Raw genomic sequence first — 72,089 nt, forward strand, 5'->3', positions numbered from 1 at the left:
GCACAAATCATTATTTAAATGAGAATTCTTTATTTCTATGTGTGTGATTCTTGCAGTCCTCCATAAGAATCCCACCCTGGTGTAACATTGTTAAAGAGAGACGAGCGTCAGGCTGTTCCAATTCTCAGCACCGCTCTTCTCTTTTCCTGAGTCCTTAGCAATTCTCCTTCCCAGGATGACGTTTTCATCGAGGCAAAGGAAAACAAAACACCACGTGGTTACGCTGCGCAGCTGAGTCACGTGACCGCACAGTAACAAACCACAGCAGAGTCGGAAGAGTGGGGCGGAGCAAATGTGTGCAGGAGAGGAGCCGAGCAGAGAGAGCTGCTTTTTCATGAAACGGGAGTAAAGTAGTGAACTTAGAGGAGAGAAACAAAATGAAGTATCGATCATAAACCACTACCAACGTCCTGATCGATATCTGCATCGATCTGCCCACCCTTGTCTCCTGGATCGTAGCTGAGATCAGCGTGAACCACGTGGGTCTCTGCTCCCTGATCTGTTTCCTGTGTTTGGAAAGAGTTGCAGCTTCATCGCGGAGTTGCTCTCGGTTTGTGGGCTCATCTAAAGGTAAGCACCGAGCTAACTTTACTGTGAGTTCAGTTCATGTTGAGTTTAGCTCCTGAACAGTGGCGGTCGTAGCCTGTTTGGCGCCCTGGGCGAACACTCCCCCCCCCCCCCCCCCCCCCCCACGCACAAAACATATTAAGGATTGTACATTAACATAAAACTGTTGTACACACACATATGAAGAGAGAGAGAGTATACATTGTATGCAAACTGCTACCAAACAGCCATCATAATTCGTCATACAATGAGAACAGGACAAATCAACAACTGACACTGACTAATTAATACTAAAATCTGTAACATAATGTACTGTTTGCAGTTTAGTCTGTTGCTGTTGCTATTTTTTACCATTTCTTCTTGGAGCAACTGTAACCCACATTATTTCCTTAGGGATAATAAAGTATTCTGACTCTGATTGTTTCAGGATGAGCTGCCATTATCCAATCACACGTCTGCTTACCTGCATCTTTTGCTCGTTTCTCCTCCTCTTTTCTCTTTTTTCTAAACTGAGCACCTGATGGCTTTGAACTTTTCTTGTCCATCTTACATTGGTTTTAATTTTGCACTCCAGTATGAACACCCATTCCTCAACCCGAGGATCACCACAACATAACACAACAGACCTACACCTTAGTTCACAGATTCACTTAGTCTAGGGTGCATTTCTGAGATTTCACACAACCCAGGATTCAAATCATGAATCCATAATGGACTTGGATTTACATCATTATGAATGAAATGTGCTCTATCTGGAAGCAGCAGGACCCCCTCCCCTTTCGATGGGTTGTGTGTGAGACTTTAAATCAGGGGTCACCAACACGGTGCCCGCGGGCACCAGGTCGCCCGCAAGGACCACATGAGTCGCCCGCGGGCCTGTTCTAAAAATAGCTCACCATAACAACTTACCAGTAAGCTGCATCTATTTTTATTTTTTCTTGCTATTTTTTTTTATCACAATTGCATTGGCGTTAATTTGTTAGAGATAATATATAAAAAAAATGTTTATTATTAAATATTAGATCATGATCTAATATTTAGTGCTAGCTGGTCTCCACGGAAACAGTTGCCGTGAAGACCAGGAAAGGCAAAGGTGAGGAGATGAGGAAAACATGGCGGAAAAAAGGAAGAAAACATATAATTTTCACAGTGAATGGGAGGAAGAGTTCTTTTTTACCACTGTGAAAGATTCATGCGTGTGTCTCATTTGCGGGGCAACGGCAAAGCGGCACAACGTGGAGAGACATTTCCGAACGTGTCACACAAGCTACCATGCTAACTACCCAAAGGGCAGCACACTGCGAGCGGAAAAGGCCCGCGAATTAAAGGCAGGTTTGAGCAAACAGCAGTCTTTTTTCACGAGACCGGTGAAAAACTCTCAAAAAGCAACCGAAGCCTCATTTAGAGCTACACATTTCATGATTAAGAAAAAGAAGGCATTTTTAGACGGGGAGTATTTCAAAGAAGCAATGATGATAATTGCAAAAACTGTGCTTAAAGACGAGAAATATGGAAACGATGTAATCTCCACTCTCTCTGATGTCCAGCTGGGGGCAACTACAATTGTTAGAAGAGTGTCGGCTATGTCCGGGAACTTGGCCGATCAGTTGGATCAGGATCTGGCAAAGTGCAGTTGGTTTAGCATCCAGTGTGACGAGTCCGTCGACAGCAGCAGTACAGCACAGCTGATGGTCTTTATCCGGATGGTATTTGATGGTTTCTCCACAAAAGAAGAACTTCTGACACTACTGCCGCTAAAGACAACAACGAAGGGAGTTGACATCTATAACGCGGTGAAGGAGTTTTTTGCGAAGAAAAAGGTACCGTTGGAAAAGCTGGTATCAGTGACTACCGACGGGGCTCCTGCTATGATCGGCCGACATACGGGATTCATCGCTCACTGTAAAGGTGACACAGAGTTCCCAAACTTCATGCATTACCACTGCATCATTCACCAGCAGGCGTTATGCGCAAAGGTGATCGGCTTCGAGCACGTCATGACTCCCGTCGTGAAGATCATAAACAGCATCCGCCCCAGAGCTAAACAGCACAGAACATTCAAGGTGCTATTGGAGGAGCTGTCAGCTGAATATGGTGACCTGCTACTACATACGGAAATCCGATGGCTCAGCAGGGGACGGATTTTGCTTCGTTTTTTGTCACTTTTGGGTGAAATCAAGGAGTTCATGCAATCCAAAGGGGAAGACACATCTCTGCTGGAGGACACTGAGTGGACACTTGACCTTGCGTTTTTAACAGACATTACTGGGAAACTGAACCATTTGAACTGTGAGCTGCAAGGCAAAGGTAAGACTGTTGCTGACATGATAAGTGCTTTAAATGGATTTAAAGCCCAGATGAACATTTTCTCTGTGCATTTACAGAGAAAAAAGGTGCTGCACTTCCCCTCTGTGCAGATGGTGCTGAAAGACAATGCTTCTGCATCTGAGACTTTTGACAAAGTTGCAGAAAAGTACACTCAAGTCATAAACCGACTTGGTCAAGAGTTTGAGAACAGGTTTTGTGACCTTGATCAGCTTGAGCCATGTGTCTCATTTGTTTCCAATCCTTTCATGAATGTGGACACAACATGCATTGCTGAGCAACTAAGTTCAATGTTCAGCTTGGATGCTGGACAGGTGGAAATCGAAATTGTAACATTGCAAAATGACGTCCACCTCAAAGCCTATCTGGGTGCACCAAACTTTTGGTGCCTTGTTGACGTGGTGTGTGCACAGCAGCTATGAAGGTTGCCAGCCTGTTTGGTTCAACCTATCTTTGTGAATCAGCCTTTTCTGACATGAACTTCATCAAGAACAAACACAGAACACGCCTCTCTGATGCACATCTGCAAGACTCACTCAGAGTTGCAGTGTCAAGTTATACCCCAGATTACAACACACTGGTGAACAGCATGCAATGCCAGGTTTCCCACTAACAGACAAAGAAAGCCATATTAGATGTTCTCAGTGGCAACATTACAGTGTCATGTCAAAGTTGAATTTAATTATTGAAAAACAAATGTGTTTGTTAAGTGTAACATGTGACAATTTGCTTTAAAATGCTGCCAATTTGGTGAAAAGTTCTGTAAAATTTGAAAGTTGATTTTTTTTGTATGTTACATACATACAAAAATAATGTATGTAACAGTGCATGATTTGTTAAAATTTGTTAGTGGTAAGTGAAAATGTTGTAGAAGTGATCACTTCAAAATGTAAATACTTGCAGAGATATATAGAAATAAAGCGTTGCATATTGATATTTATGTTTCCTACCTTGTTTCCTAATTGCATTCTTTATAATTATGGTGAAAAATAATTAACATAATTAGTGTCCGTACATAGATGAATATCATTAATTATTAATGATAACACATAATTAAGTTAAACTGAGGAAATTTGTTATTTGAGAAGTGTGTGTCAAACTGGTAGCCCTTCACATTAATCGGTACCCAAGAAGTAGCTCTCACTTTCAAAAAGGTTGGTGACCCCTGCTTTAAATCATCAAACTGTAAATTAAAAATTTTAAATTGTTATTGATCCCTTTACCCCTGGTCCTAAAGTGTACATTTATTTTCTTACTCTTCTTATATTTTTTGTTTGTTTACTTGCATTGTTGTAACTGGAGCCTCGTCGTCTCGTCTCTCTGGACTGTCTGTAGCGGAGATGACAATAAAGTTTACTTTGACTTCAGCAGCGAGCAGGAGCACCGAGGAAAAACATGGGTGCAAATTATAAGTCTGTATCATGGTGTCTGGTGTTTTAGTGTTTGTTGGTTTGTTTTTATTTTGTTTTATTTTGCGAGTTGGTTATTAGATGCTGCTCCCCGCCGCCCCGCCCTCTCCTCTCTGTGCCGCAAGCAGCAGGCGCACCTCGCAAACGAAGGGCGCCCTTACTCCCAGCAAATGGGCGATAGAAAACCGATCGGTGCGTATGCCATTCCCAATATGCGCTGGCTGGGGAGCATGAGTATGAGCATTTTTTTTTTTTTTTTTTTTGCCGAAGCCCGTGATGCCGCCCCCCCACCACGGTGCCTACAGCCTCATTTATATTTGAAGTGACCCGAGCAATCAGTAGTTTTCTGATGAGGCAGCAGCTCTCCAGGGCAGAGACAATGTTCTTATTTTTCTCCTCCTTCTCCCTGAGGGTCTTCCACTTTAAGCTGGGTCCTTTTTATTCCAGTCTCTCTGTAAATAGTTATGTTGTTTATATTTATGTTTAATGTTTTTCTGTTTGAGAATTTTAATATTATTTGAAATAAATTTTTGTAATGACTAATGTCTCAGTTCTACTACACAGCAGATATTGGCACAGAACTTGACACATGTAGAATTTATTTCATATTATACTAATGAAAATACTAATACTAATGTATAGCAACATAGTGATGACCAATTATTTAAGAGAATAAAGAGAGGTTAGTTCCAGGAGCTGCCCCGTCGTCCAGGGGCAGCACCTGGAGCAAATGGTGAAACTCACCAAACTGCTCACGCCTCTGGAGGACCTGATGGACCCAGGTACGGTGAGGACGTCCTTTACGCCGCTGCTCTGTTCTCCACAGTAAATAGAAAAGGGAGACTCTCTCTTCAAACGCTAGCTCGACAGCTGCCATCTTGCAAACATACCGTCTGGCACAACTTCCTCCCACATTTCCACTTCAATAATTCACGTTGGACACGCGTCGAGGTGCGAATTTGCATGCGTCAAGCTAGGGGCGTCTGGCGCGTTTTGGTCGTGTCTACTGCATTCGGTGTGAACACACCATAAAATCTGGGACTCTCCACCATTTGAACCTAGAACTGAAGAAGCTTCTCAGACGAGAGGTGAAACGTCTTCAAGCAACTTAATGAAGTGGTGATCATGTCCAGGCCGTGTTTTATAATCACAGGGGTTGCTGAAGGTGTTGAATGTCTTGGGTGGGGGAGTAACAGGTCATTGTTGGTAGAATCCACAGCAGGAGCTGTTCAGGCTGATGACTAGGTGTGAAATGTTGGTAGAGTGGGGTCTTTAGGTTTGTGCTTGGTTCACTGTCTGAGTGTTTTCCAGACAGAATCAGAGTCATTAGCTGAAAACAGTTTTTGGAGTTTAGCCTCACTAAACCTGAACAAGGAATGAATGAATGCCTTTATTTGTCGGTTGCAGTTGCCTGCAACTGAAATTGCTGGTTTCCAAAAGGGAGTCAGCATGAGAAGAAAACAAGAACTCCATAGCAGATAAAGTAAGCACCGATATTATCATACCATAACACCATAAAACACAGACAAGCAACATGGGGGAGTATGCCGTGTGCACAGCTGCATCTGCAATCTTGCGATCCCGACTCCGGTTGAGCCGCTGTCCACATGGGAGGTAAGCATGGGGAGGCGTTGGATTCGAGTAAGGGAGGGTGGTGGTGAGGGCGTATCAGTGTACGTGTGTGTGCGTTTCGGGATGCGTGTCCTGTGTTCAGCCTGAGAAAGTGGCCTTCCGCCTATTAGGCAAAGATCAACAGTCCGCAGCCTACTGAGGTGGCAATGAAGAATCAGGCAAGAGAGTCAGCTCGTTCTCGTTATCATATCTGAGGGAAGAATTGTTGTTGTTCGCCTCAGCCTTCAAGTGTCCAGCTGGCGCCTTCAGGGTGGGGGGTAGCCGCATGAGAAATCATGGTTATGTTGTTTTCGGACGAACAGACTGCATCAATTTTACAGTTGTTCTTAATGTCCATCACTGGTCTCCAGGTGTATCTCCCGTTTAAGAGCTGTGAGCTCCTCCAAGATCTTTCCCATATTTTGTTCAGTAAGAACAGTCCCAGCACTCACAGCTCTTCCCACACTTTCGATCATAGCGGCTAGCCTTGTGCCGGTTTGAACAGCAGTCACCACTTTCTTCAATTTCCGATAAGCCAGGGCCATGCCAGCTCCGATCAGCAAGAATCCTGTTATCATGGTTCCAAATAGGTAGATGTCTCCAATATCCTCGATAGACAGTCCCGCTAGGCACACAACATGCCACTTCTGCCACCCGTCCATCGTGTATCCAGCAGGGAACGTCCCTTCAGGACACTCGGGCTCTCCCGAACCCAGGCTTCTCGTTGAGAATAGAGTGCCAATTGCGTTAAGGGACCAGTTGATCAAATTCATAGTTCTTCTTTAGGTTTTAGAGAACAAGAGTGAGAATGAGACACTCTCTCAGGGTTTGACTCAGACAAGACCAGACAATGACATAGAAGCAAGCGAGCAGGGAAGATAACCGGGAGGAGAGCGTGAAAGAGGTGTCCGTCTCCTCCGAGAGCCAAAGTGGAAAAAAAGAAACTGTCTCCCCTTTAGCTTAGCTGTGAACCAGAGCTCGTCAGTATTCTAACTCACCCTGGTGTGTGATGCTGTGCAGCTGTCCTCACAGATGCTGATGTTACAGGACGTCACAGCATCTCTATAATAATCCAAATTGTTGTTAACAATCCTGAAAACCTGCCAGTCGGTGCAGTCCAGACACACCTGCAGATTCTCCACAGCCTCATCAGTCCACTGCTTCAGTGTCTTTACAAAAGCTTAAGACAGTTTCAGTTTGTGCCTGTTTGCAGGGATCAAGTGAACCGTGACATGGTCTGAGAATCTTGATGTAGTTTGAGATGATGACCCTCTTACTATCAGCTCACCTTCTGTTTTGTAGAGTATTTTTTTATCCATTTTGTTTAATAAAATCTATGAGGTTCAAATGAAGCACCAAACTGCAGTTACTCAGTCAGTGGAGGTTTATTACTGCAGTTTCTCACCACTGTTGTTAACTGAAGGCTGACACACTGACTGAAGACATTTAGTTTGAGTGGATTTGAGCTTTCCATCTCAGCTTCTTTTGGTCAAGGATGAAATACATATAAATATATTTTTGTTCCAGCTGATCATCAGGAGGAGACGAGCCATTTAGACTCAGCTCAGCCACTACAGAGGAAACAATGACTTCAACCCAAAAGGTGAGCAAGAATATCACTGTGGACGTTACAACTCTCATTGTAGCATATCATTGTAATGTGATAATATCAGCAGAAGGTGGTGGTAACACACCTACGACGTGTTTGTTGACATCTTTGATTCCACTAATGGAGTTTCAGTTTGTTCCATGACTGCATTTCACTCACTGCCTCTGTTTGTATCTCTGTCACTGCAGGACCAACATGGAGCGAGAAGTCAGCGCTCTCAGGAGGACGACAAACCTCACAGAAGAAAGGGAGCGAAAACATACAGCTGTGAGGAGTGTGGGAAGGATTTTACTCGGGCCGACAGCTTAAAAACACACCAACTCATCCACAGTCGAGTTAAAGCTTACAGCTGTGAGTTGTGTGGAAAATCTTTTACCCTGGCTGGAAACTTGAAACGACACCAGCTGACCCACAGTGGAGTTAAAGCTTACAGCTGTGACTTGTGTCGAAAGTTTTTCAACCAGGCTGTACACTTAAAGAGACACCAACTCATCCACAGTGGAATTAAACAGTACAACTGTGACTTGTGTGGAGATTTTTTTACCCACCCTGGAAGCTTGAAAAGACACCAACTCATCCACAGTGTAGTTAAACCGTACACCTGTGACTTGTGTGGAAATGCTTTTACCCAGGCTCAAAGCTTAAAAACACACCAACTCATCCACAGTGGAGTTAAAGCGTACACGTGTGACTTGTGTGGGAAATCTTTTACCCAGGCTCGACACTTAAAAGCACACCAACTCATCCACAGTGGAGTTAAAGCACACAGCTGCGATCAGTGTGGCAAAGCTTTTACTCACAGTAGCCACTTACAGAATCATCTAGTTACCCACTCTGGAATTAATAAGTACAGATGTGACATTTGTGGAAAAACTTTCAGTCGCAATGGGGACCTAAATAGACACATCCGCATTCACACTGGACAGGATGTTTACTGCTGTGATCAGTGTTGGAAACCGTTTACAACAGATGCACAGTTACAAAGCCACATGCTTAGCCACACTGAGGAGAGACCTTATAAATGTGACCTGTGTGAGAAGACTTTTAAATCTCCACGTTACCTGAAAATACACCAACAGATCCACACCAGAAAGAAACTCTACAAGTGCAGTTACTGTGAGGTATGTATTTATATTTATATCTTCTAATTTCAGTGTCACTGTTTGGCTCATTAAATTGTGTTAGCATGTTAGTAATTCTACTGGATTCAATGGCATCTACTGGAATTTGGAAAATGTCAGTAAAGAACATGATGAGTCATCTAACTAACAGCAATTATTACTGTTACTTTGTATCCATATTTGAGGATTTACAGTTGCAATTGTTTTGAAGCATTATTTAAATTAGTCCTAAGAGCAACTGGTGGAAAGTCACCTTAATTCCAGTCACTCTGCAGTAACTGGATCGAATGGAATATGGATCTTGTAAATGGCACTAATTGATCTTCTCGGATGGGAGGTGAAACATCTTTGAGAAACTTTAAAAACTCCAGATGCTTTTCTTTACAAGCTCCTTAGACTACGATAATGTACGCCTGAGAACCTTCACAGACTGGGTATGATTTTACAACTCCTTTAAATTCTGATTCAGTTTGATTTTGACTATTATAATTATTCCATTTAGCATGGATATATATAGTGTAGAGGAACCCTGTAAAATAAATATATTCATTTCCAAATAAAGAACAGATCTTAACACAGTTACTTATGGTACTTTTTAAATTTTATTTCTGAGATTTGTGGTATTTCACAGTATATTTCCTCCATTTTGCACATGGACATCTGGTTTTATTTGTGGTCTCAGTCCCAGCTCACTTAACTCTCACTTCCAAGTTTCAAAAAAAGAAATATATTTAAAAATCTCCTGAAATTTCCTTTCCTAATAATTTCTGTGAATGTGTGAGTAAGGTATGTTGTATAAGGTGCTTTGAGTGCTCAGAGTGGAAAAGTGCTCTATATGAACCAGTCAATTTTACTTGTATTCACTAACTTAACAACAGGAGGGTCATCTAACTAAAACCAATCAGTGTATCCCACCTGACCCCCTCAGAATCAGCTGACTTTTAATAGTCTCCAAGTTTTATTTAAATGTCCTATGTATGTATAAGTATGGTGAGAGTCTGTTTGCAGCCAGGGTAGCAGTGCTTCTTGCTGTTCCTCTGCATCACAGACATTTATTGTAGCCCATTAAGCTGTTATAATGTAAACAGTAAAATATAATTGGATGTTGTCAGAGATGCTCTTTATTTCAGGTGGCGTTCAGGATTAAAATGTTGAAGGACTGACTCACACTGTCTTTGTGTCTTTGTTTAGAAGCAGAGTGACACAGATGGATCCAGTTTTCAACCCTATTGTCAGTGTGGTGGTGGGAAAGCGTTTCGTTGTGACCTTTGTGGAAAAACTTTCAACCAGCAACGAAGCCTAAAAAAGCATCAGCTTAGACACACACAAGACAAAATGATCTACTGTAAAGAATGTGGAAGAGGCTTCCCCACTCAATCTGATTTTAAACAACATGAACTGTTCCACGGTGGGGTTTAAAAGCACGCCTGTAACCAGTGCTTACCAGCTTAAAAGACATAAACGAGTCCACACAGGAGAGAAACCATACAAGTGTAGACACTGTAACAAAAGGTTCTCACAATCGAGCAGTCGTAACCTTCATGAACGTACACATGTTGAAGGGAACTTCAGCTGTGACCAGTGTGACAAGAGCTTCAAGAATCTCAGTTCATACTCCGAACACAAACGATCCCATTCTCATTATACATTATCTGCTCTGTGCAAACAGAGTAAGCGTGATCATTAAATCATTCCTATTACTGAATCACAATGACTCTGCAGAGACAGAAAGATCCTCTTCTGGGGCCCGTTCTTCGTACCTCGCTAAGTAAGTTAGCTGGATTTGATTGTTGACCATTTCGCGTGATCTTGGATCGTTCGGTTCTCCGAAGCTCATCCGGGACTTGCTGTCATAGTAACAGATCCGTAAGCGTAAACCTGCTCGGGAGCAGGCTTACTTTATGTAAACAGGATTAGATCGCGGCCACTCAGGTATGTCCGCTTCATGTATACGAAAGCAACAGCGATATTTTACCACTGTTTCACCATAAATAAATATCATCAATGTAACTAAAGACAATGCAGTACTTGATCCTTTTATTGATTTCATACAGATACATACAGGTCATTTCCTAAAAAATGAAATGTACTATTAACATTCTATTACATGTATGTGATTATTTCAGATGTAATTCTTATTTTAGAGTAGTAATTGTAAATTACTTCGTGTAATCAAGATGAGAGACCACGGCTATAAAAGCGAAGGTGGATTTGGGAAGCCTGTCGCTGCCATATCCTGTCCGTATACGCGAGCCACCCATTGTGGAAGGTGCAAGATTGATAAGGAGAGTCCTCAGAATTCAGCGTATATTGCGGGACAGACAGGATCCTTTAGCTCAGCGCGACAGTGTGCTCATAGAGAGATATCGATTTTCCCGTGAGGGTATTATTCACTTAACCAACTTGTTGACGAGGGGGTGCAGGACCACCACCTGTCTTTTTTTGCTCTGCCCTTTTCTTGGTTGCGGTTATAAACAAACAAACAGATTATTTCAGGGTCTCTTTCCAAGAGACGAAAAGCAATATAAGTGATAAATATTACCATTCTGTAGAATATTCTTATATTTCACTTTTACTTGTTCCCATGTTCTAGTGGGTCCTGTCGTGGCTCTAATGTGAAAGAGGATATAATGTAATATAATATAATAAATTTACCCTACCACCTACTGGTGTTGGCCAGAGGGGCCGATGGTGCGATATGGCAGCCTGGCTTCTGTCAGTCTGCCCCAGGGCAGCTGTGGCTACAACCGTAGCTGCCTCCACCAGTGTGTGAATGTGAGAGTGAATGAATAGTGGCATTGTAAAGCGCTTTGGGTGCCTTGAAAAGTGCTATATAAATCCAATCCATTATTATTATTATTATTATTATTAATATTATTAAATTACTTACGAGTTTAATTTGTCAGCAACTTTCTGCCAGCCCTCTCTCCTTGCTTTTGCAGCCTTTGCAGTGTTCCCTTGCGTTTTAATTAAACTCTGAAACTCCTGAAATCCCTCAATCAAGGGTTCTTGCTCTGCTGCCGAAAAATACCGAGCGCTCTCCTTCGACATTTTCGCCGACCAATCAAAGGGTTGCCGATCAATGTTTCTACTATCGATGCGTAGCCCCTGTTAAGCCACCCAGTGATCTCACATTACTTCATCCAGCTATACTAATCGTCAACAACAGGTGTGTTCGGAGAACCGGAATAGCGAGCTCAAAGTTGGCGCGATGATTTGATCTTGGATGTAGTAAGCGAGGTACGAAGAACGAACCCCTGGTTTCAGGGTCAGACTTAAAAACCTTGAGATCAGGCTCCACAGAGTTCAGATGGAATCTCCTGTAAAGAGTGTCAGCTGATGTCACACTTGGATCTCACAAGGTAGCTCTGATTTCTGGACCTGCAGTAAATAATCCTGAATCTTAAATTTAATAAGATGCAAATATAGATGTGTACATCAAGTTTTTGTGTTTTAATTTTAATGGATTTTATTGCTCTGAAATGTTATTCCTGTCACATTTACATAATTCCCCCTCAGAAAACAGTAGTGTTTAGTTGTAATACTTGTATTATAAAGTTATAGAAATATCTTTTAAAGCCAACTGATAAGTGTCAGTCTTGGTAGCTGGGGATCAGTCTGCCAGGGCCTCCGCTCCTGGCCACCGCCTGACTCGCATTGCACCCGACCCCTACCGTGCCTCCTGCGGGTGGTGGGCCTGCAGGAAGATGGGCCCCTGTCCCTTTTTCGGGGTGTGTCCCCATGGACTAAGGCCCGGCCAGCATACGCTCGCCCTCGGGCACCCTCCCCGGGCCTGACTCCAAGGCGTGTCCCCGGTAACCATATCCCAGGCAGGGTGAACTGTTCCCTCGATGGTCTTTTCACAGGGGTCTTCTGAATCGCTCTTTGTCCAACCGATGCCAAACGGATGATGTCACAGGTTCGGAGTTTTGACTGCCGTCCCCTCTTAATTTAACTGTGATTAATATGTTATGAAGCTTAACTTTAATCTCAGCCAAACCAATTTACTCAAATAAAACTTTGAAGTAGACCAAACATTAAAATTTGGAAGTTATCTAAGAGACTTGTATATCATGTTTAACCTGAGTAGGAAAAAGGCCGAGGGGGGGTTGAAAACGATGTGTGGGAGTCTGTTCTCGCTGGGCTCTAGTGATCCTTGACCTCGCAGTCTGCTATCAAGCTGGTGGGTAACAGGCATCTCCGGAAACGTCGAAGCACTTTTGTATGTATGGGATATCTTGATAAATCAAGCAGATATTTGAAGTTTACACAACTACATTCTATCCTGAAAATAACTTAAAAGTTTATTTTGTGACCCAGAAAGAGTAATATTTAAAAAAATTTAGCCACGCTCCTCCGCCGTTGCCGTGTTTAAATTTTGGACAAAATGCATTCTGGGATATTTAGCTGTACAAAGTTCACACAAGTCACCACCAATGCATGCTCGATAAAATGGGCGGAGTGAGAACACATCTGGGAATTTTTTGCGTTCTCTGCTTGATGCGCATGTCACTGTCACTACCTGATCCGTACTGGAAACCCGATCGGTACCACACATGTGCGAAAGGCCACTATTTCTGCTCATTTACGATAGTTACGGGTCAGAGTATCTGTTAAGATGTTAACAATATTAAGTATCTCTTAAAATGTTATAATGAAACATTTATATTTAACGTAGAGAAAAATGAAAAATAAAAAGATAGCCACAGATCAGGACTCCCCGATCCTTACTGCACATGTATGTGCAAAGTCAGACCGTACAAATCGGGTCTACACGATTCGTACCGCGGATGTGCAGATGTTTTCTTCTTCTTCTGTTTCTTTTAATGGCAGTTTACTCCCCAGTGTACGAGGATACTGCCACCTGCTGACCGAGCGAATGAACCCTTTTTTTAACTGAACTGGGCGTGTTAAATTTGATTTAGTGATAGTCGAGTGTGTTTATACTTGTCTGTGTGGAGAGGATTGTTGGAATAGTGATGAGGATTTCCGCTATCACTGTCAATTGTCAGTAAACACTTAATCTGGGTGATGAATCTTCATGTGACATATTACTAGAGCTGTATTATTAAGTCTGTCATTAGGCGCCATTCTTCTTATTTTAAAGCGTTGTTGTTTAATTGGGGGACGCTCTCTGTTAAGGAGAAAAGCATGAATTTGTTTGTATACGGATTATCTGTTGTTTAAATGTCCCGGGCAGTCGAAAAGGAGGCTAGGAGCTAACTGGACGCTAACCGTGTCACTCAAATAATTAACTGTCGCAATGTTGGCAAAGAGAAGAAATGACGTAAGATTTGCGCATGCATGGTATGGATCGGGTAGCGACAGCGTACTTTGAATTGGAACAGTACTGATGACGTGTCATGAGTAGGGATGGGTATCGTTTAGGTTTTATCCGATACCAGTACCAAACCGGTAGTTTTGAAACGGTGCTTAAACGGTGCTCGAACCGGTGCTTAAAGAATGGAAAACACAAAATTGGTCCAAAAACCTCTCATGTTCAGCTGTTTTTTTTATAAAAAGATAACAATGTTAGCCTTTTCTGCAGCTACAGGGGATTTATGGCATCACTCTTGGCCAAAAACTTCTCATGTTTAGCTGTTTTCCTCTTTTTCTTTGGTCATTTTAGCCTTTTTGTCCAGGGGGAAGGGAGTATCTGCCATCAAACAAGAAGACAGCCGCATGTAGCTATGATGATGTTTGCTAGTTCACCTTACATGCATTAATGTAATAACGTGGTTAGCCTACTCAACGTAAATTACACACGAACAACATTAAGCTACTCACGCAGAGAAGAACGGCTGCTGCTGCATCATCATCCTCATCATTTCTGCTACACTGGCAGGGCTAGGGGCCAGGACTCTGCTCTTCGGGTTTTTGGGGGATGTTGCAAACTCCGGGTCCGATAACAGGCACCATACCTGCAGTAGATGCGCTCGGTGTGAGGTCTCGCAGCAAGCTCTCAAATACGGCGCATTTCTCAGCTTGTAACAAAATGCTATACGTCATCAGGTGTTTCATCAGATTCGAGGTGTTACCTCCTTTGACAGTATCACAGTATCAGCTTAAAGCACTTGTTGCTCCTGAGTTTGCATCTTTTGCTGTGAAGTACAGCCAGACTTTGACCGCTTCACCTTGGGCATTTTTAATCTGTAGCTCTGCTCTAACTGAACGTACGTACCTGGGCCCGCCTACTACGCTCGCAAAGGTAAAATGATTGGCTGGAATCCAAAGTGTGTGACATCTCAGGAAAAAAAACACCGAAATGTGCGCAGCTTATCGGTCTGGTTACTACCGTTCACGTCAGAACCTGTGCCATCATCGCACCGGATACCGGTACCCATCCCTAATCACGAGTACACGAGAACACAAGTACGCATATTGAGACAGGTCCAATTTCTTCACCCTCTGCCAGGATTCTGTGAGGAACATAACGTCCAAGCTATCACTCATTAAAAAAAGCCATTTAGTATAAATGATTTGTTGGCATATAGATTTGAAACAAAGAACTGAAAAACACTTGAAATATAGTTGCATATAAGACATTCATGAAAACACAAAAACTGTCATTGTAGTGGGGGTTTTTTTTAGTTTAAAGAATATGATAAATATAAACTACTATGTAAATGATTATTTATGGCAAGAAAATGTATTATTTTCAATTGGATTAATGGAAAACTACCAACAATAACTCAGTGGTATAAAGAAATCTTTAGAGCTTTACCAATGGAAAGACTGAGTGCAAAATTAAGTGGCAATGATGATATTTTTTTGGATATGTGGCGCCCTGTAATGGATTACTTATCTGATGATCTGAAGACAACCATAGTGAGAGGGGCAGGCCCACTCCAATGGCGGGTTGGGTTTGTCAGGACAAATGTGTAAATGCGTGGTAGACCAAATTATTTACCATACTGTATTAGTTTTCTGTTTACATGTCTCAGACTGCTTATTATGTTATTTTTGTTTTTGTTTTTTTTTGTTTTTCCTTTGTTGTGGTTCTGGTAGTTGTTTTTGTTTTTTGTTTTTTGGGGAATAAAAGGAAAAAAATAAATAAATAAGAAAAAAGTTTCTCGTACTCATGCTGCCCTGACATACTGCCAACGTATTTTTGGGATAATAACAATAATGGATTGCATTTATATAGCACTTTTCGGGGCCCTCAAAGCGCTTTACAATTCCACTATTCATTCACTCTCACATTCACACACTGGTGGAGGCAAGCTACAGTTGTAGCCACAGCTGCCCTGGGGTAGACTGACAGAAGCGAGGCTGCCATATCGCCCCATCGGCCCCTCTGGCCATCACCAGTAGGCGGTAGTTGAAGTGTCTTGCCCAAGGACACAACGACCGAGACTGTCCGAGCCGGGGCTCGAACCGGCAACCTTCCGGTCACAAAACAAACTGCCAAATCTTTGAGGCACGATTGCCCCGATGTCATAGGCACCGATCGGTTTTCTATCGCCCATTTGCTGGGAGTAAAGGCGCCTTCCATTTGCGAGGTGCCCCTGCTGCTTGCCAAACATAGGGAGGAGAGGGGCAGGGGGGGGATTCTCTGGCTGGTTGGAGCAGCACCTAATATCCAACTCGCAAAATAAAACAAAATAAAAACAATCCAACAAACACGAAAAGATCAGACATTATAACACAGACTTAGAATTTGCAGCGATGTTTTTTCTAAATTCTATACACGAAAAGTGAGCGCGAGAGCCCTCAGTGTGGCTGCTTGCTGCTTTTCTGAAGTCAAAGTAAAAAGAGGGAGTGTTTGCTCAGGGTACCAAACAGGCTAGGACCGCCCCTGCCCACCTCTACTGATGAGTTTACTGTCAGCATTTTAATTAGAAGTTTAAAGGCTGTAGGTTGCAGCAATTGCTCATACACTGTGTATAAATGTTACAGGGCACAGTGCTGGTTCTAATTTCAAGCTTTACATTGTGGATGAATTTACAAATTCATATTTTATTGCACAAATCATTATTTGAGCGAGAATTCTTTATTTCTATGTGTGTGATTCTTGTGGTCCTCCATAAGAATCCCACCCGGGTGTAACATTGTTACAGAGGGATGAGTGTGAGGCTGTTCCAACTCTCAGCACCGCTCTTCTCTTTTCCTGAGTCCTTAGCAATTCTCCTTCCCACGATGACGTTTTCATCGGCACTATCTGATATCCTCGTGTCGGTGTTCCCAAATCATCATAATAAATGTTGTTCCAGGTTCAACATTGCAAGTGACCAAACACATTGTTGTGACATCATACTTTTGCGACTCCGGGATAAACCGCCTTAAAAAAATCTACTTAACTTGCGAGAAACCGCCTCTGTCCGCCGATCCAGCAATTGAATTCTTTGCATTTCAGGATACTGATCTTTAATAAACGGTAAGCATCATACATATTGTCCTTGCAAAATTTCATAAATGAATGAACCGTTTGGCTTGCAAAAGTATGTAATAATTATTTGTAATAATTTATTCTGTTTTGGGAGTGTTTTTTATGTATCTGTATTATATTATACATACACATTAAAAGTTGTCAAGGGAAAATTGTATTTAGTAGTCAGTATAATCTTTTAGTTTGCATATGGTAGAATACTGCATGTAGTTATTTGTATTAGGAAATATTCAACCATGTATACTTAGAGGCATATAATCAATTGTGTGTGATCTCTAGCAGGCTGCAGGCTTGGTGTGCACCCCAGGAATGCACCCCCACGTCCTGGGAGCATGAGAGCTTGTACCTTGTCTTATTGTTTTATGGTAGGATTAACGTAGTTACGTCTGTTCTAGTCTAAGTGCTTTAACTGCTTGACTTCCTCACTGTGTTATCTAGGGTGAGGCTACCCTCTTCCTGACCAAGGATGTTTTCCCTTTGTGCTTTCATGTATATGACCCTTTGATCAGACACACACACACACACACACACACACACTGAAGTATAAAATAAAGACCGGGGCAGTGCTCGGCGCGAGTCTCTTAGTAGGGAGCTGCCCTTGCTAGCAAGAGTTCTGTGTGTTTCTCTTCTCTGAGTCTTTGCTGAAGAAGTGTTTTAGAATATTTTCCCTAACAAAAGTGAATCTCTGTCCAAAAAATGCAGTCAGTTTACTTTTTACTCACTATGAGTATCATTCATTATTCTTCCCCAGTAATTAAGGTTAGGATATGTATTTTTTTTTTGTTCCAATCCATTCTTCTTTTGCAGCATTTAAATAACCTTTATCAGATTTGATGGTTTTGTTACAGACTTTCCAAAAAAGTGTTTTTCTTTCACAAATGTGGGATTAAATTGTGTTAAAATGTACAAAACAGTGATGTCATGTTTTGAGACGAGGACCCAGGCACAGAGAGACTTTATGAATTTAGGAATCTTATGATTTAATAAAGAAATTTGCTGACTTGCACAGAGAGGATAAAATTATGATGACTCATAACGGAGAAGAAGACAACAGACGACGAGGACAGGGAGGAACAGGGGTTTAAATGCACCAAGGAGACAGTCACAGAGAACTCGGGACAACTGGAGACATTTAAGGATGCAGGGACTGACAGAGACAGGGAAGAAGTCTCATCGTGACGTGTAAAGTTTATTTTGCCTGGCTGGGCAGCTCTCTGGGTGCTCAGCACCCCCAAAGCTCTGATTCTAGAATCGCCCCTGGTTCTAACCTTCATTTCATGGACGCACAGTGTGAGCACTCAGGTCGCATCAGAGCATCGGGCCGTATAGTGTGAGACCCTGCATCGTGACTTACGAACATCTAACCCCTGCGAGTAAATCGTGCAGTTTGAGCAGGAGCTGAATCGCGCGACTGAAAAAATCGCACAGTGTAAGCCGGGCATAAGGAAAAGAGGTTAGCAAAAGGAGATAGGCGGTACTTTTGGAAAAAAAAAAAAACAACTCCGCCTGGTTACGCTACGCAGCTGTGTCGCGTGACCACACAGCAACAAACCACAGATGAGCAGGAAAAAGGGGGCGGAGCAAAGTGTGTGTGCGTGCGCAGGAGAGGAGTCGAGCAGAGAGAGCTGCTTTGTCATGAAACGGGAGTAAAGTAGTGAACTTAGAGGAGAGAAACAAACTAAAGTATCGATCATAAACCACTACCAACGTCCTGATCGATATCTGCATCGATCTGCCCACCCTTGTCTCCTGGATCGTAGCTGAGATCAGCGTGAACCACGTGGGTCTCTGCTCCCTGATCTGTTTCCTGTGTTTGGAAAGAGTTGCAGCTTCATCGCGGAGTTTCTCTCGGTTTGTGGGCTCATCTAAAGGTAAGCACCGAGCTAACTTTACTGTGAGTTCAGTTCATGTTGAGTTTAGCTCCTGAATGAGGTCTTCTGCTGCTCTCCTCGGTGTCTGTTCACAGTTTATTGTGAACACGTTGAGAGAAGAGTGAGAGAGTGTTTGGAGAAAAACACCAACTAATCATTAGCTCAGCATGCTGGGAGAAGTTGGAGCAGAAAAGTCATTTCATTGTCCCTGCAGCTGTTTTTCTGCCTGCACCAAACCTCTACAGCCTCATTTCTATTTGAAGTGATAACAGGAAATGGATGAGAGCGATCTGCTGCAGTATCAGGGTCACAATAAATTTTATAGTCCAGCTGCTGTGGATGAACACATGAGAGGCTGTAAACTCCTACAGTCTCATTTTAATGAGTCTGGCTGCTGTAAAGTGATGCACAGGAAGATGGTAAATGGCCTGTATTTGTATAGCGCTTTACACATTCAGTCACCCACACACTGGTGATGGCAAGCTACAGAGGCGAGGCTGTCGGACACTGTTGCCACCGGGCCCTCTGAACACAATGGGTGAAGTGTCTTGCCCATGGACACAACAACCGAGACTGTCGTAGCTGGGGCTTGAACCAGCAACCTTCCGATTACAAGACAAACTGCCAACTCTTGAGCCACAATCGCCCCGATGTTAACAACAGATGTTAACAACAGATGTTAACAAAAGCTAATGAAACAGAGATGAAAGTTCATGTTTGAAAGCACTGAGAATTAAAATAAATGGTGGTGGTTAATGTGCAGCTCTTGGTGATTTGGGGGAAGAATTATGTTTTTAATCCTGTTGGGTATTGAATGGTGGTGTCACGGTTGTGGCAGCAATCGTGTGGTGTTGTGGAAAGGACCCTAAATGCTGGCATATATTATATGGCTCTGACCTTTTAACTACATTTCCAGTCACTCCATTTATGGCGTGACCTTTTAACAGACCAACATGTAAAAAGCATAAGTGAGCAGTCCTGCTAATCTTATAACAAGAGGAACATGTGGATTCTTATGCACAACAAAAAATTACAGCGAAGAGTCTGCTCCCTGCATGCTGTTCTGTTTTGTAGAGTTTTCTATACATTTTGTTTAATAAAATCTATAAGGTTCAAATGAAGCACCAAACTGCAGTTACTCAGTTGGTGGAGGTTCAGTAGTGCAGTTTCTCACTGTCATTGTTAACTGGAGGCTGACACACTGACTGAAGACATTCAGTTTGAGTGGATTCGAGCTTTCCATCTCAGCTTCTTTTTGTCACGGGTGGAATACATATTGTCAGGGATTAAACAATTATCAAAACACTCGGGTGAAGAAACGACACTCAGACACTTCAACAGTTTAACGTGCACGGGGGAGAGTTCAACAGATACTCACACCCCGCACTGGTCTTACGTCTTTATTTATACTTCATGGTACATGGTGAAACGCACAGATAAAACAGGAACTTAGCTGCACGCCCTTCACTCGTGGGTGGAGAACATGCAGTTCCTGGAACTTAATCTAACAATAACAGCTGGTTTTCACAACTTATTGTGGTTAATGCTTTGTACGCTATCTATGGCAAACCTTCTGTTGCTATGTGCTGACAACTAGAATATGCTTAAAGAAATGAGCTCTTGCAAGGATGGTTATATTTGCACACATCCCTTGTGATCTCCTCAAACAGTGGTGGCCCACTGTTCAGAGAGTTCATGATAGAAAGACGTTTGCATAAGCAGAAATATTAAACACTTATCAGTATATCACTCAGTTACATTTCATGACAATAAAAGCTTAAAATACTCTAACACATATAAATATGTTTTGTGTTCCAGCTGATCATCAGGAGGAGACGAGCCATTTAGACTCAGCTCAGCCACTACAGAGGAAACAATGACTTCAACCCAAAAGGTGAGCAAGAATATCTCTGTTATTGAACCTGTGTGCAGGTTATGGAGTTTCAGTTTGTTCCACGACTGCATTTCACTCACTGCCTCTGTTTGTATCTCTGTCACTGCAGGACCAACGTGGAGCGAGAAGTCAGCGCTCTCAGGAGGCCGACAAACCTCACAGAAGAAAGGGAGAGAAGAAACACACCTGTGACGATTGTGGGAAGGGTTTTATCAAGGCTAAACACCTGAGAGCACACCAACTCATCCACAGTGGAATTAAACCGTACAGCTGTGACTTGTGTGAAAAATCTTTCACCCAACTTGGACACTTAAAAACACACCAACTCATCCACAGTGGAGTTAAAGCATACAGCTGTGATCAGTGTGGTAAATCTTTTGCTCTCAGTTGCACCTTAAAACGTCATCGAGTTACCCACTCTGGAATCAAAGCGTATAGATGTGACATTTGTGGAGACACTTTCAGTCGGCTAGGGACCCGAAATATTCACCAACGGATTCACACTGGACATGATGTTTGCTGCTGTGTTCAGTGTGGGAAACTGTTTACAACAGATGCACAGTTACAACGCCACATGTTTACCCACAATGAGGAGAGACCTTATAAATGTGACCTGTGTGATAAGACTTTCAAATCTCCAAAGTCCCTGAGAAAACACCAAGAGATCCACACCAGAAAGTAACTCTACAAGTGCAGTTACTGTGAGGTATGTATTTATATTATTATCTTCTTATTTTAGACTGAGTGTTTGGAACAACTCTGTTAATTAAATTGTGTTAGCATGTTAGTAATTCCACTGGATGCAAAGGCATCGACTGGATGTCCGTAAAGAACATAATAAGTCATCTTACTAAAAACAATGATTCCTGTTACTTGGTATCCATGTTTGAGGTACAGTTGCATTTTTTTGAAGCATTGTTTAAATTATTTGTAATTTTCCAACCTCAACCTTCATGTAGATTATAGGGATGGGTAGTCTAAGGAGCTTGTAAAGAAAAGCATTCGGCCTTCTTTAAGTTTCTTGAAGACGTTTCACCTCTCATCCGAGAAACTTCTTCAGTCTTTAGAACAATTAGTTCCATTCACAAGGTCCCAATTTAATTCACTTGATTTGGTAGAGAGTCTCAGCGTTTTTAAACCCTTAGGGCTTTAAAATCTGGGAAAACCTTCACAGACAATAGGGCTGGGTATTGTCACTGATTTCTAAAACTCATTCAGTTCTGATTCACAAGGTCCCGATCCAATTAGTTTAGACTGAATTTGATTTTGACTTTATGTGCTGCCAGACATCTGGCTTTAGTTTTGGCTTCACCCTCAGTGGAGTCTCAGTCCCTGGTCACTTGACTCTCACATGGCCCCCTCTTGTTACCCACTTGCAAGTTTCATACATGGCAAAATACATTTAAAAATATATATTGTACATATCAGAACTGCTCTATTTTACTTGTATTCACTAACTGAACAACAGGAGGGTCATCTAACTAAAAGCAATCAGTGCATCCTACCACACATTCAGAATCAACTTACTTTAATAGTCTGTTAGTTTTATTTACATGTCCTCAAAGTATCAACCAATCAATCAATCTTTATTTATAAAGCACTTTTCATACAGAAATGTAGCACAAAGTGCTTTACATGGTTAAAAGCAGCCCACCCCACCCTCCAACTCACTCCCCACACTCTCTTTTTTTTGCCTGTCCCGTTTGGCTCTTTTGCCATCAGAATTATTGTCTAAAGGCGAAGAAAGATGCCCAACGGATTTACTTTACCAAATTGACCATCCCAGCTTTGCCGTAATGGTCTGTTTGATTCACCTTTTATTGTTTATTTTATTTTTTATTTTCACTTGCTAAATACAGGACAGACTTGACTGAGGAAGAGAAAGGGGAGAAAGAAAGAGGGAAAAACAGCAGAGAAGAGGGACAAGGATAAAGGGCAAAAAAACAAAAACCAACAAAATAAGCAGACAAAAAATACATATATCAATCACCTGGATCACCTGTTGAGAAAGAAAACAAGTAGAAGATAGAATAAACAACAGGACGATGATCTATGGGAATATAACAATAAAAACAAAATATTAAACATTATTGTGCAGCACATAAGATCAACAGAACACAGTGTGTTTTGAGGTAGGAGCCAAAAAGGGTGTAGTTTGTGTGTGTGATCACCCGTGTGTACACCTGCGAGCATGGACGCGCTTGTATTTAAAAGGTTCCTTCATGTAATGATCTGCTAGAGGGTGTGGGGGGGCCACAGCCCCGTCCACCAGGGCATGAAGCAGGTATGGAGGAGATCAAAACTCCCGACATCCAGAGGTTGGCATGTTGACATTTTTGAAGAGGCCGGAGGTTATTAATGTTTTTGGAGTTACTGGATTTATGATAATTGTGTTGCTCTCTGTTTGTGATTATGACGGGTATTATGTTGACTGTGGGAGAGAGAGGTCCGAGTCCAGAGTTTTTGTGTATTACTGTTAAAAGTTGAGCAGATATAGGAGCTGGGACCAGGGGGACATCAGTCAGTGGCGGATAGATCAGCAGGTAATGTCGGTTTGAGTAATGACAGGGCGGTGTGCGGGAGTGCTGTACACCAAATGGTAAATTGGCGGACAGCAGACGGCGTCCCCAGGCGTTGAGGTGGAGCCCGTCTGCCCCAAAAAGATGCCTCCTCTCCCAGAAGGCATCAAAATTGTTAATAAAACCCACACCATGGGAGACACAGTGGGAGGGAAGCCAGGTGTTAAGGCTGAGCAGACGGCTGAAATGGCCTATCCCTCTGCCTTCTGATATCCTTTGTTCCAGCTCGATCACTTTTTGGCTCAGGTTGATGCAGCTTTCACAACTGGATGTTGAGGTAAGTGGTGCCATGACTCACGCAGTATTTGACAGTATTTGTTTGCTGCACCTCGTTCACAAAGGCGCTGAGCTGCTTCAGTGGCTTCTCTATCAATGCAACCAAGCTGTGTGTATAGTTTCACTGTGACAGTAAAATGTAACTGGATGTTGGCAAAGATGCTCTTTATTTCAAGCTTCATTCTGGATTAAAATGTTGAAGGACTGACTTACACTGTCTTTGTGTCTTTGTTTAGAAGCAGAGCGACACAGATGGATCCAGTTCTCAACCCTGTCGTCACTGTGGTGGTGGGAAAGAGTTTCGCTGTGACCTTTGTGGAAAAACTTACAGTAATCAAAAGAGCCTGAAAATACATCAACGTAGACACACTGGAGACAAAATGAACTACTGCAAAGAATGTGGGAGCGGCTTCCCCACTATAAGTGAATTAAAAAACCATGAACTTTGTCACAGTGGGGTTAAAAAGCACATCTGTGACCAGTGTGGGTCATCCTACACCTCTGCAGGTGAGCTTAATAGACACAAACGAGTCCACCCAAGAGAGAAACCATACAAGTGCAGACACTGTGACAGAAGTTTCTCGTACTCAGGGAGTCGTAACAATCATGAACGTACACACATTGAAGGGAACTTCAGCTGTGACCAGTGTGACAAAAGTTTCGGTAAGCTCAGTTCATACTCCAAACACAAACAATCCCACGCTGCAAATAAATTGTTTCACTATTACCAATGTGCAAAAACATTCACTTCATTATCTGCTCTGAGCAAACATCAGCGTGATCATGAAATCACTCCCATCACTGGATCACAATGAATCTGAAGAGACAGAAAGATCCTCTTCTGGTTTCAGGGTCAGAGGTCTGAAAAAACAGATAAACAGATTTATTAACTATCTACAGCAGCAGTCCCCAGCCTTTTTTGCGCCACGGACTGGTTTAATGTCAGACAATATTTTCATGGACTGACTTTTAAGGCGGATAAATACAACAAAATAAAATGATACGACCAAGACAAACACTGGAATTTTGTAAATAAAATAATAAACGTGAATTCACCGTGTAATCGTGTAACTTTATTAGCAGCGTCCTCCGGAAATGCGCCCACAAGATTGAGAGCAACATCCTCCTCTCTGCCCCTTAATGCTCTCTGGTCACTATGGTAACATGTAGATGTTTCTTTCAAAATAAGACACACAACTACAACATGGGGAAAAGACCCAGGCAAAGAGAGTTAATGAAAACCATAAATTTCACGCCCAAGCCTCAACTCTCGCGGCCCGGTACCAAACAACTCATGGACTGGTACCGGTCCATGGCCTGGGGCTTGGGGACCGCTGAACATGGTTTAACATTCCACATTGTATACAAGACTTACAGGCAAATACAGAAACTAATTTCAGTGTGTTTTTCTTTTTAAGTTTAAAACATATCTTAAGTGGTAAGACAATGAATTTTACTCTGACTGTCCATGTTATACAGCAGTATCCATTTTATCATGCATGTATGCTACTTTTTTCTGCTGACTGTAAATGTTTTTCTTTTGTATTCATGAAATAAACTAGACTTTCACAGTTTACGTTTTTTACTGTTTCTGCTTTTGTTCACTCCAAGTTGGACAAAAACCCACAGACAGGCAGAGTAAACTAACAATGTGAAGCAATCACAGACTGTGTATTAAATGGAAAATGGCCTGTATTTGTATAGCGCTTTACTTAGTCCCTAAGGACCCCAAAGTGCTTTACACTACATACAGTCCACCCATTCACAAACACATTCACACACTGGTGATGGGAAACAACATTGTAGCCACAGTTGCCCTGGGGCGCACTGACACTGATTAGCAGAGATGGGCAGTAATGCGTAACGCGTTACTGTAATCTGATTACTTTTTTCAAGTAACGAGTAAAGTAAGGGATTACTATTGCAAAAACGGTAATTAGATTACCGTTACTTTCCCGTAGCAACGCTGCGTTTCTGCGTTACTAAAACCGTGATTTCTTTGCCAGAATGTCTCATGACAGTGACGTAAGCGAGTGCGCCGTTGGTGACAACAGCTGAGTGCAGATCAACAATGGATCATATATCGAGTGCAGGAGAGAGTATGAGCGTGCAGCGTTTAAAGCGTGGAAGTACTGACCTTACTTTGAGTTTGATTCCATAAAAAGTGACAAAAACATTAGTGTCCGCTGTGCGTGGGAAGAAAACTTCTTTTTACAGCGAAAAAACCCCTAAACTTCCAAGCAAGCACCGAGTAGCTACGACGTAATGGGAAACTCACAGAGAAACTCGCGGATTCTTCCACTGACCGCGGCACACCTGCACCAGGGTAAACCTCCGCCTACCCTGCTCCTGCTTTACAGGTGAAAATAGAGCAACAGGACCGCTGAGTCTTTGACTTTATTTATTTTCTGCTGTGTTTTACTTGCATCTATTTGAAAGACTGAGTGTAAACACACAAAATATTTTATTTTATGTGCTGGAATGTGCAGAAAATAGGTTTAAATGTTAAACTAATTTATTCAAGTCAGAGAATGGTGCATATAATTACATTTTTGCTTGATGCATAAAGTTAAAAGATTAAAACTAATAAAACAAGTTTTAAAATGAGACTTTTCCATTTGATCACATTTTGTATGATGGATTATGTAGAAAAAGTAGAATTGGGCTGAAAGAGATATCGCTTTATCACCTCTTCAGGGTGTAAATCATGTTTTTAAAAAGTAACTAAGTAATTAATTACTTTTGAAAATAAGTAATCAGTAAAGTAACGGGATTACTTTTTGGGGAAGTAATCAGTAATTAGTTACTGATTACTTTTTTCAAGTAACTTGACCAACACTGCTGATTAGTACCTTGTTTTTCATAAACACAAACAGGTGACTGAGAGAAATGTCTTTGTTATCCACTTTGATCATTCTGAACATTGAAGGAGGTTTGTTCAAGAGTCACACTTTGTGTATTTCCTTAAGTTAGAACATAATAATGTTGGATATAACTATTTCAATTGATCTTCCCTTCGTGGTTTTGATGTGAAATGTTGTTAAACCATGTGTCAACTTGTGTTAGCATGACAGCAGATCATTCTGATGTACTTGTAAGAAGACTTAATGAAAAGGAAACTGACCCTGAACTAATTAAAAGCAGGTCACAGCTGAGTCAAAGGGTAATAAAAATAAGGCCATGCTGTGTCCAGCGTCTAAAAAAATTCAGGAGACTAATTTGCCATGAAGTATTTCTGGAAAAACTGTACTAATATATTTTAATTACTCAAGAAATAATATTTGATTAAAAGCTAATGGCCATGAATGTGTTTCAGGGAAAACTGAGGATTACTGCATTCTTTGCTCTATGTTAGATGCTGACGCTGACCGCAGCATGATTTAAAAAAACACACAAAGTGTTTACCAAACAGAATATGAGGTTTTGATTTTTCCTTTGCAGGTGCAGTGTGAATCTCGCCAATGATGGAAATATTTTGAGTGTGCAAAATATAAAGTCAGCAACCAAGAATATACATACAGAAAATGTAAGGAAAACATATAACTGTCATGATCGGGGGAAACGTGCAAACTAAACACAGTAATTCGGCGTGCCCGTGTGGTGTGCTGGCTAGACCCAAACGCAGGGAAGGCTAGTGATGGGTTGGGACAGGCACGCAGTTACTCTAGTAACGATCGGTGCACAAAGCACGGCTTTGGAACCGATGTTACAGATGAAGAGCGAACGGAGTGTCAACAGTTTCAGCGGAAGAAGCAGAGAGACAAATGCTTTTTCTGAAGGAGGAAGGGCTGTGTTTTGGTTGCTTAGGTGCTGGGCACATAAGTAAGGACTGTGCTAAGCGTTTGACATGTAGGACATGTGGTAAAGGTCATACCACTGTCCTCCATATTGATAACAATGGTTTAAGTCCAGAGTCCTTTGGAGAGCCCTCCTTTTCAAAGAATGTACTCCTATGAAACTATGGAACTCCTATGAAAATTTGTGGTCATACAGGGGCCGGAAGAGACAGCGGTTTTCTTTCCATTCTGCCAGTTCAAATAAAGTCTGTTAAAGGTAGTCATGTCATTAGGCATGGGTATTGTTTAGGTTTTATCCGGTGCCAAACCGGTACTTTTGAAACTGTGCCGGTGCCTAAACAGTGCTCAAACCGGTGTTTAAAGAATGGAGAACACAAACTTTGTCCAAAAACCTCTCATGTTTAGCTGTTTTTTTGGTAAAAAGATAACAATGTTAGCCTTTTCTGCAGCTATGGGGCATATATGGTATCACTCTTGGCTGGAAGCAGTGCTTAAACAATGGAAAAAACACAAACCTTGTCCAAAAATAATAACGGATTGCATTTATATAGTGCTTTTCGGGACCCCTCAAAGCACTTTACAATTCCACTATTCATTCGCTCTCACATTCATACACTGGTGAAGGCAAACTACAGTTGTAGCCACAGCTGCCCTGGGGCAGACTGACTGAAGCGAGGCTGCCATATTGCGCCATCGGCCCCTCTGGCCATCACCAGTAGGCGGTAGGTAGAGTGTCTTGCCCAAGGACACAACGACTGAGACTGTCTGAGCTGGGGCTCGAACCGGCAAACTTCCGATTACAAGACGAACACCTAACTCATGAGCCATGATCGCATCTCATGTTTAACTGTTTTGCTCTTTTTCTTTGGCCTTTCTTTTGGCCAGGGTGAAGGGAGTATCTGCCATCAAACAAGAAGACAGCCGCATGTAACTACGACGGTGTTTGCTACTTTACCTTACATGCATTAATGTAATAACGTGGTTAGCCTACTCAACGTAATTTACACATGACCAACATGACCCCCGCTGTCTTTCGCTACTCAGGTTAAATATGATATACAAGTCACTCGGATAACTTAAAAAAGTAATTGTTGGACTTTTTTATGTGTTTTATTTGTACCGGAATAAATCGGTTTGGCTGAGATCAAAGATATTAGATTAGATTAGATTAAATAAAACTTTAGTAATCCATCAGGTGGGTTCCTCTGGGATTTTGACACAGCTGAATGAACGTCAAACAGAAAACTGATTAAACAAGTGTGAGACTGTCAAGAATTTACGCCAGTGTCCTCGTATATTTTAGATAGCAAGGAACAACGGCACACTGTGGTGTCACAGCTGGTGACGCAAATCTGAAGGCTAGATGTAACAGAGTTAGAAAATAGCTTAATGAATTTCCTCAAAATTGATGTGCTTTGTGAATAGTTGGAGCCACCTGGTGGACAGACACAGCAACTGCAACTGTTAAGGTTCCAAATTGCTGCACAGCGCATGCGTCAGCAAAGGAGAAAAACTCCCAAGCTGGTGGTAGGTGCTAGTGAGCGATACTGTTGTCAATTTTGTAATTGTATTAATGAAAACATTCTTATAGTGGTAATTGTCAACATGTATTTTGATTGTAAGCAGTACTAGCATGTATCCTGAAAGTTACAGGCATTTTGATGCATGGGTAGTAACTTTATTCACGAGTAGCATTTTAAATTAGCATGCTAAGCTAATACTCGTTAGCTAGTCAGGTGCTTTTTGATTTGCACTCTCATTTTTTTCTCTGATTTTTTTCTCCTCCCCTTTGTGAGTGTGGACGCTTCATCTCTTTGCTCTTGAATGCTTTGCTTCTTATATTGATTTTTATTGATTTTTATGCTGATTTTTTCCCTTTTTTCCGTGTGAGCTTACCTGCGATAACTTCTGGACACTTGTAGATCATTAGGACTAGAGTGTTCTTAACAGAAACAGCAACATTTTATGGTTACCTTGTCCTCAGCGCTCCGTGTGTCTGTGGCCTAGACACAGCTGAAGCCTGATTACAGCGTCTGGGCACCGAGCAGCCTCAATAGCCTGGAAAGGTGCTAACCGCTAGGCTAACTAGCAACAAGATGCCTTCCCTCTCCACAGATGACTACCACAGCCTCCTGCAGAAGATTGCAGTACTGGAGACAAAAATTCATCGCTTAGAAGTAAACGTGGAGGTAAATGGACTGTGTGGAAATGAAACAACCTTGCCTTTGATTCAAAACAATGGCGATGAGCAAGCTAGTACACAGCTAAGGAGCACAGATAACATGACCAAGAAAGTAGACTCTGTGCATTATTATAAATCCTCAAGTGATAATCCCCCCTTAGACTGTCTTGGTGCAAAACCAAGACATAAATCATGTCTCCTGGAAGGGGGAGGACGTATCACAGGCAGGGCACAGCGAGCTGAAATCTCCGAAACCGACTGGCCTTCACTTCCTACGAGACAGAGAAGCTCTTCTACCCCTGTATACGGGAGGAAACAGGACTGGACAACCGTGAATAGGAAGGTTAACAACAAACCTCCAAAACAACTGAATGTGAAACTGCAGAACAGATTTGCTCCACTATCAAAGGACCCTGGATCTATATCGGACAACCATCCATCTAAAAGCAGCGAAATAAGGTCTGAAAATCTGTTGAAAAGTGAAAGGCCACAGGGAAAGCTAAAGGCTAGGCCTGAAACTCTGATTGTGGGTGACTCTGCCGTAAAGGATGTACAAAGGATGTGCGGTAAGAACACTAAAGTCCTCTGCTTTCCTAACGATATGGTCAACAACCTGAAGGAGAGAATTCTTCAAATTGCAGATGAATATCCAACTGTGACAAACATTGTTCTGCATACAGGGTCAAACGATGTGTCCAAACAACAGTCGGAGGTTCTGAAACGGGACTTTACTGGATTATTAAATACTGTAAACTCTCTGAATGCAGCTGTATTCATCAGTGGATCTGTACCGCCGGTCAGAGGAGGAGACGAGAGATTCAGCAGGTTGTTTACACTGAATAAATGGCTTATATCAGCATGTGCTGACCACTCAGTGCACTTTATCGACAACTTTAATATTTTTTGGGAACGCAGGCATCTGTTTTAACAAGTCAGGGGTGAAACTGTTCACCTCCAACTTGTTTTATTCCATACGTCATCCATCCGTGCTTGGTGCCAAGGCTGAGATAAACGAGGAGTTATCTCATAAAGAGGAACAAACAGTACTCCAAGAACAGACAAAGCCCAGCAGAAACCTTGAGGAGGAGCTCCATTTGCCCCACCCGGGAAGAGCCTCAGAAAGGAGAGACATCCATGGCATCTGAGGAAGAGCCTCAGAAAGGAGAGACATCCATGGCATCTGAGGAAGAGCCTCAGAAAGGAGAGACATCTAAGGCAAGAAGAGGGGTCCCTATTTGCCTCCAACTCTCTCAACAACACCAACGACCAGGACAAGGGACCACGACCTTCCCCAGTCCCCCAAACCCCTGACAGGCCATCACCCTCCTCCCCCTCCCTTTCTCCCTCCTCCCCACACCTGAAATTCACTGAGGAGATGATGGAGCGGGTCAATGCTGGGCTCAGATCTACCCCCCGTCCCAATCCCTTTTTGTCCCCCATAAACCCCCCACCAGAGCGGCCAAAGGTTCGCCATCGAGCCCCGCCCTCAACAGAGCAATCGAAGTCACATTGCCCAGCCTCGCCCCCCTTAGTTCCTCTTCATGCCCTGTCTCCGCAGTCTGATGCGTGATGTGTGAAGGGTCCGGGCTGTGAGGATTATGGCAGTGATGACTTTTCCCAGGAGAAGCTGGGACCCTGTTTACTAGAAGGTTTTAAAATTTCTGTACTTTTAGGTGACAGGAGACATGTGGCCTGGTCAAAACACAGAGAGCTGCACTCTAAAAGATCTTTAAACATAGTAAACATACCTTGTGTGCCACAGACTGCTCCCAAACACGAGGGGACAAGTAATACCTCTAAAACACTTAAGTTGGCTTTATTAAACATTAGATCTCTAGCTGGGAAAACATTTTTAATTAATGATTTAATCACTGAGCACAGCCTTGATTTTATGTTTTTAACTGAAACTTGGTTGGACCAAAGTAACAGTGGAGCTGTTTTCATCGAGACGACCCCTCCTACAGTTTTATCAGTGAGGCCAGGGTGAGCAGGAGAGGAGGAGGGGTTGCTGTCTTATTTAATGAATCATTTCAATGTAAGCAGCTATCTCCTGGAATTTTTCAGTCTTTTGAATATGTGGCTTTACAGCTGAAGGCCCCATCCAAAGTTGTGTTTCTTAATGTTTACAGGCCTCCCAAATACTGCACAGACTTTTTTAATGACCTTAGTGAACTGCTGTCTGTGATCTGTGTTGATTTTGACTGTGTAATTATTGTTGGGGATTTTAACATTTATGTGGACAACCCTCAGGACAAAGGGACTAAAGACCTGAGTAACACTCTGGGCAACTTTGGGCTGACTCAGCATGTAACAGAGGCCACACATAATAGAGGACACACTCTTGACCTACTGATCTCCAAAGGCCTGAGCATTTCAAAGGTTACTGTGTCTGATGTGGGCCTGTCTGATCATTACTGTGTTTTCTTTGAAAGTAAAATCTCAGCCCACACAAATATATCAACAACAGTGATCACAAAACGGTGTATAACTGAACACAGTAGTGCAATTTTTAACCAGGTCTTCCCATTAACACCTGACCTGCCCAGAGGGTCAGTCAATGAGCTCGTCAATAGCTTCAATGCTAACATGTTAAATGTAATGGACACTATTGCTCCCATTAAGGTGAAGGTTATCTCTGGAAGGAAAAAGTATCCATGGAGAAACTCCACACTGGTGAAAAATGAAAAAAGAGAGTGTAGGAAAGCTGAGCGCAGATGGAGAAAAACAAACCTCCAGGTTCATTATGACATCTATAAAGAGAAACTTCACAATTATAATTTACAACTGAGGAATGCAAGGAGGTCCTACTTCTCTGACATCATCACTAAAAACAGCCATAATGCTCGGGTCTTATTTTCTACAGTTGACAGGCTAACAAACCCTCCTGTGTCAGTGGCAGCTGAACTTCATTCGACCATGGCCTGCAATGACTTTGCCAAATTCTTCACTGAAAAAATCCAAAAAATTAGACAAGCAATTGTTACATCAACAGCAGATCCAGGATATGTACTGTGTCCACCAAAAAACTGTTTAAACACCATGAAACAGTTTCAACCTATTAACAGCAAAGACCTGGAGGACATCTTAGGTCAACTGAACTCCTCCTCCTGCTGTTTAGATGTCCTGCCAACAAGTTTTTTCAAAAAGGTCTCAAAGACTTTAGAGTCAGACCTGTTACAGATCGTCAACTTTTCTTTATTATCAGGTGTGTTTCCAGAATCACTAAAAACTGCTGTAATCAAACCTATACAGAAAAAGGACAATCTTGACAAGACACAAATGAACAACTACAGGCCGATCTCAAATCTCCCGTTTTTAAGTAAGATCATTGAAAAAGCAGTTTCTCAACAGCTCAGTTACTTCTTAAAACAGAATAATTGCTACGATGCCTTCCAGTCAGGTTTTAGACAGAACCACAGCACTGAAACCGCTCTGACCAAAGTGTTTAATGACATATGTCTGAATACAGACAGTGGAAAAATGCCAGTCTTAGTTTTACTGGATCTCAGTGCAGCATTTGATACAGTTGACCACAACATATTACTCAAACGACTGGAGAACTGGACAGGTCTTTCAGGAACTGTACTAAACTGGTTCAAAACATACGTAGAAAACAGGAAATACTTTGTATCAATAGGTAACTTCACATCTGAGCAGACAAGTATCACATGTGGAGTTCCCCAAGGTTCCATCTTGGGACCCCTTCTGTTTAACATCTACATGCTCCCACTGGCACAGATTATAAAGAACAACAAAATAAACTACCACAGCTATGCAGATGACACACAAATATATATCACAATGTCACCAGGAGACCGAGGCCCTGTACAGGCTCTTGGTAAATGCATTGAGGAAATCAATGACTGGTTGTGCCACAATTTTCTCCAGCTAAACAAAAACAAAACTGAGGTAATAGTTTTTGGCGCCAAAGAAAAACGATTACAGGTCACCAGAGAACTTCAATCTATACATCTAAAAACCACAAACCAGGTGAGAAATTTGGGTGTAGTGATGGATGCAGACCTAAACTTAGAAAAACACATTAAGACAATTGTTACGTTTCGGTGTGTCAGTGTTTTGTTTTTGCATGACTTATGTATTTCCTGTTTTACTTTGAAAGTCTGTGTTATCTTAGTCTTTTCAGTTTACGTTTCCCTGTCTCGTCAGTTCTGAGTTGCCCCAGCTGTGTTTCCCTCCTGTGGTCCATTTCCTGATTGCTCCCTCTATGTATTTAAACCCTGTGTTTCAGTGTGTCATGGTCGCGATCTCCCCCGTGTTGTAAATAGTTTGGTGTTTTGTTGTAAATAAATAGTCTGTTGTAAATAGTTGTGAATGGGTTTGTTAATACTTTCGTCATGGGATATTTTCGTTTTGGGATTTTGGTGGAGAGCCTTCGTGGTTTTATTTTCCTTATCTTTGTTTTTCTACGTTGCACCTCGGTTGCCTAGGCCAGGGTGTAACAACAATAACAAAGTCAGCTTACTATCACCTCAAGAATATATCAAGGATAAAAGATCTGATGTCTCAACAGGACCTGGAAAAACTAGTCCATGCATTCATCTTTAGTAGGCTTGATTACTGTAACAGCATCTTTACAGGTCTACCTAAAAAATCAGTCAGACAACTACAGCTCATTCAGAACTCTGCTGCTCGAGTCCTCACTAAGACCAAAAAAGTGGACCACATCAGTCCAGCTCTGAGGTCCTTACACTGGCTGCCTGTCCGTCAGAGGATAGACTTTAAAGTTCTGATGCTGGCCTATAAAGCTCTGAATGGTTTAGGACCAAAATACATCAATGACCTCCTGACCCAGTATGAACCATCCAGATCCCTCAGGTCATCTGGATCCGGTCTTTTATCAGTTCCCAGAGTCAGAACCAGACACGGAGAAGCTGCATTCAGCTTTTATGCTCCTTATATCTGGAACAAACTCCCAGAAAGCCTCAGATCAGCTGAAACACTCAGTTTATTTAAATCCAGGTTGAAGACTCACCTGTTCTCAGCTGCATTTGAATAAAGTTTCAGCCAGAACTTTTAAAAGAAAGACTTTGATAATAATAATGTACACTTTTATTGATCCCCGTGGGGAAATTCTTCTCTGCATTTAACCCATTCACTCAGTGAAGCAGTGGGCAGCCACCAGTGCAGCGCCCGGGGGGCAGCGTGTGGGGATGGTACCTTGCTCAAGGGTACCTCAGGGTAGCCGTTCAGGGGATTCGAACCCCTGACCTTGCGATCATGGGGCAACCGCTCTACCTACTGAGCTATCCCTGCCCCCCTTTGTTGATGTTATGTTGTATATGTTATGTTTGGAAAGAAAAAAAAGGAAAAGAAACTCCCAAGCTGGTGAACTGAATGTTGCAGTTGCTTTGCACACTGTTAATGAAGACTGTGTGCTGTTTTCTTTTTACCAGTTGCCAGAATAAAGAGGGAGCCCAGAGTAAGGGCAAGTCCAGCGTTGCAGTGCCGTCCTTTCTACATGGGCATATCACACCACTTGCACAATAGACTCACAGATCAGCAACAGCTACATAGACTGTTCCATTTCACAGCCTCGCATTTCCGGCCTTCTCAGTCTTCAAAGGATCCTGCCCACATAGACCGCGAAGGCTGGGTCCTCCGAACAATGCGGCTTATGTTTTGGGATACAGCTACTGAGCCTTGCAATGTTCACACGCCACCATGTTGGATGATGCCATTGCTCTAACACTGTGTATAAATGTAACACGGTTTTATTTTAAAGCTTTACTTTGCGAATGGATTTAAAATTTGTATTTTATTGCACAAATCATTATTTAAGGACAGAATGCTTTATTTCCAGGTGTGTGACGCTTGTGATCGTCCATAAGATTCGCTCCAGGGTGTCACATTGATACAGAGACTAGTGTGAGGCTGTTCCAATTCTCAGCACCGCTCGTCTCTTTTCCTGAGTCCTTAGCAATTCTCCTTCCAAAAAGGACGTTTTAATCAAGGAAAAGGAAATGAGCCGAGGAAAAGGAAAGAGGAGATACTTTTGGAACACACCCCACCTACTCACGATGTATAGTCGAGTCACGTGACCACACAGTAACAAACCACAGCAGAGTCGGAAAAATGGGGCGGAGCAAATGTGTGCAGGAGAGGAGTCGAGCAGAGAGAGCTGCTTTTTCATGAAACGGGAGTAAAGTAGTGAACTTAGAGGAGAGAAACAAACTAAAGTATCGATCATAAACCACTACCAACGTCCTGATCGATATCTGCATCGATCTGCCCACCCTTGTCTCCTGGATCGTAGCTGAGATCAGCGTGAACCACGTGGGTCTCTGCTCCCTGATCTGTTTCCTGTGTTTGGAAAGAGTTGCAGCTTCATCGCGGAGTTTCTCTCGGTTTGTGGGCTCATCTAAAGGTAAGCACCGAGCTAACTTTACTGTGAGTTCAGTTCATGTTGAGTTTAGCTCCTGAATGAGGTCTTCTGCTGCTCTCCTCGGTGTCTGTTCACAGTTTATTGTGAACACGTTGAGAGAAGAGTGAGAGAGTGTTTGGAGAAAAACACCAACTAATCATTAGCTCAGCATGCTGGGAGAAGTTGAGCTTTCGCTCACAGAAAGTTTGAGCATAATAACTGTGAGTCTGTGAGAAAGAGGTAGGTTAGAGGGTGACAGGTCGCCTAGCAACAGAGGCTTCAGTAAGGGGAAGTTAAGAAATAGGAAGTATAGAGCTGCAGCGCCATATTAATAGAACACAGGAAACCAGAGGGAAAAAGCGGAACCAAGTAACACACACACATTACTCAGACCAGAAGGAGTTGTTTTGATCGAAACTGTGTGTGTGACGTGTAGCAGAACTATATATACAGTGGGGCAAAAAAGTATTTAGTCAGCCACCGATTGTGCAAGTTCCTCCACCTAAAATGATGACAGAGGTCAGTAATTTGCACCAGAGCTACACTTCAACTGTGAGAGACAGAATGTGAAAAAAAAAAATCCATGAATCCACATGGTAGGATTTGTAAAGAATTTATCTGTAAATCAGGGTGGAAAATAAGTATTTGGTCAATAACAAAAATACAACTCAATACTTTGTAACATAACCTTTGTTGGCAATAACAGAGGTCAAACGTTTACTATAGGTCTTTACCAGGTTTGCACACACAGTAGCTGGTATTTTGGCCCATTCCTCCATGCAGATCTTCTCGAGAGCAGTGATGTTTTGGGGCTGTCGCCGAGCAACACGGACTTTCAACTCCCGCCACAGATTTTCTATGGGGTTGAGGTCTGGAGACTGGCTAGGCCACTCCAGGACTTTCAAATGCTTCTTACGGAGCCACTCCTTTGTTGCCCGGGCGGTGTGTTTTGGATCATTGTCATGTTGGAAGACCCAGCCTCGTTTCATCTTCAAAGTTCTCACTGATGGAAGGAGGTTTTGGCTCAAAATCTCACGATACATGGCCCCATTCATTCTGTCCTTAACACGGATCAGTCGTCCTGTCCCCTTGGCAGAAAAACAGCCCCATAGCATGATGTTTCCACCCCCATGCTTCACAGTAGGTATGGTGTTCTTGGGATGCAACTCAGTATTCTTCTTCCTCCAAACACGACGAGTTGAGTTTATACCAAAAAGTTCTACTTTGGTTTCATCTGACCACATGACATTCTCCCAATCCTCTGCTGTATCATCCATGTGCTCTCTGGCAAACTTCAGACGGGCCTGGACATGCACTGGCTTCAGCAGCGGAACACGTCTGGCACTGCGGGATTTGATTCCCTGCCGTTGTAGTGTGTTACTGATGGTGACCTTTGTTACTTTGGTCCCAGCTCTCTGCAGGTCATTCACCAGGTCCCCCCGTGTGGCTCTGGGATCTTTGCTCACCGTTCTCATGATCATTTTGACCCCACGGGATGAGATCTTGCGTGGAGCTCCAGATCGAGGGAGATTATCAGTGGTCTTGTATGTCTTCCATTTTCTGATGATTGCTCCCACAGTTGATTTTTTCACACCAAGCTGCTTGCCTATTGTAGATTCACTCTTCCCAGTCTGGTGCAGGTCTACAATACTTTTCCTGGTGTCCTTCGAAAGCTCTTTGGTCTTGGCCATGGCCATGGCTTATTTTCCACCCTAATTTACGAATAAATTCTTTACAAATCCTACCATGTGAATTCATGGATTTTTTTTTTCACATTCTGTCTCTCACAGTTGAAGTGTACCTCTGGTGCAAATTACTGACCTCTGTCATCATTTTAGGTGGGGGAACTTGCACAATCGGTGGCTGACTAAATACTTTTTTGCCCCACTGTATACCCATTCTGGCTTCTAATGCTTTCAGACCTGAGCTTGTGTTAGTGTGACAGGCCTCAATTTCCGGAAATATCTTTATTTTTTTTAGCTTGACCACTCTGAGTCCAGTCTTTCTCTGTCGCCAAAAGAATTCAAAAGAACGGAATTTAATAAGGCTGACACACTGACTGAAGACATTTAGTTTGAGTGGTCCTGACTCTTGGTGGCGCTGTCACTTGGTGTTCGCTCGCTCTGCGGTATAGTATCACTTCCTGTTCCTGCTCAAACACAGTGGTGTTTCTGAGTAGCTTATTTGCTTACCAATTTAATTAACAACTTTTAAATACATTCTTTTTCATAGTATAATCTTCACGTGCTTCATCCGAAGCACACTTTCTGTGTACTCACTACCTAATTTATAGCCAAAGTATTCACTCACTTTCTCTGTACTGTTTCGCTAGCTTAGCCTAGCTCGTAGCCGACTCGTTAGCACCATGGCTACTTCACCTGTCCCTCCTGCTCTTTCTTGCTCATTCAATTCAATTCAATTTTATTTATATAACGCCAAATCACAACAAAAGTCGCCTCAAACCCAACAATCATATGACCCCCTATGAGCAAGCACTTTGGCGATAGTGAGAAGGAAAAACCCCCTTTTAACAGGAAGAAACCTCCGGCAGAACCAGGCTCAGGGATGGGCGGCCATCTGCTGCGACCGGTTGGGGTGAGAGAAGGAAGACAGGATAAAGACATGCTGTGGAAGAGAGACAGAGGTTAATAACAGATATGATTCAATGCAGAGAGGTCTGTGTCAGATGTTTAGTTACTCCTCGGCCTCCTTTAGCAGTAATGATATCTGTAACAAATGTAGCGTATTTGCAGCTCTGGAGGCCAGGATTACTGAATTGGAGACTCTGCTTCGCACCCTTCATTCACCCATAGCTAGCCAGGCCCCTGTAGCTGGTGCAGCCGAAGATGGCGTAGGCCCCGCTAGCTGTTCCCCGGCAGACCCCAAGCAGCTGGGGAAAGATGGCGGCTGGGTGATGGTGAGGAGGAAGCATAGTCCTAAACAGAAGCCCCAGGTACACCGTCTAACCGTTTTTCCCCACTCGGCGAAACACCCGCCGGGGTTCAAACTCTGGTAATTGGTGATTCTGTTCTCAGACACGTGAAGCTAGAGACACCGGCAACCATAGTCAATTGTCTTCCAGGGGCCAGAGCAGGCGACATTGAAGGAAATTTAAAACGGCTGGCTAAGGGTAAACATAAATTCAGTAAAATCATAATTCACGTCGGCAGTAATGAAACCCGGTTACGCCAATCGGAGGTCACTAAAATCAATATTGAATCGGTGTGCAACTTTGCCAAAACAATGTCGGACTCTGTAGTTTTCTCTGGTCCCCTCCCCAATCAGACCAGGAGTGACATGTTTAGCCGCATGTTCTCCTTAAATTGCTGGCTGTCTGAGTGGTGTCCCAGAAACGATGTGGTCTTGTTAGGAGAGACGGCATCCATCCCACTTTGGATGGAGCAGCTCTCATTTCTAGAAATATGGACCAATTTATTAAACCCCCCAAAATATGACTATCCAGAGTTGGGACCAGGAAGCAGAGTTGCAGTCTTACACGCCTCTCTGCAGCTTCTCTCCTCCTGCTACCCCAAAAACCCATCTCCATAGAGATTGTGTCAGCTTCCAAAAAGACAAAAAACAAACTAAAAACCAAAAACAAACAACTTAAACATAAACAATTACAAAGAAAGAACAATACAGTATCCACATCTGAACCAAAGAGTAAAACAGTGAAATGTGGATTATTAAATATTAGGTCTCTCTCCTCCAAGTCTCTGTTAGTACATGACTTAATAATTGATCAACAAATTGATTTACTCTGCCTTACAGAAACCTGGTTGCAGCAGGATGATTATGTTCGTTTAAATGAATCAACACCCCCGAGTCATTCTTTTTTTTTTTTTCTTTTCTTTTTGCCTGTCCCGTTTGGCTCTTTTGCCATCAGAATTGTTGTCTAAAGGCAAAGAAAGATGCCCAACGGATTTACTTTACCAAATTGACCATCCCAGCCTTGCCGTAATGGTCCATTTGATTCACCTTTTATTGTTTATTTTATTTTCACTTACTGAATACGGGACAGACTTGACTGGGGGAAAGAAGGGGAGAAAGAAAGAGGGAAAGAGAAACAGCTGAGAAGAGGGACGGGGGAGAAGGGCAAAAGACAAAAACCAACAGAATGAGCAGAAGAAAAAAAAAAAAAGAAAAAAAAGAAAAAGAAATTAAAAATGCATATATCAACCACCTGGATCACCTGCTGAGAAAGAAAGAAGAAAACAAGCAGAAGAGAACAAGAGTAATAGAATAAACAACATCACAATGATATATGGGAATATGACAGTAAATACTAAATATTAAACATTATTGTGCAGCACATAAGATCAACAGAACACAGTGTGCTTTGAGGTAGGAGCCAAAAAGGGTGTAGTTTGTGGGTGTGATCACCCGTGTGTACACCTGTGAGCATGGACGCGCTTGTTTTTTTAAAAGGTTCCTTCATGTAATGATCTGCTAGAGGGTGTGGGGGGGCCACAGCCCCGTCCTCCAGGGCATGAAGCAGGTATGGAGGAGATCAAAACTCCAGACATCCAGAGGCCCCCAGAACACAAGAGACCAAGGAAGACCCACAGAGGGGCAGCTGCGCCACTGTCCCAGAAAGAGCTGAGGAGAGTCCCAGATGAGGGCTCACTCAGCAGCCGCGGAGCAGAAGCCCGGGGGAGTTGCAGTGACGCGCCCGTGAGCTCCGCCGGCAGCCAGCCGTGCCTGAGTGACCGAGCCCCAGGCCGAGAGGCCGGGGGCACCCCACCTCCGAAGTGGCCCGAGCGAGCCCCAGGCTCCAGGCCCCGATAAGCGGCCGTCAAGGAGTGAGCCGGCGTGTACCTGGACGCCCATCCCCAGACACAAAGAACCACCAACGCACCGACACCTGAGGGAGTCCGCCACTGGCAGGGGAAGTGGTGGTAGGGGGAGATAGGCCTCCAAACCTTGGAGGGCCCGAGATGTCCCCAGAGAGGTGGCGCCTGACACCCAACCTGACATATAGACACAGAAATACAGGCACACACATATACAAACATCCATTCCCACCCTCATGCTCTCATGAATGACTTAGTTAGAATGACTCTCCCCCGAGTCATTCTAACTACCAGAAATCTCGAAGCACAGGCCGAGCGGGCGGTGTGGCAGCAATTTTTCACACCAGCCTATTAATTAATGAAAGACCAAGACAGACTTTTAATTCATTTGAAAGCCTGATGCTTAACATTGTTCACCCCAGCTGTGAAACTCAGAAACCAGTCTTACTTGTTATCATCTATCGTCCACCTGGGCCTTACACAGAGTTTCTGTCTGATTTCTCAGACTTTATATCTAATTTAGTTCTGAGCTCAGATAAAATAATTATTGTGGGTGATTTTAACATCCATGTAGATGCTAAAAATGACAGCCTCAACATGGCATTTAATCTGTTATTAGACTCAATTGGTTTCTCTCAAAATGTAAAAGAACCCACCCACCACTTTAATCACACTCTGGATCTTGTTTTAACATATGGCATAGAAACTGAACATTTAACAGTGTTTCCTGAAAACCCTCTCCTGTCTGATCATTTCCTGATAACATTTACATTTACAATAATTGATTACACAGCGGTAGAGAGTAGACTTTTTTCAAAGTAGATGTCTTTCTGAAAGCGCTGTAACTAAGTTTAAGAATATAATCCACCCACTGTTATCATCTTCAATGCCCTGTACCAACACAGAGCAGAGCAGCTATCTGAACGCTACCCCAACAGAGGTCGATTATCTTGTTAATAATTTCACCTCCTCACTACGTACGACTCTGGATACTGTAGCTCCTGTGAAAACGAAGGTCTCTAATCAGAAGTACCTGACTCCGTGGTATAATTCTCAAACACATACCCTAAAGCAGATGACTCGTAATCTGGAGAGGAAATGTCACAAATTTAGAGGATCATCATTTTGCCTGGAGAAATAGTTTGCTGCTTTATAAGAAAGCCCTCCGCAAAGCCAGAACATCTTACTATTCATCACTGATTGAAGAAAATAAGAACAACCCCAGGTTTCTCTTCAGCACTGTAGCCAGGCTGACAAAAGTCAGAGCTCTTTTGAGCCAACCATCCCTTTAACGTTAACTAGTAATGACTTCATGAACTTCTTCACAAATAAAATTTTTATCATTAGAGAAAAAATTACCAATAATCATCCCACAGATGTAATATTATCTACAGCTACTCTTAGTACCATTGATGTTAAGTTAGACTCTTTTTCTCTAATTGATCTTTCTGAGTTAACTTCAATAATTACTTCCTCCAAACCATCAACGTGTCTTTTAGACCCCATTCCTACAAAACTGCTTAAAGAAGTCCTGCCATTAATTAATTCTTCTATCTTAAATATGATCAACCTATCTCTAATGATCGGCTATGTACCACAGGCCTTCAAGCTATCATTAGAAGACATAGCATACATTTACACTGCTATGCAGATGACACCCAGCTCTATCTGTCCATGAAGCCAGATGACACACACCAATTAGTTAAACTGCAGGAATGTCTTAAAGACATAAAGACCTGGATGGCCGCTAACTTTCTGCTTCTTAATTCAGATCAAACTGAGGTTATTGTACTCGGCCCTGAAAAGCTTATAAATATGGTATCTAACCAGATTCTTACTCTGGATGGCATTAACTTGGCCTCCAGTAACGCTGTGAGGAACCTTGGAGTCATTTTTGACCAGGACATGTCCTTCAACGCACATATTAAACAAATATGTAAGACTGCGTTCTTCCATTTGCGCAACATCTCTAAAATGAGAAATATCCTGTTTCAGAGTGACACTGAAAAACTAGTTCATGCATTTATTACTTCCAGGCTGGACTACTGTAATTCATTATTATCAGGATGTCCAAAAAACTCACTGAAAAGCCTTCAGCTAATCCAAAATGCTGCAGCAAGAGTCCTGACAGGGACTAGAAAGAGAGAGCATATTTCTCCTGTTTTGGCTTCCCTTCATTGGCTTCCTGTTAAGTCCAGAATTGAATTCAAAATCCTGCTCCTCACATACAAGGTCTTAAATAATCAGGCCCCATCTTATCTTAATGACCTTGTAGTACCATGTCGCCCTATTAGAGCACTTCGCTCTCGCACTGCAGGCCTACTTGATGTTCCTAGAGTATTTAAAAGTAGAATGGGAGGGAGAGCCTTCAGTTTTCAGGCCCCTCTTCTGTTGAACCAGCTTCCAGTTTGGATTCGGGAGACAGACACTATCTCTACTTTTAAGATTAGGCTTCAAACTTTCCTTTTTGCTAAAGCATATAGTTAGGGCTGGACCAGGTGACCCTGAATCCTCCCTTAGTTATGCTGCAATAGACGTAGGCTGCCGGGGGATTCCCATGATGCATTGAGTTTTTCCTTTCCAGTCACCTTTCTCACTCACTATGTGTTAACAGACCTCTCTGCATTGAATCATATCTGTTATTAACCTCTGTCTCTCTTCCACAGCATGTCTTTATCCTGTCTTCCTTCTCTCACCCCAACCGGTCGCAGCAGATGCCCTCCCTGAGCCTGGTTCTGCCGGAGGTTTCTTCCTGTTAAAAGGGAGTTTTTCCTTCCCACTGTCGCCAAAGTGCTTGCTCATAGGGGGTCATATGATTGTTGGGTTTTTCTCTGTATCTATGAAGCGCCTTGAGGCGACTTTTGTTGTGATTTGGCGCTATATAAATAAAAATTGAATTGAATTGAATTTGAGCTTTCCATCACAGCTTCTTTTGGTCAAGGATGAAATACATATATATATATATTTTTTGTTCCAGCTGATCATCAGGAGGCGATGAGCCATTTAGACTCAGCTCAGCCACTACAGAGGAAACAATGACTTCAACCCAAAAGGTGAGCAAAAATATCTCTGTTATTGAAACTGTGTGCACGTCACAACTCTCATTGTAACTCATAATTGTAATGTGATAATATCACCAGAAGGTGGTGGTAACACACCTACGACGTGTTTGTTGACATCTTTGATTCCACTAATGGAGTTTCAGTTTGTTCCACGACTGCATTTAACTTGAGACTGACATGGCGGGAGCATATTGACCGGATTGAAACAAATGCAAAAAAGTTATTAATGTTATGAGGTGTGTAGCTGGGAGGGGTTGGGGAGCGAGCTCTTCTGCTTTGAAAAGACTTTACCAGGCATTAATTAGGTCGGTCTTTGATTATGGGTGTGTGGCATATGGTTCAGCAGCTCCCTATGTGTTGAGAAGTTTAGATGTTCTGCAATCGGAAGCCCTTAGAGTGTGCTGTGGAGCTTTTAAGACGTCTCCAGTTGGTGCCCTACAGGTGGAGATGGGAGAAATGCCCCTAGATCTTAGGAGGAAGCAAGTATCGGTGAATTACTGGGTTCATCTTGGTGGTCATGGTGACGCACATCCCACAAAGGAGGTACTTTTGGAATGCTGGGAGTATGGAAGAAGTCAGAAGGATCATTTTGGAAAGGTGGGGAATCAGTGGGCTAAGGAGTGTCAGGTGTATGAACTTAAAATATGTCCTGCAGTAGTGTTCTCTGTGGTTCCCCCATGATTATTGGAGACCCCTCCTGTGGACTCCTGTATTCATGTGTTCACGGATGGTGCTAAAAGTCCAGTTACTGGAAGTACAGGGTTTGGAATAGCAGTTCCGTCAAAAAATATTGGAATACACAGACGCACTTCAGATGGACTGGCAGTATACTCGGTTGAAATGGTAGCAATTTTGGTAGCATTGAAATGGGTAGAGTGTTCGAAAATCAGGCAGGTGGTAGTGTGTTCTGACTCGGCAGCTGTTCTTTCAAGTCTACAATCATTTTGTTCGAAGACAAGGCAGGGCATGCTGTATGCTATTCTGGAGACTATCAGCAGAATAAGGTGTTGTGGTGGCAATATTCACTTTCTTTGGCTGCCAGCTCATGTAGGGATCAATGGAAATGAAAAGGTGGATAGGTTGGCGAAAAGAGCGTTGACTAAAAATAGGACTGAGATGGAAATTACAAGCAGCGGATCTGAAGCAAAAGGTATTGTTTGGAGGCAGGTTGTTCAGGAGTGGCAGAAGCGGTGGGATTCAGGGAGTACGGGGAGGCAATTGTATCATCTTAAGAAGGAGGTGGCAGTGAGTAGGTTTTATGGGGGTAATAGGAGAGATGAGGTGGTCATTACCAGGCTTAGACTGGGACATTGTGCATTGAATAAAACACTACAGATGATAGGAGAACATGAGACGGGGCTTTGTGGAGTGTGCCAGGAGGAGATGGAGACAGTAGAGCATGTAATACCCTTACACCGCAGTAAGGGTTATGATGTGCAGAGGAAAGTTCTGCAGAATAGATTGAAGGAGTGGGGAATTGGGGAATTTAATCTGAAGAGTGTGTTGGAGGGTAGTAGGGCACAGGTGAGGGAACTGGTGGGGTTTCTGAAGGATATAGGTGTTTATGAAAGAGTGTAGGTTTTTTTTTGTTTTTTGTTTTTTGTTTTGATACAGCTTGTAAACTCACTGTCTGACCCATACTCCGGAACAGTAAGAGGTGGTAATGCTCCTTTACGTTGGATGTCAACCGCCGTTAAACACAAAGAAGAAGAAGAAGTAGACTGCATTTCACTCACTGCCTCTGTTTGTATCTCTGTCACTGCAGGACCAACATGGAGCGAGAAGTCAGCGCTCTCAGGAGGCCGACAAACCTCACAGAAGAAAGGGAGAGAAAACATACAGCTGTGATGAGCGTGGGAAGGATTTTACCAAGGCTGAACACCTGAAAACACACCAACTCATCCACAGTGGAGTTAAACCGTACAGCTGTGACTTGTGTGGAAAATCTTTTACCCTGGCTGGAAACTTAAAAAAACACAAAATCATCCACAGTGGAGTTAAAGCATACACCTGTGACTTGTGTGGAAAATCTTTTACCCAGGCTGGAAGCTTAAAAACACACCAACTCATCCACAGTGGAGTTAAAGCATACACCTGTGACTTGTGTGGAAAATCTTTTACCATGGCTGGAAACTTAAAAACACACCAACTCATCCACAGTCGATATAAAGTGTACACCTGTGACTTGTGTGGAAAATCTTTTACCCAGGCTTTTAGCTTACAAACACACCAACTCATCCACAGTGGAGTTAAAGCGTACACCTGTGACTTGTGTGGAAAATCTTTTACCTGGGCTGGAAGCTTTAAAAGACACCAACTCACCCACAGTGGAGTTAAAGCATACAACTGTGACTTGTGTGGAAAATCTTTTACCCAGGCTGGAAGCTTAAAAGCACACCAACTCATCCACAGTGGAGTTAAAGCATACACCTGTGACTTGTGTGGAAAATCTTTTACCCTGGCTGGAAGCTTAAAAGCACACCAACTCATCCACAGTGGAGTTAAGGCATACACCTGTGACTTGTGTGGAAAATCTTTTACCCAGGCTGGAAGCTTGAAAACACACCAACTCATCCACAGTCGATATAAAGTGTACACCTGTGACTTGTGTGGAAAATCTTTTAACCACACTGGAAGCTTAAAAAGACACCAACTCAGCCACAGTGGAGTTAAAGCGTACACCTGTGACTTGTGTGGAAAATCTTTTACCCACGCTGGAAGCTTACAAACACACCAACTCATCCACAGTGGAGTTAAAGCGTACACCTGTGACTTGTGTGGAAAATCTTTTACCCACGCTGGAAGTTTAAAAAGACACCAACTCATCCACAGTGGAGTTAAAGCGTACACCTGTGACTTGTGTGGAAAATCTTTTACCTGGGCTGGAAGTTTAAAAAGACACCAACTCATCCACAGTGGAGTTAAAGCATACACCTGTGACTTGTGTGGAAAATCTTTTACCCAGGCTGTTAGCTTAAAAACACACCAACTCATCCACAGTGGCGTTAAAGCATACACCTGTGACTTGTGTGGAAAATCTTTTACCTGGGCTGGAAGCTTACAAACACACCAACTCATCCACAGTGGGGTTAAAGCGTACACCTGTGACTTGTGTGGAAAATCTTTTTCCCACGCTGTTAGCTTAAAAAGACACCAACTCATCCACAGTGGCGTTAAAGTATACACCTGTGACTTGTGTGGAAAATCTTTTAACCGCACTGGAAGCTTAAAAAGACACCAACTCATCCACAGTGGCATTAAAGCGTACACCTGTGACTTGTGTGGAAAATCTTTTACCTGGGCTGGAAGCTTAAAAGCACACCAACTCATCCACAGTGGAGTTAAAGCATACACCTGTGACTTGTGTGGAAAATCTTTTACCCAGGCTGTTAACTTACAAACACACCAACTCATCCACAGTGGAGTTAAGGCATACACCTGTGACTTGTGTGGAAAATCTTTTACCTGGGTTGGAAGCTTAAAAACACACCAACTTATCCATAGTGGCGTTAAAGCATACACCTGTGACTTGTGTGGAAAATCTTTTACCCAGGCTGTTAACTTACAAACACACCAACTTATCCACAGTGGAGTTAAAGCATACACCTGTGACTTGTGTGGAAAATCTTTTACCCAGGCTGTTAGCTTACAAACACACAAACTCATCCACAGTGGAGTTAAAGCATACACCTGTGACTTGTGTGGAAAATCTTTTACCCACGCTGGAGGCTTAAAAACACACCAACTCAGCCACAGTGGAGTTAAGGCATACAGCTGTGATCAGTGTGGTAAAGCTTTTGCTCGCCATACCTACTTACAGCATCATCAAGTTATCCACTCCGGATTTAAGGCGTACAGCTGCCACATTTGTGGAAAAACCTTCCGCTGGCTAAGTAGCCGAAATATTCACCTCCGCATTCACACTGGAAATGACGTTTACTGCTGTGACCAGTGTGGTAAACTGTTTGTGAAATATAAAGACTTACAACACCATATGTTTACCCACACTGTTGGGAGACCTTATAAATGTGACGTTTGTGATAAGACCTTTAAAGCTCCACGTTACCTTAAAATCCACCAACAGATCCACACCAGAAAGAAACTGCAAGTGCAGTTACTGTGAGTTATGTATGTATATTGTTATCTTCTTATTTAAGACTGACTTTTTGGATCAACTCTTCGCATTAAATTGTGTTCGCATGTAGGGCTGCGCCATATTATACCGTTCACGGTAATACCGGTACAATGCTAGGCAACGATAAGAAAATGAAATATTGCGGTAGAATATGGGTAGACCGTGCATGCGCAGTGACGAAAAAGCACGGTGGTAATTGAGAATGAGAATGGGGGGGAAAGCAGATTGTTGAGTGAAACGGATGAACCAGAATTAGTTTGTAAAAATGGTGCAACTTAACTGGTGTGGTGTTTGTTCGTCAGATAGACAACAAAGCACATTTTTTTTGCACTAAGGTGCTTGTAAATCTGGGAGTAATCTGGGTCCTAAACTCCTTTAAGGTCCCGAAGTCAAACGAATATCACTGAGAGTTAAAAACTGTCTAAATTCTTCCATCTTTAATAAAACAATCAGCGCTGTTGCTTTACCAGGTGTAACTATGATGTTTAACACCCAGGCATCCATGAAAACAGAATTCATTACATTTAGCAGAGTTAGAAGTTAGCAGGAAGTTAGCGGAAGTTAGCTCGCTAGTTTCGCTAGTTACCTAAGCATGATATAGCATGTTCTGACTGAGAGATTTCTGAAAAAAATCTAACGTACAGCTCTGCTATCACTTCCAACATAAATGAAGACAGGAAACAAAACAGCAGTGACGTTTGTAGGGTTACTGAAGTTTGGCTAGCTGGTATGTAATGTGCTACATGATCGCTAGCGACACAGCTATGTTAGCATAACATAAACAGAAAAGCTGGAGGATGAACGCTAACACTTTTCCACTCAATAAAAGTTAACGTGAAGGTTCCTGATGGTTAGAGACAAATGCAATCGCATGGCAGGATGCTGTAAACAGACCAAACTTCAGTCAGGAGAACAACTAAGATAATCCATCCACAATATGAGGTTAGTCATTAATATACTGCAACAAGAATCAGAATCAGAAACTTTATTGTCATTGTCACAAGAACAATGAAATTAAGAATGGTCCCCGATCATTGCATCATCCCTAGCAATATCAAAATATAAATAAAACAATAAAATTCAATAAATAAAATAGATAGAATACTTAAAATACTAATAAGACGTAACAGTAAAACATTCACATACATTCCCACACACATGCTTCAGACCGTGCATAGATTAACACAAGAGTGGCGTGATGGACATTTTTTTGTAGTACTCAGATGTGTTATTGCAGTTGGATAACAACTGTGTTTGAGTCTGTTAGTCCTTGAGCTGATTGCCCTGTACCGTCTGCCTGAGGGCAACAGTTCAAACAGGGAGTGGCCAGGATGTGAGGTGTCTTTTATGATATTTTGGGCCTTTTTAAAACAGTGGACGTTGTGTAGAACTTCCAGTGTGGGGAGAGAGCAGCCAGTGATCTTTTGGGCGGTGTTAATGATCCCTTGGAGTGCTTTCCATGAACAACATGAGAATAGAGCAGCTGTGATAGAATACAGAATTAATGAATCAATGGTACAGAAGTAGAGGAAGCAAGAAGAATGAGTTGAATAGTTTGATTTATCTGACTGCTTTGTTTCGCTTAATGTGCCTAATAATCCCATGCACCTTGTGGTCCGAAAAATACATATTTGACTTTTTTATTTGGCACACTACAGTTTAATGTAGCAAAGCACCTCTTTTTAACTTCAGTGGATGTTATACATGGTTATGCTCAGGATATGTCAGCCCATTTCTACTGGAAATGCCTTTTGGTTAAACTTTCAGAAAGGAATTTGCATTTGCACTGTTAAATATTTATATAGCTTTAATACACATAAAAAACAGCTGCTTGTTTAAGTAAAATAAATAGATGTTTGGGGTTTTTTTTGCACTGTATTTATTTGCCCAAGAGTAAGTTTGCTAATGATGTTGGTTGAAGCTAATAGAAGCAGTCACGAGAACTAAATAATAGCGCTGTTTTAACGGCACCCTCATCATAGTGCTCTCAAATGCAGCAGCAATCCATTTACTCAAAGTCATAACAGATAGAAAGCAAGGCAGTAGCCTGTGTTCAGAAAAACCCAAAAACATTTTATTCAAATATAATAACCACAATGGTGGAGAGGGAAACAAAGAGAAACTGGCTTCTTTTTCCAGTATAACCATGTTTACAGGCTGTTCTAGTGTTTATGTTTTACACGCTTGTCCAAACAACAAATAAGTTAAATTTCAAAAGGTCTTTTCCAGCGAACATAAGAAGAAAATAAAAGTCTGGCGTAGAGTTAAGTCTTCAGTGTGATTTAGTGCATCTCAAATAAATGAATAATCCAAAAAGTATTGTTAGGATTTAAATATATATATATTCTTAATGCTTATTTTCTGATTAGATTGTTTCATGTATTTTAATAATAGAGGCCTTTATAAACCAGGCCCAGAGGTGACAAAGATCTAGGTCAGAAGGTGACAAGTTGCCCTGGCAACAGACTTTAGAAAGGAGAAGTAAAAAAAAGAGGAAGTTTAGTGCAGAGCTGCACCTGAAATCTGACACAAAGAAAGAGGAACTGAGTAAACTGAGGGTGTGTGTGTGACGTGCAGCGGAAATATATATAACCATGCTGGCTGCTACTGCTTTCAGACCTGAGCGTGTGTGTTCATGTGTTCGGGTCTCCGTTTCCGGAAATGTAAAATAAAGATAATTTTTTTCAGCTTTCTTTGCTGCCAAAAGAATTCAAAGAACGAAATTTATAGTATCTTTATTAATACTGGAACAAACAAGCAAATAAGGTAAAATATTCCCTCCAAACAAAACGTTTAAAAACATACAAATTTGACAGGAAATCTATCTGCACCTTCCAGTGTGCAATGTGGCAATAAGTTCGCCCATGTTTGGACTTCTTCTGTGTTCCGCAAATCAGTCCGTGGATGATTACATTGCTCCGCCCATCAAAAAGTCTACGCATGCGCGAATATTTCAGTTAGTGGACTGACGATTGTTGGTTGGAAAATTTTTACATTTCACCCAACCTTACTGGGTAGTCTAAAGAGCACTGAAAGGAAGGCAACTGGACTTCCTTGAAGATGTTTCAACTATCTTCCGAGAAGCTTCTTTGGTCCTAAGAACAATTAGGTCGGTTTACCAGGTCCCAATTCAATTTGATTTTGACTCTATCAGAAATATTATTCTTATATTATAATATTATAATTATGATCATATAGCTTGGATATATATAGTGTAGCCCTGACAGAGCCCATCACCCACTGGGAACGAGTCCTTATTGCCGGCAATGCGAACCAAGCTCTTGCAACGGTTGTATAGGGATCGAATGGCCCGTAGCAATGGGCCAGACACCCCATACTCCCGCAACACCTCCCACAGGACACCCCAAGGGATTGTTCCTCCTGTATCCGAGGTTCGACTAGCGGACGAACTCTCCTTTCCAGCACCCTGGCATAGACTTTCCCAGGGAGGCTGAGGAGTGTGATCCCCTGTAGTTGGAACACACCCTACGGTCCCACTTCTTAAAGATGGGGACTACCACCCCGGTCTGCCAGTCCACAGGTACTGCCCCTGATCTCCACGCAACATTGCAGAGGCGTGTCAACCAGGACAGCCCTACAACGTCCAGAGCCTTCAGGAACTCAGGGCGGACCTCATCAACACCAGGGGCTCTGCCACCAAGGAGTTGTTTAACTGCCTCAGTGACCTCGCCCCCGGAAATTGGCGGGTCATTCCCCTCATCCCCAGACTCTGCTTCCTCCTCGGAAGACGTGTCAGTGGGATTAAGGAGGTCCTCGAAGTATTCCTTCCACCGCCTGAAAATTTTCTCAGTCGACGTCAGCAGCGCTCCTCCAGCACTATACACAGTGCAGGTAGAGCACCGCTTTCCCCTCCTGAGACGCCTGACGGTTTGCCAAAATCTCTTCGAGGCAGTCCAAAAGTCTTTTTCCATGGCCTCTCCGAACTCCTCCGAACTGTTGAAGCTCTGCCGGAGGTGTGCGTGTGTGATCTCGCGGACTGGGGCCTCTGCTAGATGTTCCCAGCACACCCTCACTACGCGTTTAGGTGCACCAGGTCTGTCCAGCGTCCTCCCCCGCCACCTGATCCAACTCACCACCAGGTGGTGATCAGTTGACAGCTCAGCCCTTCTCTTTACCCGAGTGTCCAGAACATATGGTTGCAGGTCTGGTGATACGATTACAAAATTGATCATCGACCTACGGCCTAGAGCGTCCTGGTGCCACGTGCACTCTTATGTTCGAACAAGGTGTTCGTTATGGCCAATTTGTGATTAGCACAGAAGTCCAATAACAAAGCACCACTCGGGTTCAGATCAGGGAGGCTGTTCCTCCCAATCACGCCCCTCCAGGTCTCGCTGTCGTTACCCACGTGAGCATTGAAGTCTCCAGGTGGAGCACCTTCCAGCACCCCCCCCCATGGACTAAGGCACCACCAGACACTTGCCTTGGGCACCCTCCCCGGGCCTGGCTCCAGGGCGGGGCCCCGGTAACCCTATCCCGGGCGGGTTAACTGTTCGCTCGATGTTCTTTTCATAAGGGTCTTCTGAATCGCTCTTTGTCTGGTCCCTCACCCAGGACCAATTTGCCATGGGAGACCCTACCAGGGGGCAAAAGCCCCCAGACAACATATCCCCTGGGATCCCTGGGACACACAAACCCCTCCACCACGCTAAGGTAGCGATTCAAGGAGGAGATTTTCCAATTGGCTAAAAATTACAGGGGAGAGGGATGCTGCTAGCTAGCCAGTCCTGTATAATATGGCCTTAAAGCGAGCAAAAAAAGGTAATTCCTGGACTTTTATGCCAATTTGGACAGAAGACTGGGGTTTTGTGCAACAGAAAGATCATGCTATATGTGCCCTTTGCCTTGAGAGTGTTGGTTGCCAGACCTCCAATGTTAAACAACAGTTTGAGATGAAAGATCAAGAAGCTTCAAGTATGAGGCAGAGAAAGTTGAATCAATTACACGTGCTGTGTCAAGATATGAGAAGCAAGCAAGTACTCTTGCACATTTTTACAGCTGCTAAACATCATGGACCATAAGTAAGTTTTCGTATTGGGCAGTGCATTGCTAAACATGGAGAGCTGTTTACAGACGGAGAATTTATTAAGGAGGCTTTTCTCTCAAGCTCAGAGATGTTATTTAATGGGCTTCCAAACAAAGATGCAATTAAAGCAAGGATTCAAGACATACCTGCATCAGCCAGAACTGTGGAATGATACATCCAGGAAATAGGTAACAATGTCAGAGCCCAACAAACAGCTGCTTTGAAAGAAGCCCAGGTGTTTAGTGTAGCTTTGGACAAAAGCGTTGATATCAGTGAGGTTCCACGTTTGGCTGTTCTGGTAAGATCCTGTGATGTGGAAGTACAAGAGGAACTCTTCTGCTTAACCCCGATGCCTGAAAAAACGTGATGTGGGGTGTGGTGAGGCGTGGTCGGCGACGCCGTGCAGGTCTGCAATCACGTCCGCCGTGTGAAAACACGCTCTAAATGATGATCTGTGGTCCCGCCGTGCCTTATTCACACCACGTGAGGGTATTGGCAAGGTTTTTAAGGAGTGTTTTGATGAGCGAGGCATTGGCATTACATTGTGCTGTGACAAATAATGATGCACCAGCCATTGCTGGAAAACACAGGGGTGCTGTTACCTTAATTGAGGAACAAGTTGGTCATCTCATCATTAAACAACACTGAATAAAAGAGTTAGAAAACCTTTGTGCCAAGATGTCAAATTCAGATCTTCATGACGCCATGGCCACAGTGGCAAAAATCGTGAACTTTATAGTTAAGCAATCTGCTTTGACACCGCCAATTCCAGTCTGTGCTCGAGGAGATGGATAGCTCATGCATAGACATCCCACTCCACTGTGCTATCAGATGGCATAGCTGTGGAAATGTTCTGGAACGATTTGTGGATTGTTTTGATGTGGTTAGAAAAAATCCTGGCAGAAAAGGTGCAAAGCCGTCCGAAGTCAGAGACGAGAATTGGGTTGAAAAACAGGACACTTCAGCGAGTTACAAAATGTGATCCCCAGATAACACAACTGGCAAATACAAAGCAGGGGCAGGGATCACATTAACCTGCAAATCCCAACATAACTCTTCCAAAATTATTAGACACCCAAGCAATGGCACTGGATTCGCTACTGACGCCAGGTGAACTCCAGGAAGCTCTGATAAATATGCCCAATCATAAGGCTCCAGGTCCAGACGGTTTTTCAACAGATTTTTACAAAGAATTCTGGACGATTGTGGCACCAGCTTTTCACAGGATGTTGCAGGAAATCAAAGAAAATGGTAGACTACCACCATATATGAACTCTGCAAATATCAGTCTCTTACTAAAACCAGGCAAAGACCCTGTATTTCCTTCAAGCTATCGTCCAATATCCCTTATTAATGTAGACCTTAAAATAATCTGCAAAGCTCTCTCAAAAAGATTAGAGAAAATAACCCCCCTTTTAATTCATCCTGACCAAACTGGTTTTATAAAAGTTAGGCACTCATCAACAAATACACGTAGATTACTTAATTTAATAGACCACTCATGCAGTAAAAACATTGAAACCATAATCTTTTCTTTAGATGCAGAAAAAGCATTTGACAGAGTTAACTGGAAATTTCTATTTGCAACTTTACACAAATTTGGTTTTGGATCCTCTTTCATAAACTGGTTAAAAATATTATATAATTCCCCAACAGCTTGTGTTAGAACAAATGACCAGACATCCTCCAGCTTCTGTCTCTTGAGGGGTACCAGACAGGGATGCCCACTCTCCCCTTCACTGTTTGTAATTTTTATTGAGCCAGCAGCAATTAGACAGGCTACAACAATTACGGGCATAAAATGTAAGAATGTAGAACATAAAATCAGCCTTTATGCGGATGATGTGTTACTTTTTCTCCAAAATTCACAAACCAATCTCTCTGGGGTAATTGCATTGATAAATTCTTTCTCAAGTGTCTCAGATTATTCAATTAACTGGTTGAAATCAACAGTTCTTCCGATTAATTGCTCCTTCCATAAATTCTTCTCCTTCCCCACTGCAATCTGGAAATATAAAATATTTAGGTATTAATGTCTCTCCTAAGCTTTCACACTTAACTAAATTAAACCACATCCCACTTCTAAAGAAAGTAGAAGGCGATCTGACTAGATGGAAATCTTTACCCATATTACTCATGGGAAGGGTCGCCGCTATAAAAAAGATGGTCTTGCCAAAAATAAACTATTTATTTTCAATGATCCCAAATAAGCCATCACAAGATTGGTTCAGATCTCTAGACTCGTATATTTCTAAATTCCTTTGGAAAGATAAACCCCCACGTATCAGCTTAAAAACACTACAAAAGACCAAGGATAAAGGAGGATTAGATCTGCCAAACTTTAATCACTATTTTTTAGCCAATAGGCTTCAGTTCATCTGTTTGAGTACTTGTTTGAGTACTTACGATTGTTTTGTTTTTTTGTTGTTGTTTTTTTGTACTTTTCATATTTTACATTTATATTTATTATTGAAACTTGCACCAAGGGAGCGGCACTCCAATTTCGTTGTACTCTGTACAATGACAATAAAGGCTATTCTATTCTATTCTATTCTATCTCTAGATTGTTTAAACACACCCTCTTAGATGAACCTTGGATAGATGTAGAACAGGCACTATGTAATAATCTAGAAATTTCATACCTACCATTTTTCAGCTCAAACATCAAACGACATGAATGCTTTAAAAGCATCAACATCAGCTCTTCTCTGACAGCATGGTGGGAGATTCTAAAAATGACAGCGTCTTCATTAATCCCATGCAAACGTACACCTATCTGGAACAATCCGGACATATTACAAAACAATAATATGATAAACTTTCCAGTTTGGAATTTCAAATGAATTAAATACTTGGAACATATATTGGAAGGAACAAACTTTATTTCATTTGACAGACTAGTTACACAATATGGGATCAACAAGAAACGATTTTTGGAATATCAACAAATTAAATCCATAGTAAAAAGAAATGTAATCCTAGTGAAGCTGAATTACAAACACCATCGAGTGTGGTACAATTTTTTAGTCTAAAACCCCCCAAATTATTGTCTAATATATACAGAACACTTTCTAAAATAGATGAATCAATATCCCTTCCTTGCAAAATGGGAAGCAGATTTATCGATCAGCTTAGACCAAAACCTTTGGTCTCAGATTTGCTTAAAAACCTTTCAATGGATCAGCAATCCTAGTTTTCAATTAATACAATACAAAATATTACATAGAGTGCAATATACTGGTCATGGGATGTTCAAGATGGGCTATACGCTGTGAAGATCAGAGAAATATTTTACTGCTATTGTTCATGGTCATCATCACTACCATTGCATTAATAACATTAATAACATAATCTACAGCATTGATATTGTATTCAGATGTTTAAACATATTGGCACCCAATTAACTTTTATTACAGGTGCAGTTATAACCACTTTAAAGTGTTGAGTTAAATCTATAATCTTAAATGCTTTTGAATGCTTCATAATGTTAAAAGTTTATATGCAGATTATATTGCATTATAAAAGAAAGCCCTAACTCTGAGTACACTCTGTGCCAAAGTAGACAGGAAACGTAGGCTTTTGCAGAGCGTGCTTGTGAAAGTGAAACTAAAGCAGAGTCTAAGTGTGAGTTACTTTGAGAAGCTGTTGGGAGGATGCTATTTGAATAATCAGGTTATTCATTATTATCTTTTATTCATTTATATCTTTTTATTAAGCTTTGAGTAGTGGCATTCATTTACAGCATTTATTCAATATATTACATATATATATAGTAGGGGTGCAACGATACACAAAATTCACGGTTCGGTTCGGTTCGATACTTTGGTGTCACGGTTCGATATTTTTTCGATACAAAAAAATGTTCATGCATTTTTAATTTGTCATTTATTAAAATTATAAATATATATTTTAACTCAAAAGTACAGTTTTTAAATTTAACCCTAACCCTTGTGCGTGTTTTTTATTTTGACAGCGAATGCGCACCTGCGGACCACTTATGTGCAGCCCTGGTTATTTAGCTCGTCATATCGCAGCCACAGAAATTCTTTTGTCCATGAAACCATAAAGCTGCACTTTCTTTTTGCCTTATAGTCTGATTTGTCATAACTTCTCCGTTTTGTGGTAAGCTTTTCTTTGGCTGTCACTTCTTCACCCTGACCTGTCTTATTTGGCTCAGCAGAACTGAAATATATATCCTGCTGCTTTTACACACACACACACCGGTCAGCGATTCTCTGCGCGATCAACCTCTCACATGTTTAAGCTGCGGGAGATTTCACTTGTCATGTTTGCATAGTAAGCTAACGATTAATAAGACGATGTCAGAGGAATTGGTGCGCAAATTATCATCACTCACAGATCAGTACTGTCGCTCTCTATACACAGTTCGCACGATTGCAAAGTGAAAGCAAAAAAACGAGCGCAAATTCAAACGCGACTTCAATATGTCACATATTGACAGTGGCTCACCGATGCCAATGACATAATTACCCAGCTACATTTCTGAAATAATGCAAAAGCATTGACATATATTTTTCCTACAATAGCCCGACGGGCAGGGCAGAGATAGATTTTGGTAGCCCGACTGAAAAAATCGCTAGCTCCGGGACGTCGGGCTAGCGATATTGCAAGCCCTGCATCTGATTGAGGAATCACTCATCTTTGGAAAAGAGAGTTTATTACAGAGAAATGGCTCTTTCCAAAATAAAAGCTATACTATCCGCTTCTTCTGGGCTATATTCTCAGCAGCATAAGGAGAATCATGTGCTAACAGCTGTCTAAATGACTCAGCTAAAGTTAGTAGCATGCTTGCTTTTTTTTGTCTGCTTCCACTTGTCTTTGCACTAGGATGATGTCGGTGTAAATGTGCAGTCATATTCGTTGTGTTCCCACTAGTGCTTTCAGGTTAATCTCGTTGAAATGACCTTAACGCCACAACACGGCAAATCTCCATTAACGAGCTACCGCCGATTGCTCCGTGCATGGGGCTAGACGGCCAACACGTTAACGAGCTAACTGCGCTAGCACACTAGTTCACACCAATGTAATTGAGCATTGCATGGCACATCCAACATACTGTTTTACTTTAGTCCATGACTCGCTTACCTTCAGGGTCATACGTCACATGAAAACCAAAATAATTCCAAACGCCAGATCTGAATGAGGGTGGGGAGGTCCACTTCTGTCTCGCTAGCTTGCCCTGCGCTCTTCCTTCTGACTATGCTGTCTGTGTTGAGCGCTCAGTGGATCTGCGCTGGACAGTGCAGCCTAGGCGGAGTAGTCGAACACAGATTCACTGAGCGCTCAACACAGACAGCATCGTCAGAAGGAAAATTGATAAAATAAATTACAAATGTTGTATTGTTCGATACATATGCGTACCGAACCGAAAGCACTGTATCGAACGGTTCAATATCGATACGAATATCGTTGCACCCCTAATATATAGTTATAGTAAACTGCTACACATCTGAGAGTGGCCTCTGTCTGGTTGTGAGCGTTAGTGGGTGAGGTGAGAGGTGACACAGAGTGCCAATTGAGGTCAGGACACACACACACATACACACTGTAGGTAGGCTTATGTTCTAGGTGAGAGTTCAGACATATTTTGCTTGTAACTGCATTTTTGTGCGTGCAGAATTTCTAGTTTGTTGCAGAGCATGGCCCGAGGTTTTGGAGAAGCGAGAGCGAGCTACCGGAAGCACCTGGCGTGGAGGCGAAGAAGATGCTCTTTCAAACAGTGTTAAAGTCGTTAACGGAGCATTTGTGGTTTTGAAACTTATGCATGTGATGATGCATGAGGGGGCGTCATAAAATTAAACCCTGATGGTATAAAACAACTGCTTGTGTATTGTTAGGGAGATCGATGCTGTCTGAGTACAGTGTTCATCTCCCACACGTGTGTTCATTAAAATCATCATTTGACTCCACCCGGCCGGATCAGTGTTTTATTTTGGAATTCCTCCTGTATCCCTCCTCAATATTTGAACCCTTAACAACGCCTTCCAACAACTGCTCACACTGTCTAGCAAATACACCGGACAATTACATCCACGCTCTTTGGTTCTGTCCACCAGTTCAGAAGTTTTGGCGCGAGATATGTGAAGACTTATCAAAGTGTCTGAAATGTAACATTCCAGCCTCCCCTTTAGTATGCGTGCTGGGCAACTTGGATGAGGTCACTGCAGAAATAAACATGTTGTTTTTACGGCCCTATGCATAGCCAAGAAAATGGTCCTCATTAACTGGAAAAATAAAAATAATCCTAATTCTAACCAATATAAAAACCATCTAATAGATCACATTAGTCTTGATACAGCCTCTGCCATCACATTTGATCAATCCCTTTGGGCTCCTTTGATCGGCTTCATCACCTAGTGGGGGTGGGGGGTCATGGTTTGGTCCTGCCTTCGCTATTGTGGTTGATATGGGGGTAGGGACGGCCTTAGGACGTCTGGGGAGTCCTTAGGGACGTTTCCCTAGAGGGACTAACCTGGGGGATGTGGCCATGACCTGGTTAGGGGCTCTGGTGGCTCTTAGATGGTGTTTTCCTTGTGGCTGCATACAGCGGAGATGGGGGAGGGTCTGTGCTGGCGGATGTTGGTTACTGGCCTGGTAGCCTGGCTGCTGCTGGGTGGGTCCGAGATGGGCGTGGAGGCTTGGGGGTCTGGGGGTGCTTGGCCCCCGGTCTGGGGTGCTGGCTGGGCCTTGGGGGCTTGGGTCCTGGCTGTTGTGTCGCCAGAGCTGTGGGTGGGTGGGTGGGTGCAGGTGGGGCTTAGCCCCAGTGCAGGGGACCTCTGATGCATCGGTCCAACTAGGGGGCTCTCTAACTGGTGGGGAGGCTGTTATATCTTTGCAGGTGGTCTCCTCTCTAAAGGAGCTCACTCTGCAGGTGGGGGAGAGATATAGGAGAGGTGGAGAATGAACTCAACCTGGATGTCTATTGTGTTGTGTAGTTCGGGAGATGATTGGATGATGGGGTGCAGTTTTCTCCCGGGTGGAGTCGGGTGGGCTCCCCCGGACTCTGTGGGGCTGGGCGCTGCTGCTGCTGTGGGCCCCGGTCCGGATGGGCCTGGGCCCCTTTGCCCTTCCCTCCCCATCTCCAGCTGCCTCCCTCTTCCCGCTCCACCACAATCACCCACACATTCAGGGCCTTGGGTTAAAGGTGTGTCACCAGGGTGCAGAGGAGGCTACCCCCCCCCCCCCCCTCTGTCCCCTTCTGGCTGCCTCTGCCTCAATTTTATCCCACAACTTAGACATTCACATTACTCACACTCTCATTACACATACATATAGGATCTTGGGGGTGGGCACGCTACACTGTTTCCAAATTACCATCAGGGTGTACAACCTCACCCCTGGCGTCGTTGCCCACCTCCCAATTTTAAATACACGTAGACATTGAGAGCTAGCAGGAGGGGCTGTGCGCTTACCTGCTGCTCTCTGGCAGGTAGCTCCATGCCCTCCTTGGTTTTAAATGCACCTTAGAACACACATGCATCAACACTACAATGAGCGGGTGGAGGGAGGTTTGGAGTCTTCTCTCACCCCCGTTCTCTGCGGCCTGCTGGAGCGGGGGGGGGGGGCTAGGAGGAGTTGGCCGTCCGACTGCGGTCTGGAATGTGGGGCCTCCCTGCTGCTGCCGAGCCGGGGCAGTCTGCTTCTCTCCACCCCAGGGAAAAGGGTTACACTACCTGGGTCTTGGTGCAGTTTCCCCCTCCGGGGGCAAGGGTACCTAGCCCTGGGGCTTAGAGTACGCTTGGGGAGTGTGATTGTGTGTACAGCGTCTCTCAATGTCTGTCTCCACGTTGGGTGAATGTTGAGTGCATATTAGAGCATGAGGGTGGGAATGGATGTTTGTTTCTGTGTGTGCCTGTATGTCTGTGTCTATATGTCAGGTCAGGTATCAGACGCCACCTCTCTGGGGACATCTCAGGCCCTCCAAGGTATGGAGGCCTATCTCCCCCCACCACTTCCCCTGTCAGTGGCAGACGCCCGCAGACATCGGTGCCTGGGGATGGGCGTCCAGGTACACACCGGCTCACTCCTTGGTGGCTGCTTGTCGGGGCCTGGAGCCTGGGGCTCGGTCACTCAGGCACAGCTGGCTGCCGGCGGAGCTCCCGGGCACATCACTGCAACTCCCCCTGGCTTCTGCTCCGCGGCTGCTGAGTGAGCCCTCATCTGGGACTCTCCTCAGCTCTTTCTGGGATAGTGGCACAGCTGCCCCTCTGTTGGTCTTCCTTGGTCTCTTGTGTTCTGGGGCCTCTGGATGTCTGGAGTCTTGATCTCCTCCATAACTGCTTCATGTCCTGGAGGACGGGGCTGTTGCTCCCCCACACCCTCTAGCAGATCATTACATGAAGGAACCTTTTAAATACGAGCGCGTCCATGCTCACAGGTGTACACACGGGGACTCACACACACAAACTACACCCTTTTTGGCTCCTACCTCAAACCACACTGTGCGCTGTCGATCTTACGTGCTGCACAATAATGTTTAATATTTAGTATTTACTGTTACACTCCCATAGATCATCGTGATGTTGTTTTTTTATGTTGCTCGTTTTGTTCTTTCTTCTGCTTGTTTTCTCTTTTTCAACAGGTGATCCAGGAGATTGATATATGTATTTTTTGTCTGCTTATTTTGTTTCTATTTTGTTTTTTGCCCTTTATCCCCGTCCCTCTTCCCCGTTGTTTTTCTTTCCCTCTTTCTTTCTCCCCTTTCTTTTCCCCAGTCAAGTCTGTCCCGTATTAAACAAGTAAAAATAAAATAAAATGAACAATAAAAGGTGAATCAAATACACCATTACTGGGATGGTCCATTTAGTAAAGTAAATCCGTTGGGCATCTTTCTTCGCCTTTAGACAATAATTCTGATGACAAAAGAGCCAAACGGGACAGGCAAAAAAAAAAAGAAAAAGAAGAAGGATCTAAAACTTGGAGATATAGTCATTATAATGGATTCTTCTGCACCATGTGTTTCCTGGCCACTTGGAAGAGTTCTGGAAACCATTCATGACAAAAATGGACTTGTACAATCTGTACTTTTAAAAACAAAAACTAACATTCTTGAAAGACCTGTAACTAAACTTTACCTGTTACATTAGACATTGGTATAAAAGTGTATTTAAATGCTCTGTTTGCTTTTGGTTATTTATGTGACTTTATATGTCTAAAGTAGACTGTGTGAGTGGCTCCTTATTTTCTTTGTGATTAGAATTGCCATGTCTGATAGCCATTACAATTAGTGGTTGGGGCGTAGGAGCCATTTTTGGGTTAATAACATATGTGGCCACCAGAGGTCACCTTTTTCTGTTTTGGTATGGTTTGTTCATGTAAAGGTATTTAAGGTAGACACACTTAGTCGGCATCAGGTGTGTCGTTAATTGTAAGAAGGCAAACAGTTTGTGACCGGCAGTGTTGGGTAAGTTACTTTAAAAAAGTAATTAATTACTAATTACTTAGTCAGTACTCTACAGTACGCAGAGGTAGCATCTCTTCCACAATGTTGCCTGCAATCATTTTTTTAAGCTCACCTTCAGACGTTTTCTGTGCTGCTGAAGTAAAATCCAGCTTTGCCTGCTTAGCAGGAGTTGCCATGGTGTTATCCATGGATGATGAACAAGAAGTGTTCGTCTATGCTCTCATGTCATGCGCTTCATTAGATTACTCATGCTATTAACAGCTGCTGATAGTTTTTTCTCGCCAAGACATATAGCTTACATATTACTGTAATATTCTTGTCTGCTTGTTTCAGAAAAGTGAAGAGACGGGAATATGTCCATTTCATAAAACAGCCACTCGCTTCAGCCGAGTCCGACATCTTCCGCTTTAGAATACAACTATGCAGCAAACTGGTGCGAAATGACACGCACCTACACTACAGCGATGTTAAAGCGGCAGAGTTTACTTCTATGTTTAGAAGACAAATTATTGAAATTAAATAACAATATTCAGCGAGTTTAATTATTTTACAATGTAACGCAAGTACATTGAACAGTAATTAGTTACTCTATTTTTTCAGTGGAAAAGTAATTTAATTACAGTAACGCGTTACTTAGTAACGCATTACACCCAACACTGGTGACCGCTGCGCTGTTATGTTAAGATGATATTGGAATAAAGACCAAAAAGGAAGAGATAAGTACTGCTGGAGCTATTGGACTGTTTAATTAATTCATGCATACCAGGGACATCGTGTCACCCCCGTTAACGACCACCTCAGTGGCTTCAAGCGTAGGCTTTGCCTCTACAATTATTCCTGTTAAATATTAAACTCCACTGAGACAGCTGGTGACACAAATCTGAAAGCTAGACTGTCCCAGTTTCCAGCCTCGCATTTCCAGCCTTCTCAGTCTTCGAAGGATCCTGCCCACATAGACCGCGAAGGCTGGTTCCTCTGAACAATGCGGCTTATGTTTTGGGATACACAATTCATAGCGCGGCGGTGGGTGTGGATAATTTTGCCGCAAAATGCGGCAGAAGGGAGCGGCCGAAGAGTGAACTTCGCATTTATTCATGTGCAAATGTTTAATAATGAAGAACATTAAAACATTACTGTTGGCCACATGTGAGCAAAGTTATGAGACATTAGTGATGTTTGTGCTAGAGATGGCACGATACTACTTTTTTATGTCCGATACTAATATCTTAAATTTGGATATCTGCCGATACAGATATGAATCCGATGTAGTGTGTCTTTTAATTAATAAAATAGTTTTTTAATATCTTGCTGCATTTTGTATAAGTTCATACTCAAGTTTAAATAAACAACAACACTAAAGCTATTCTGTTATACCTGTATGTAAAAAATACACTGCACCCAAAATATTTCATAGTTCAGCAACAGTGATCAATCTAATAAACTTAAACCTGCTCCATCTGTTGGGTCTGTCTAGCACAGGCCCACCGCTGGAACGAGACAATTTAACTACACAGCAAAAGCACCGAACACCAAGTAAGCAAAGTTCTTTGTGTTACTCATGCATGAGGGAGACCGGAGCCAGATGTCGTTCCGCCCACTTGACCTCTGTCGGACTCTCAGCCAGGTTCCCCATAGCACTAATTTTATTGTGGTTAGATGAATATGCATAGGTTCATCAACATATGACGTTTACATACACACAAAGAGTACCTTGCCTGTGCGTTGTGCAAGTGTGTGTGTGTGTGTGTGTGTGTGTGGGGGGGGGGGGGGGGGGGGGTCAGTTATAGTGTGACCCCATAAACGACTTCCCTAAACCTGCTGGCCTGGAAGTCCAGCAGTTCATCTAAAAACCATGGCATTAATTATACAACTATAAGCATACAATCAGTAGATATTTCTAAGCATAAATGACAATCAACAATACAAATCTAACACCATCCTTCCTATTCTGGTACGAATAGGGTTGCAAACTCCAAGCAAAAGAAAGAAAATAGGGAACCAGCCCCCACCCTCCACCTCGTGATGCTTAATCAATGTAATCAACTTTAATTTGATGCAGTGTGAAATAAATGCACATAAATAAATTATTTTTCAACGATAATTAAATAGATTCAGCATCTTTCTTCAACAGAATTGCAGACTGCACAGATGGTACCTTCCCAAAGGAAATAGTACTATAACTTACTAGGGTATATTAGACTTAACAGTTACTATTTACAGTATTGGACTTCTATACATTTTACATCAGATTAAAACTTTGGGTGTAAGATTTAGATAATTATTTATTAAAAGCTAGACATTTTAAAACAGAATAAAAAAGAAAATTATGCCTTTGTGCCCCCCTTTTCCCTGTTAATGCCCTATCGGCCCCCCTGGCTAAACTTACCAGCCGTCAGTTACGTAGAAAAAGATCCTGGTTTAGAAAGTAATATTAAATAAATTCTAACAACAGCTTATCAAGCTTAAACGTGCTACTGTTGTTCAGCCGCTGGTTTCCTCTTTCTGGCGCAAAGTGGGCCAAAAAAAAAGATAGAAGGACTCGCGACAGAAAAGCCGAAAAGCTGATCATTAATCAGTTTCACGATGGAATTAGCAGCAGGAGAGGGAGGGAGAAGAGGCACTTGCGCCATACATCGGTTGTTAAGCTTAACACGGGAATGCTTTACAAACATTCAGAGATGAACTTACTCACTTGCTTTACTTCTCTCTGGGATCACTTCCTCAGAGATGAAATGCCGCATTGCTAGCGAGGCCACAAATACACACAGCCGCTCTGTCACGAGAGCACACTGCTGTGTGGCCGGCATAGTGTACAGGAACATCTGTGCCGAGTATAACCTGGAAGTCCCGAGGTCAAAATGGGAGATGCCCCCAAGGGTGGTGGAGAGTGACCGAGCTAAGATCCTGTGGGACTTCCAGATACAGACGGACAAAATGGTGGTGGCTAACCAACCGGACATAGTGGTGGTAGACAAACAGAAGAAGACGGCCGTAGTGACCGATGTAGCGGTTCCGAATGACAGCAATATCAGGAAGAAGGAACACGAGAAGCTGGAGAAATACCAAGGGCTCAGAGAAGAGCTGGAGAGGATGTGGAGGGTGAAGGTAACAGTGGTCCCCGTGGTAATCGGAGCACTAGGTGCGGTGACTCCCAAGCTAGGCGAGTGGCTCCAGCAGATCCCGGGAATAACATCGGAGATCTCTGTCCAGAAGAGCGCAGTCCTGGGAACAGCTAAGATACTGCGCAGGACCCTCAAGCTCCCAGGCCTAGAGGACCCGATATATATATATGTATAATTGTTATTTACTAACTAATCTTGAAATGACTGTTCAGTACAGAAATAAAGCCCAACAATCATGTTTTTACAGTCTCGTGGTCTCAGCCTCAGATACTCAACTAATCAAAGTGATGTCATGACAAAAATGAATGACAAACAAAAAAAATTTTCTCCTTCATTTCTGTCAAACAAAGCTGTATCATCATCATAGTATCATGGTTGCTAGGCAACCTGAACGGCCCGACGAAGGCTAGACCGTCCCATTTCACAAGCCTCTCACTTCCGCGCACCGTACGTAGTACACGTAGTGCGCGTATTTCAAGCGTACGGTCTCTTAATTGGGATACAGCCATTGATACGGAGAGACTAGTGTAAGGCTGTTCCAATTCTCAGCACCGCTCTTCTCTTTTCCTGTGTCCTTAGCAATTCTCCTTCCCATGATGACGTTTTCAACGAGGCCCAGGAAAAGAACCGAGGAAAAGGAAAGAGGAGGTACTTTTGGAAAACACCCCACCTACTCACGATGTGTAGCGCAGTCACGTGACCACACAGTAACAAACCACAGCAGAGTCGGAAGAGTGGGGCGGAGCAAATGTGTGCAGGACGGGAGTCGAGCAGAGAGAGCTGCTTTGTCATGAAACGGGAGTAAAGTAGTGAACTTAGAGGAGAGAAACAAACTAAAGCATCGATCATAAACCACTACCAACGTCCTGATCGATATCTGCATCGATCTGCCCACCCTTGTCTCCTGGATCGTAGCTGCGATCAGCGTGAACCACGTGGGTCTCTGCTCCCTGATCTGTTTCCTGTGTTTGGAAAGAGTTGCAGCTTCATCGCGGAGTTTCTCTCGGTTTGTGGGCTCATCTAAAGGTAAGCACCGAGCTAACTTTACTGTGAGTTCAGTTCATGTTGAGTTTAGCTCCTGAATGAGGTCTTCTGCTGCTCTCCTCGGTGTCTGTTCACAGTTTATTGTGAACACGTTGAGAGAAGAGTGAGAGAGTGTTTGGAGAAAAACACCAACTAATCATTAGCTCAGCATGCTGGGAGAAGTTGGAGCAGAAAAGTCTTTTCATTGTCCCTGCAGCTGTTTTTCTGCCTGCACCAAACCTCTACAGCCTCATTTCTATTTGAAGTGATAACAGGAAGTCAGAGCGATCTGCTGCAGTATCAGGGTCACAATAAACTTTATTGTCCAGCTGTATGGGCTCAAAATGTGGTCATAAATATTTTGTACTTGTAAAAAAGATTTGTATGTGTAAAAAAGATTTGTGTGTGGACTTAGGGAAAAAAAACCCTCCAAGTTACAAGTACGGATTTTGACCCTATTTTTCTTCCTTTCATCTGATTGGTCAATGTCATGTCAATCACAAATGTAACAATCCAATCAGAGAACAGATGGGTTTGGCTGTCGGAGGGGCGCTTTTTTGAACTGCAGGTCCTTGAAGGGTGATACAGTTTGAAGCTGGAGGATCGCTATATAAATATCGATAGCAGCTAGGTCCCCTAACTTTCAGTAGCTGTTGAAAGGAAAAAGTTGTGGTATGTCAGTGGTTAGAAATACCATTATTACTTTAGGATTAGTTTAACACAAAGTCAGGGCTGACCCAGGACCATTGCTGTGAGTCACAGTGCGCAGCATAAAAGTCCTTTCACATCGGATGCAGGATACGCTGCTAATGCTAACTGCTAACTAAAAGCAAAGGATCCAGAATATGTTACGCTGGCTGCTGGGCTCTGTGGGTTTTTGCAGCAGCTCTACCTGTACTAGATGCACCTGCTCCTTGTCTTTTCTATCTCTGACTTTATGTCCTCTACAAGAGTTTGTTTTTTTTGCTAGTTCTTCAAATGTTCAATAAAAACATGTATGCTAATTCATAACAAAGAAAGCTTTGTAATGAAGACTGTCATTTCCAAAACACTGCCCGCCCCCACCCCGCGGTCCGCAGCGCTGTTGAAAAGGCTGTGGAAGTCCCTGTATTAAACACGTAGACCTGTGACACAAAAATCACCAAACTCGGACGACCACAGACTGTTTTCCTTCGTGGTGATGAAGGAAAACGCTGGGTTGGCATGTAAAAGGGCATTTATTCCCTTCAAAGACCTGCAGTTCAAAAAAAGCGCCCCTCGACAGCCAAACCCATCTGTTCTCTGATTGGATTGTTACATTTGTGATTGACATGACATTGACCAATCAGATGAAAGGAAGAAAAATAGGGTCAAAATCCGTACTTGTAACTTGCAGGGGTTTTTTTTCTAAGTCCACACACAAATCTTTTTTACACACACAAATCTTTTTTACACACACACAAATCTTTTTTACGCACACACAAATCTTTTTTACAAGTACAAAATATTTATGACCACATTTTGAGCCCATACAGCTGCTGTGGATGAACACATGAGAGGAAGTGAACTCCTACAAAGTCTGGTGTGTGATGCTGTGCAGCTTCCTCACAGAAGCTGATGTCACAGCATCTCTATAATAATCCAAATTGTTGTTAACAATCCTGAAAACCTCCCAGTCGGTGCAGTCCAGACACACCTGCAGATTCTCCACAGCCTCATCAGTCCACTGCTTCAGTGTCTTTACAAAAGCTTAAGACAGTTTCAGTTTGTGCCTGTTTGCAGGGATCAAGTGAACCGTGACATGGTCTGAGAATCTTGATGTAGTGTCAGATGATGACCCTCTTACTATCAGCTCACCTTCTGTTTTGTAGAGTATTTTTCTTTTCCTTTTTTAAAATAAAATCTATGAGGTTCAAATGAAGCACCAAACTTCTTTTACTCAATCAGTGGAGGTTCATTAGTGCCTTTTCTCACCACTGTTTTTAACTAGAGGCTGTTACGAAATAAATATATATCCTTAGTCCTTATTTTCTGATTATATTGTTTTTTGTGCTTTGTAATAAAGTCTGTGAGAAAGAACGAGGTTAGAGGGTGACAGGTTGCCTAGCAACAGAGGCTTCAGTAAGGGGACGTTAAGAAACAAGAAGTATAGAGCTGCTGCACCATATTAATAAAACACAGGAAACTAGATGGAAAAAGCGTGTGTTAGTGTGACAGGCCTCCGTTTCCGGAAATGTAAAATGAATATCTTTATTTTTTTTTTAGCTTGACTACTCTGAGTCCAGTCTTTCTCTGTCGCCAAAAGAATTCAAAAGAACGGAATTTAATAAGGCTGACACATTGACTGAAGACATTTAGTTTGAGTGGATTTGAGCTTTCCATCTCAGCTTCGTTTGGTCAAGGATGAAATACATATAAATATATTTTTGTTCCAGCTGATCATCAGGAGGAGACGAGCCATTTAGACTCAGCTCAGCCACTACAGAGGAAACAATGACTTCAACCCAAAAGGTGAGCAAGAATATCTGTTATTGAACCTGTGTGCAGGTTACAACTCTCATTGTAGCTCATAATTGTAATGTCATACTATCACTAGAAGGTGGTGGTAACACACCTACAATGTGATTGTTGACATCTTTGATTCCACTAATGGAGTCAGTTTCAGTTTGTTCCACGACTGCATTTCACTCACTGCCTCTGTTTGTATCTCTGTCACTGCAGGACCAACACGGAGCGAGAAGTCAGCGCTCTCAGGAGGCCGACAAACCTCACAGAAGAAAGGGGCAGAAAAAATACAGCTGTGACGAGTGTGGGAAGAATTTTACCCACGCTGGAAGCTTAAAAACACACCAACTCATCCACAGTGGCGTTAAAGCATACATCTGTGACTTGTGTGGAAAATCTTTTACCTGGGCTGGAAGCTTAAAAACACACCAACTCATCCACAGTGGCGTTAAAGCATACATCTGTGACTTGTGTGGAAAATCTTTTACCTGGGCTGGAAGCTTAAAAACACACCAACTCATCCACAGTGGCGTTAAAGCATACATCTGTGACTTGTGTGGAAAATCTTTTACCCAGGCTGGAAGCTTAAAAACACACCAACTCATCCACAGTGGCGTTAAAGCATACACCTGTGACTTGTGTGGAAAATCTTTTACCCAGGCTGGACGTTTAAAAAGACACCAACTCATCCACAGTGGAGTTAAAGCATACACCTGTGACTTGTGTGGAAAATCTTTTACCCAGGCTGGAAGCTTAAAAAGACACCAACTCATCCACAGTGGAGTTAAAGCATACACCTGTGACTTGTGTGGAAAATCTTTTACCTCGGCTGGAAGCTTAAAAAGACACCAACTCATCCACAGTGGAGTTAAAGCATACACCTGTGACTTTTGTGGAAAATCTTTTACCCAGGCTGTTAACTTACAGACACACCAACTCATCCACAGTGGCTTTAAAGCATACACCTGTGACTTGTGTGGAAAGTCTTTTACCCAGGCTGTTAGTTTAAAAAGACACCAACTCATCCACAGTGGAGTTAAAGCATACACCTGTGACTTGTGTGGAAAATCTTTTACCCTGGCTGGAAGCTTACGATCACACCAACTCATCCATAGTGGAGTTAAAGCATACCGCTGTGATCAGTGTGGCAGAGCTTTTACCCACAGTGGCCTCTTACAGCGTCATCAAGTTATCCACTCTGGATTTAAGGCGTACAGCTGCCACATATGTGGAAAAACCTTCCACTTGCTAGGCAGCCTAAATATTCACCTCCGCATTCACACTGGAAATGACGTTTACTGCTGTGATCAGTGTGGGAAACCGTTTGTGAGATATAAAGACTTAGAACGCCACATGCTTACCCACACTGTGGGGAGACCTTATAAATGTGACCTGTGTGAGAAGACTTTTAAAGCGCCACGTTACCTTAAAATCCACCAACAGATCCACACCAGAAAGAAACTCTGCAAGTGCAGTTACTGTGAGGTATGTATGTATATTATTATCTTCTTATTTAAGACTGACTGTTTGGACCAACTCTTCTCATTAAATTGTGTTCGCATGTTAATAATTCTACTGGACTCAATGGCATCTACTGGAATTTTGAAAATGTCAGTAAAGAACATAATAAGTCATCAAACTAAAAACCATGATTACTGTAACTTTGCATCCATATTTGAGGATTTGCAGTTGCACTTTCATTCAAATATAATAAACACAATGGTGGAGAGGGAAACAAAGAGAAACTGGCTTCTTTTTCCACTATAACTATGTTCACAGGCCGTTCTAGTGTTTATCTGTCTTACACAGATAAACACAGATATCTGTCTTAAAATGTGTTCAATGTGCTGCCCATTGTGTTGGATTGTCAATGCAACCCTCTTCTCCCACTCTTCGCACACTGATAGCAACACCGCAGGAGAAATGCCAGCACAGGCATCCAGTATCCGTAGTTTCAGGTGCTGCACATCTCGTATCTTCACACCATAGATAATTGCCTTCAGATGACCCCAAACATAAAAGTCTAAGGGGGTCAGATTGGGAGACCTTGGGGGCCATTCAACTGGCCCACGACAACCAATCCACTTTCCAGGAAACTGTTCATCTAGTGATGCTCGGACCTGGCACCCATAATGTGGTGGTGCACCATCTTGCTGGAAAAACTCAGGGAACGTGCCAGCTTCAGTGCATAAAGAGGGAAACACATCATCATGTAGCAATTTCAAATATCCAGTGGCCTTGAGGTTTCCATTGATGAAGAATGGACCCACTATCGTTGTGCCCCATATACAGTGTTGGGAAGGTTACTTTTAAAATGTATTCCATTACAGATTACAGAATACATGCTCCAAAATGTATTCTGTAACGTATTCCGTTACGTTACTCAATGAGAGTAAAGTATTCTGAATACTTTGGATTACTTAACATATTATCATGCTTTTTACAACTATGTGAATGTACTATTGCTGTGTGATTTATTACTGTTACTGAAGGTCTGCGGCTCTGAACCGTAGTAAAGGGACCTTTGACTAATATGGGTTCCGTGTCGGGCTCATAGCCGAAAAATAGCTTTACTTTTTTTTTTTTGTGGGTCAACTTTTCTTGCGAGAGACAGAGAGAGGCGTTGAAAGGCTGCTCCAACAGAGCTTATTGTTTTGGAGGAAAACACGAACAGAGTGTACATTCGAGTCTTAATAGCTTACTTGCACACAATGCACCCGACCCCTATTGCGCCTCCTGCGGGTGGTGGGCCTGCGGGAGGATAGGCCCATGTCTCCTCTTCGGGCCCCATGGACTAAGGCACGGCCACCAGACACTCGCCCTCGGGCACCCTCCCCGGGCCTGGCTCCAGGGCGGGGCCCCGGTAACCCTATCCCGGGCAGGGTAAACTGTTCCCTCGATGTTCTTTTCATAAGGGTCTTATGAATCGCTCTTTGTCTGGTCCCTCACCCAGGACCAATTTGCCATGGGAGACCCTACCGGGGGGG

At 42.8% G+C, this 72,089-nt stretch overlaps 3 protein-coding genes and 1 long non-coding RNA gene across 5 annotated transcripts in view; all 4 read left to right on the forward strand.

The window, feature by feature from the left end:
• Positions 1-261: 261 nt before the first annotated feature.
• Positions 262-10,657, forward strand: LOC113029672 (uncharacterized). Its single transcript, XM_080306772.1, has 4 exons — positions 262-570; positions 7,440-7,515; positions 7,710-8,642; positions 9,834-10,657. The coding sequence occupies exons 2-4, from the start codon at positions 7,498-7,500 to the stop codon at positions 10,059-10,061; spliced, it is 1,179 nt and encodes a 392-aa protein (XP_080162898.1). The 5' UTR covers positions 262-570; positions 7,440-7,497; the 3' UTR covers positions 10,062-10,657.
• Positions 10,658-18,584: 7,927 nt separating this feature from the next.
• LOC145431186 (uncharacterized) lies at positions 18,585-25,227 on the forward strand. Its single transcript, XR_013911532.1, has 4 exons — positions 18,585-18,902; positions 20,721-20,796; positions 20,906-21,502; positions 23,888-25,227. It is a non-coding gene; the product is annotated as an uncharacterized LOC145431186 (long non-coding RNA).
• A 10,484-nt stretch (positions 25,228-35,711) lies between these two features.
• On the forward strand, positions 35,712-48,071 carry LOC113029652 (uncharacterized). Of its 2 annotated transcripts, XM_080306774.1 has the most exons (3): positions 35,712-36,015; positions 43,783-43,858; positions 45,633-48,071. In XM_080306774.1, exons 2-3 carry the CDS (start codon positions 43,841-43,843, stop codon positions 47,988-47,990), a joined length of 2,376 nt encoding a protein of 791 aa, XP_080162900.1. In that variant the 5' UTR covers positions 35,712-36,015; positions 43,783-43,840; the 3' UTR covers positions 47,991-48,071. The 2 variants fall into 2 exon arrangements, with proteins under 2 accessions (XP_080162900.1, XP_080162899.1); XM_080306773.1 differs by lacking the exon at positions 35,712-36,015 and having other exon boundaries at positions 43,699-43,858.
• An 18,241-nt stretch (positions 48,072-66,312) lies between these two features.
• LOC113029638 (uncharacterized) overlaps positions 66,313-72,089 on the forward strand; it is an 8,274-nt gene continuing 2,497 nt past the window's right edge. Inside the window, exons 1-3 of the mRNA XM_080306775.1 lie at positions 66,313-66,621; positions 69,033-69,108; positions 69,319-70,587. Of these exons, the coding sequence (XP_080162901.1) occupies positions 69,091-69,108; positions 69,319-70,587 (1,287 nt within the window). The 5' untranslated portion in view covers positions 66,313-66,621; positions 69,033-69,090. The remainder of the gene's footprint in view (positions 66,622-69,032; positions 69,109-69,318; positions 70,588-72,089) is intronic.

Source organism: Astatotilapia calliptera, chromosome 9, assembly GCF_964374335.1.
Source record: "Astatotilapia calliptera chromosome 9, fAstCal68.1, whole genome shotgun sequence".
Lineage (NCBI taxonomy): Eukaryota > Metazoa > Chordata > Actinopteri > Cichliformes > Cichlidae > Astatotilapia > Astatotilapia calliptera.

Excerpts from the sequence above, each read along its gene's own strand:
- LOC113029672 (XM_080306772.1), top strand. Across the intron at positions 8,643-9,833 it reads ACAAGTGCAGTTACTGTGAG|AAGCAGAGTGACACAGATGG; the intron begins GTATGTATTTAT and ends GTCTTTGTTTAG.